The sequence below is a fragment of the Miniopterus schreibersii genome (assembly GCF_964146895.1).
Source record: "Miniopterus schreibersii genome assembly, chromosome: 1".
Lineage (NCBI taxonomy): Eukaryota > Metazoa > Chordata > Mammalia > Chiroptera > Miniopteridae > Miniopterus > Miniopterus schreibersii.
Window position 1 is genome coordinate 21506141 of NC_138101.1, and position 72089 is coordinate 21578229.

The 72089-nt window shown below is 41.4% G+C and overlaps 1 protein-coding gene across 2 annotated transcripts; it reads left to right on the top strand.

Annotated features, from left to right (window-relative positions):
• The first annotated feature begins 7042 nt into the window (after positions 1–7042).
• FAM114A1 (family with sequence similarity 114 member A1) lies at positions 7043–55399 on the top strand. Of its 2 annotated transcripts, none has more exons than XM_081147543.1 (14): positions 7043–7130; positions 12116–12471; positions 21277–21364; positions 29291–29404; positions 29521–29627; positions 32733–32867; positions 36035–36187; positions 41602–41725; positions 45353–45444; positions 47126–47284; positions 48123–48262; positions 49406–49478; positions 51777–51830; positions 53538–55399. In XM_081147543.1, exons 2-14 carry the CDS (start codon positions 12124–12126, stop codon positions 53637–53639), a joined length of 1689 nt encoding a protein of 562 aa, XP_081003669.1. In that variant the 5' UTR covers positions 7043–7130; positions 12116–12123; the 3' UTR covers positions 53640–55399. The 2 variants fall into 2 exon arrangements, with proteins under 2 accessions (XP_081003669.1, XP_081003668.1); XM_081147542.1 differs by having other exon boundaries at positions 7065–7130; positions 29524–29627; positions 53538–55341.
• Positions 55400–72089: the final 16690 nt, after the last annotated feature.

The window sequence follows — 72089 nt, forward strand, 5'->3', positions numbered from 1 at the left end:
ACAAAGAATATAAACAGATGGATAACAGAAGAGGAATTAGAAAGAGCTCAAACATATGATAAGGAAAACATCCACATTAGGATATGGGAGATACAAATTAAGACAACCAGGAAACGCCATTGTACAACCCTGAGCTGGACAAAAATTTTAAACACCTGATAATACCAGATGTTGGTCAGAATGTGAGAAAACAGCTGCCAAACATGTCTAGAGAGTCTAACTTAAGTTGCGCAGGAAAGGGCCGGGCATGTGTTATTTTAAAAGCTCTTGGGGTGATTCCATTCCAACACTGAGGGTCAGAGTGCTCTGAGACCTAAACTCTGTCCTGAACACATCGCCCTCTAGTGGGCCCTATTTTCCCAACTGCATCCTTCACACCTCTTAGCCTGGAAGTGAGACAGGTATCCCTAACTCTGAGCTGCTACTTCCAGATCACTGTTCCTCCCTTCAACCCTTGAAACCTACCCCTCCTTGTTGCAGTCCTCCCTGGAGCCTCATCACTGTCTCAGTGTTATTTTAGTACCGTTCACTAAGTCCAGCACCACCCCTGCCATAATCCTAGTGATTTCAATAGCTATGTAGAAATTTTCATGCCCCCGGCTTCTTAGTTCTTTGATATTCTCTCGCCTAATGATCTTTTCCTGCAACCTACCTCAGCCATGCATTCCCCTATTATAACCTAGATATTATTAGTACCAACGGCTGTATTCTCTCCATAATCTCAATTGCCAGGCTCCCACTTTCCAGCTACCACCTCCAACTCTTTCTCTCTGATACCAACAATTCCCTAGCCCCACTGCACTGGACTGAAAGATCATGACCCATCCTTTCAATCATCCCTCTGAGTTCACCCACAGCTACCTTACTCTTCTTTCCTCAGCCCAGGTTAAATCCAGCTCGCCACTGGACTACACAGAGCCTGAGCAGCTTAATGTTGTTGGAGAAAATACATGCCCATGACTGTCACACTTAAAGTTCATGACTGGATCCCAGCCTCAAGAGCGAGCAGCTGTATGACCTGTTCTACTCCCTTTCCCCAGCCCATTGACTCGCCCATTCTCCTATCTTATACCTCTTCCTCTCTCTTACATTTCTAACATATCCTTCACTTTCTCACTCTCAGCTGATGATGTTTCACTTTTCACAAGGAAAATAGCTGCAGCCGGAAGAGCATTTCCATATGTGTGTTGATGCCATTGAGTCAGCTCTGACTCCAACACTATCGCAACACTATGACTGAGTGATGTCCACAATGTCCTGTCCTCAACAGCCCTGCTCAGCCCCTGCAGACTCATGCCTATGGCTTCTATTTGGCCTTCCTCTTTTCCTGCTGTCTTCTATTTTTCTCAGCATTATTGTCTGGGAAATAAGATGTGCCCAAAGTAGGATAAGCTTCAGTTTTTCCATTTTTGTCTCCAGTGATATTTAGGGCCTAAGTTGCTCTAGGACCCAGTTGTTTGTCTTTCTGGCAGTCCAGGGTATCTGTAGAGCTCTCATCCAACACCATATTTCAAATGGATTCTTTCTTTTTTTGTGTGTATCCTATCAGCCTTCTTCACTGTCCAACTCTCACTTTACACCTAGTAATTAGGAAGGTGAGGGTGTGGATGATCTTAGCCACATCCTCCCCACAAAACTCTACTAGCCTACCTGAACCTGTTCTACCTGAATAAACTCTCTGTGCCAAGAACCAATTCCTCCGCATCGAGCACTGAATCCCATTCCTGCTCGTCTATGCAAGGAAATCACTCTTGCAATTAACCTCTGTACTACATCATCACTTGTATCCTCTAATGCATGATTCCAATTAGCATATAATGCAACAATTTTTCCCATATTTAAAAACAAATTCCTTCCTTTGAACCTACAACCTTGTCATATTTGCTCCACTTTACACCAGAACTCCTTGAAAGAGTTGTTTGACTCACGGCCTCTGTTTTCCTCCCACTCTCTCAAACCCTCTCCATTAGGTCTTCTCCACCACTCCAAAGAAACAGCTCTTGTCAAGGCCACCAATGACTTAAACATTGCCAAGTCCAAGGGCCAATTCTCAATTTTCATTTTAGCTGTACTATCAGCACCATTTAATACAGTTAAAAGATTAGGAGATAGAAACAAGATGGGGGCGTAGGTAACAGCTGCACCCACCTCCTCTCGCAACCACATCAAAATCACAACTAAAACACAGAACCACTGTCACTCAGAGCCTCCTGAAATCTGGCTGCACAGAAGACCCACAACCAGGGAGCTGAAGAAGCACCGAGAGCGGTAGGAGGGGCAGAGACACGGGCGGATCAAGGCTGGATCCCGGCGACGCAGGCAGGGGCCCACACCCGGTGCTGCGCTTTAAACCGGAGGGACATCTCGGGGTGGGGGTTTCCCGGAGGAGTGAGGGTCCCAGCCCAGGGCTCCAGGGCTGGGAAGAGACGTCCCCACAACTCCGGGCTGTGAAACCAGCGGGGACTGTCCCTGAGGGTCACAGAAGCTGCGGGAGCCCCAGCAGCTCCTCCTAAAGGGCCCGGCACGGACTCACTCGGACGCGCTCTCTCTGAGCCCAGCGCCGGGCAGCAGCCGGAAAGGACCCGGGACACTCGGGAGGAACTAACCTGCCTGAGATCCGGGCGAGAGGCGGAGGGGCAGGTTCCTCCCAAGCAGAAGGGCTGGCAGAGGCCATGGCTCCTTTGGCGAGTCCTCCCCGCACACAGCTGGCAGGGAGGCGCCATGTTTGAATCTCGGGCACCTGACTCGCACCTTTGGCCCCGCCCCGTGATTCCCGGAGGCCCCGCCCCTCCCCACCTGCAGCTCATCCAGGCCATTTCCAGGGGCTTTTCTATGCAAGTGGCCTCTCCAGCCCTATGCTTAGGACTTTCCTAAAATCTCTCAAACAAGCAGCAGCGGGCCCCATACAGCTTGATAAGTGGCCCCAGGCCTGGCACTAGCGCCAGCTGCATTGGCTCATAGCTTGGCCTCTCCTAGGCTCCTCCAAGCCCAGCACAAGGAGCAGCCAACTACAGTTTGCAGTGTAGCTCATGCTGGGGGGCCCTGGGCAAGGCACTGGCACAGGCTGACTTTGTGCCTCCCGGAGGACCCAGAGACAGTGCACCTGGTGGTCAGACTCAACCACCCTGGATTACAACCCTACCACATCCACAAGTGACACATTCAAGGGGCGCACTTGGTGAACATCAAAGCCCCACTAAAGTAAATCCTGCTCCATAGGGGTGTCCCCAGCACAGCAGCTCTTTGGCTGTAGTTGCAGCTGGTCCTCACAGCTGATTGGTCTGGGGGTCAATTCCTCCCAGTGATGCCAACAGCAACCAAGGCTCAACTACAACAGGACAGAGCACACAGCCCACACAGGGGAGCACCTAGAAGGCCCAGCTCAGGTGTCTGGGGAGGCTGAGCCACTGGACCCTACAGGACACCTACTACACAAAGCCACTCTACAAATTCCAGGAGACATAGCAGCTCTACCTAATACATAGAAACAAACACCTGGAAGCAGCCAAAATGTGGAGGCAAAGAAACATGTCACAAAGAAAAGAACAGAAGAAATCTCTAGAAGAGGAACTAAATGAAATAGATCCAAGCAAGCTAACAGATACAGAGCTCAGAATCTTGTTTATAAGGATGTTTAAGCTGACTATTAGGGAAATAACTGAGAAAATCGATAACATAACAGGAACTGAAATGAAGAATAATTTACAGGGAATCAACAGTACAGTAGAGGACGCTGAGAATCAAATCAGCAATTTGGAACAAGAGGAAACAAAAAACACCCAACCAGAAGAGCAAAAAGAAAAAAGAATCCAGAAATATGAAGATAGTATAAAGAGCCTCTGGGACAACTTCAAGAGGCCCAACATTCGTATTATCGGGGTATCAGAGGGGAAGAAAGAAACCAAGAAATTGAAAACCTATTTGAAAAAATAATGACAGAAAACTTCCCCTACCTGGGGAAAGAAATAGACTTACAAGTCCAGGAAGCACAGAGGGTCCCAAACAAGAGGAACCCAAAGAGGCCCACAGCAAGACACATCATCATTAAAATGCCAAAGATTAAAGACAAAGAGAGAATCTTAAAAGCAGCAAGAGAAAAGCAGTTAGTGACCTACAAGTGAGCACTCATACGACTGTCAGCTGATTTCTCAACAGAAACTTTGCAGGCCAGAAGGGAGTGGCAAGAAGTATTCAAAGTGATGAAAAACATGGAACTACAACAAAGATTACTCTACCCAGCAAAGCTATCATTTAGAATTGAAGGTCAGATAAAGACCTTCACAGATAAGAAAAAGCTAAAGGAGTTCATCACCACCAGACCAGCACTACAGGAAATGCTGAAGGGTCTTCTTTAAGAAGAAGCTAATGAACAAAAGAATCTGACAAACTAAATAGATCCAGAGACATTGACGCATGTAACAGACAGTCATATCTCAGAGGAAAGAAGAAAGGGGGGTGGAGGGTGGGAAGAGATTAACCAAAGAAGTTATATGCATATATGCATAACCCATAGACACAGTCAATAACAGGGTGAAGGCCTGGGGAGGGGATGGGAGCGAAGTGGAGGGGGTCAATTGGGGGGGAAAATGGGACACCTGTAATACTCTCAACAATAAGGATAAATTTTAAAAAAAATAAGACTATGAAAAGTTTTCTTACTTGGCTTCTGGAACCCTATACTCTCCTACTCCACTCTCACACTCCTCCCTCCCAATTTTTCTGCTAAATCACTGGCATTTCTTCCCAGTCTTCTAGGTCATCAGTATCTCTCTGACATGAACACCCAAGGCATTCCCTAACCACAGTTGCTCCTAGTCATCATTCTGTAGACCCTATAGACTCTATATCTTGCTTTATTCCACTACCTGATATGTTATCTAGTTAGGACCTTTCTCCCCCTCGATAGAATGTAAGTTCTTTGAGGGCAGGACTTTGCTTTGCTCTTTATTCCATTCCCAGAAACTAGAGCAGTTCTGGGTACATAATACATGCTCAAAATAAAAGTTTTGTTGGATGGATAGTAGAGCCACACTGGAGGACAATTTCACAATATCTAGGGAAGATTACCTGGCTATTCCATGTCTAGTCTGGGATACAAGGAAACATACAAAGATGGTCGGCCATTGCAGTGCCACATGTAACAGTGAAGCATGAAACACACTAAATGTCCATTGACGGGGGAATGTATAAAGTCATACAGTGGAATTCTATAAAGACTTTGAAATGAATGTACTAGAGCTACATGAATGAACATGAACGGTTATAAAAAATATAATATTGACTAAACACGTGTATAGGATGTTATTTATGAAATTTTAAACATTGAAAAACAACTCTATAGTGTTTATGGGCAAGGACATGGGCAGTAAAATATAGAAATATGGTTGGGAAGGATACACAACCACCTCAGGACTGTAGTCACCTCCAAGGAAGGTGCATAATTAGAGGAACCAGGTTTCAAACATATCTGTACCTTTTTTACTTTTAAAGCAAAAAAAAACTTGCTAAATCCAAGCATTATCATAATACTCCCTACTTTTATACACAAATAAGTATGTCATTTATCCTCTACTTTTCTATATGTTTTAAACACTCCAGAATTTTTTAAGCGAATAAAAAATGTCCAAGTTGCAGAAAAATAAAAGTTTTTGAAACACCATCTTGTGGGCTTGGAAGCAACATTTGAGTAAAAAGGCATAATTTGCAGTCGGCAACAAAACTTGTTGCTAGGATTGCTTGGTTAATATTCTTTTGTTGGAAAGGTGTGGTTTGGGTCAAAGGAGAAAAGGAAAACAGCCCAATAAAAGGGAATGTCTGGTTGTGCCGTTGCCACAGTGGAGAGGGGCAGGTGCAGCAAAGGTTCAAGCTGTCCCACAGGCAAGGATGTTTGTGTCTATGGGACACCAAAAGGCACCTGTCACATCTGGAACACAATTTGCTAACACTCACAATTACAGAACTCAGAAAGACACACTGTTTTTTACATTATATTTCCTTGACATAGGAAATGTACATACATATAAATATGCGTATATATTTACAATAATAGGTTTATTCTTTGCGCACACTCTTCTGAGCTTCCCCGGCCTTCCACTCAATATTCGGCTATGGCCTTCCTACCATGTCAAGGAATTGAATTGGATGTACGGCCATAATTTTTTTTATAACTTCATCAAGTTTTTTAAAAGACGTTTTTATTGATTCTAGAGAGAAAGGAAGGGAGAGGGAGAGAGAGAGAGAAACATCCATGAGAGAGAAACATGGATGGGCCGCCTCCTGCACGCCCCCTACCGGGGATCGCGCCCACAACCGGGGCGCACGGAATGGAACCGGTGACCTCTTGGTTCATGGGTTGATAATCAACCACTGAACCACACCTGCCCAGCCAGACAGTTTTTAATGGCTAGTCTACCTGACTGGAGTTCCTATAGTTTACTTCACCAGCCCTTTATTGCGGGACAAGTTGTTTCCAGTCCTCCCTGGCATAAACAACTGCAATAAGCATATTTGCGTATTTGACTGTTTACTTAGGACAAATTCCCAGGTGTGGAACTCCTGGGCCAGAGCTAATGCACCTGAATTTTGACCCACGTTTCCAGACTGACCTTTTAGAAAGTGCTTCTGTTCGTTTGGTCCAAAGGCTTTTAATCAGCTACACTCCCAGAAGCAGGGTAGCAGCTGTTTAACGCACAGGCGGCAGGTCGCAAGCTTGCTGAGCGTGAGCGACCCCTGTCCGGCATACTGTCCGCGGGCTTTTCGGGGTAGTTTTCACGGAAGGAAAGGTCCGGCGAACGCCGAGGCCCATGGGGGTAGAGTGAGCGCCCTCCCTCCGGCTCTGCCCGCCCGCGCAAAGCTGGAAAAGCAAAGTTTCCCAGGGGCGGTCGGAAGCGCAGCTGGGACCCTGCCGGCCCCGGGGAGGGAGCGGCGAGCGCCCCAGCTGCGGCCGGCGGAGCGCGGCGGCCCGGGCTCCACGCACGCGGGGCGGGGCCGGGCCTCCAGCCGGCCGCGGGGCGGGGCAGCTCGGCCCGCGCCCCCTCAGGCCCGCCCCGCGGCCGCGTCCCCGCCGGCCCTGCCGACGTGGCGGGGCGGGACCCGCCCGGCGCTGCCGCGCGCACTCGGCCGCCAGAGCGGTAAGAGCCCGGGGCACCCTCTCCCTGTCCCCTTCCCCCGGGCGGGCGGGGACAGCGGGTGGTGGGGAGACCTCGCCGTCGCTCCTTGCCCTGGCCCCCCCGAATCCCGCCCGCTGCGTTACTGAGAAACCCTCGGCAGGGACTTGTCCCCGGGCGCGGGACCCTGGAGGATCGGGCTTGGGGGTGAAGGTCCGGGGAGGCGCGGGCGGCGCGGCCGAGGGCCCTGCGTGGGTGCGGGCGTGTGAGTGTGTGTGTGTGAGTGTGTGTCGCTCCGGGTCCACGCTCATGCACACACCCACACGCCCGCACTCCGGGTCTGCACCCTCGGCCGGCGGGAACCTCCGCGGAGCCTGCCCTGAGCTCCCGATGGATCCAGTCCCAGCACCAAGCAAGTCTGAAAAAGTTTCCCCAGTGCCCCAGGTCGGAGTCAGAGGCAGGGCGCAGGGTCCGGGCTGCCAGGGCCACGGAGGGAGCAGGTCCTGGTAAGGGAGAGGCCTCCATCCTGGGTTTCGCCTGCTATTGGGCTTGGAAAACCGAGGGCAGGCCTTCACCTCGCACCCGAGCTCATCAGCCCTCCCCTTGCACCCCAGCCAGCACGCCAAGCTAGCACCACCTGGATTCGCAGCTTTGAGCCCTACTCCCAGCCCAGCCCCACCCGCCCAGTCTTCTCACGTTCTCCCCTGGAATGGGGCGAGTATCTCAGCCCTTTCAAGTCAGGCACCTGAACTTCACTGCCTTTTCCTAGAGCAGGAAGACATCTCTGTGTGGGCTGTGAGGGCTCTACCTGTGCCCCACTGATACCTTCAATTACCGCCCTAAACATCCTGAGGGATTCAAACAGGTGGCTTTTAAAATCAGTGTCTCTTGAACTCCAGAAGACCTCAGCCAACCCGAGGCAACTGAGGGCGAGACCGCTCTCTCCTCAGAGGCCTCTTTCTGCCCTCTTTCCTTCCTGGTGGCTCCTTTCCTGCCTCACTTATATTCATTCCATGCTCTTTCCTTCCTTTCCTCCATAAAAATCTGAGCTCAGGAAAGAATCTGATAAACTCCTCATATTGCAAGTTTTAAGCAAAGAAATGAGCTTTTCAGGGTGGAATTTAAGGCACAAGTGAGCCAATGCAGAAGGAATTTGAGGGTGGGAGGGGGGTCTTCCTGAATCTCAGCAATTCAGTCCATATACCTAGTCATTTATTTATAAAACCAGCTTAAATCAAACATTATTTCTCTTTAATCAATACCAAACAATATATTTCAGTTCCGTAAATAAATACTCCTTATAAATGCAGTAGAAATATCACAAGAAGCATTGCAAAAACATAGAAGAGGCAGCAATTAATTCTTCAGAAGGAGCAGGGCACATTAGGAAAATTTCAGAGTAAGAAGTGACATTAGGCATTGAGAAACGAATAGGAGTTTGCCAGGCAGTGGAGGCAGGGCATCCCGGGTAGAGGAACCAGCATAAGCAAAGACACCGAGGGGGGAAGGTGTATGAGCTGTGTGGGCTCCTCTAATGGAAAGTCTGGTGAGGCAAGAATTAGGGTGCGTGGAGAGTTGCAGGAGGCGGGCAGAGATTGGAGCTGGATTATGAGGGGCCAGGGATGCTGTGCAAAGGTATTTAAACCTAATGGTTTCTAAGCAGGAAAACAAATAGTTCCCCTCTATGTTTCAGAAAAATACCTGGCAGACATGTGGAGGCTAGACTGGAGGAAAACAGACTGGGGCCTGGGAACTCTTACAAACTGATTGAGAACCTCTCATCCAGAGTTGTTCTTCCTGGTCCTTTACTGACTGGCACTTTTTTAAATTGGGGAAAGTGATGTCCACCAGTCATTGTATTACCAAATTCTTCTTTTGCCAAATAAAGCCATTAAAAAAAAAATCCATCCACTACCCCACTATTTCATAAAAATGAAAGACAGTTTAATACCAAGAAAAGCATGAAGCCTAAACTTGGAAGACGAAGGCAGTCCTATATATTTAATAAATTTAGATTGATGAAAAACTGGCTATCTTGTCCTCATTTTTCTCTGTCATCAGTCCGGTGTTTGAGAACAAAGTATTCAGATTATTTTGTCCAGCCTTACTTTACAGAGGAGGGAGTGAGGAAGCCCAACAGGAGTTGAGTGAGTTGTGTGCCCACAAAGGGACGGTGGGACCAGAGCATAGCTCTGTCCACCTCAGAATACCATCCCTCCTACCCTCACTGTTGTTCCATGTGGGCTCTTGGCCTGGCCACACAGATGCCCATCCTGAATCCCTAGAATTCATTTCTGATGCTGGACGTGTGCGTATACTCTTATCCCATCGTGCCTAAATACCATTTCAGAGCCATTTCGAAGGTTCTCCCTTGCATGAGGTCAGTCTGGTTCATCTTTCCCTTATTTGATATGCTGTTTTGCATCATCACTTCACTTTTTCTTGGTAGCAGAAATCACTTCCCGGGCCTTCACTGACCAGGAATAAAATATAAATGGATTATTCACTCCCTGAAGGAGAGTAATCATGTCTTCTCTTTTAAAGTTATTTTTGTAACTGTGATGCTGCTGCTCCAGTACCTAGCGTAGTTCTGGGAGCATTTTAGGTAATGATTGAATTTACTCATGAAAAAACTTACTCCCAGCCCACAAAGACTTCTTTATATACCACCCTTCCTCTCCTTGGAGTTCACTGAAGAAGCCTCCTTGTTTCTGTGGGTTGAGTCTCCCCAGCATTAAAGCCCCAAACTTAGCTGCAGTGATCTATGTTCCAAACTGTAAATTGGGAGAGAGTTTGAAGTGTGACTGCCTATGGGGCACCCGGGCAGAGATGGGGGCTGTCCCGGGAAACAGCATGTATCACAGCTGTAGTCCTGGTGGACTCCAACAGCCACTGCTCAGAAACAGCTGTGTATTTAGAACACAATTTCTGATGATTTCAGACAAAAGGGCACAGTCTTAAAAATGATTGCATCTCTCCAGTCATAATAACATCTAGAGTAGATAAAGGTCTACCAAAACAAACCATAAAAATCTCTTGTTTTGGTTTTGGTTTTGGTTTTGGTGTAGGGGGAATTGTAGACCTGTAACAGGTAAAGTAAATAGATTAGAGATACATACAATTGGAAGTTAACGTAGGGTTGAATTTACAGTGAGTATTTTTACTATATAAATAGATGTAAAAATATAGTCTTTATTAAATTTATAAGTTGTCCATAAATATTTTTAACAGTATCGGTTCAACAATGTAGAGCTGACTTCTTGGGTGTTTCTGAAGGAGTGGCTTCGTGTTGCTGGCTGAATGCAGAGAAGCCGCAGAGACGAGAGGTTTTGTTGCGGCAGTTTTTCTAGAATTGAGGTGAACTTACCTAAGGCAATTTGGCCATGAGAGATGGATGAGGGCTGTAGGTTTCCTCCCATGCAACCTCCCTACCAAGAGTGATATTACCATGCAGTTCTTGGAAAGAATTCTGCCGCACACTCGCATGTATACTACCAACTGGGTTCAGTTATACAGCTTGTTCCTGGAAGCTTGATAAAGTCCTAGCTCTATTCTTTTAGGCCTCTGGGGAGGACTCAGGTAACCTCATCAGCTTCAGGTTTTGGTGTTCTCTGCAATCAGCTAGAAGGACTAGAAAAATTCTACTCCACAGGGCAATAAGCTACTAGGCTCAATGTAATCTTATGCTCTGGTAATGGAAGGGCAGGAAGAACCTGTATATTATTTCTTGCCAGTCCACCTATCTTAAGCCCCATTGCCATTTCATCAGTGAAAATGATTTTTTAAATCCCTTATGCTAATTAATACACCCTGGAGTACCTACCTGAGAGGGTGAAAGTTGAACCCTCTCAGGAGGTGAACTCTCACTTACAGATGCTGAAATGCTAACTAAAGACCTCTGGAAAGCATATTCGGGAATAGGCCACTTCAGATGTTAGCCAACTACCCCCAAGGCGTAAATGACAACCCACACACATGTCACCTGGTATATGCTGAAGTATTTTAGCATTATGAATGGTATCATAATACTTTTAGGCCAAAGCACACACAGCAAAGTGTCCATAATGCTTTTTATTTGGCCACAAATGTTTATCACAGCTAGGGTTATGTTCCTGCTTATAGAAAAGTGAAATAGTTTGGAGCTTCTTAATAATCCAGATGAATAAGAAGGATTTTCAAATTATCTTACAAAGAAATTAAAATAGACAGTGTCTATGACCAGTTCTGATGAACTAAAAATAGGAATAAAAGTGATGTTTTAGCATCATTTACTCATAGACCCATTCTCCTTATGGCCATGCAACTGAAAGTCAGCTGAGCATAGGAAAAATTAGGACAGAGAACTCTTTAGGCCTGGCAGTCAAGCAGTGTCCTAGGCCATGAGTCAACAAACATTTTCTGTAAAGGGCCAGATAGTAAATATTTTAGGCTTTGCAACTTTGTGGACCATGTTTGGTCTCTGTCGCAACCACTCAACTCTGTTGTTGCAGTGTGAGAGAAGCCAATATGTAAACAAATGAGCATGTCTGTGTTCTAATAAAACTTTATTTACCAAAATAGATGAAGGGTGAGAATTAGCCAGCAGGCTGTAGTTTGCCAACCTCCCTCCTAAACCAATCCTGACAAGGTTTTCATTCCAACCTCTGCTTCTGTCATCACACCATCTTTTCCTCTTTGTAGTCAAATATCCCTCTGTCCCTCTCTAATAAGAACACTTGGGATTTCCTTTAGGACCCACTCAGATAATCCAAGATAATCTCCCCATTTTAAGACCCTTAATTTGATCACCCTGCAAAGTCCCTTTTGCCATATAAGGTAATATTCACAGATTCTAGGGATTAGGACATTGATATCTTTGGGATATTGACACAGTCAGCCCCAAGGTTACATAAAGTTTCTTATTAGTTGAAGAAAGTTTACTCCTGCAGACTTAATTATTCAGGGCTTTGAATTAAAGTTCAACAATTCAGATTAAAGCACAAAGTTCTTGTTTGTAATCATGTTGACAGGTAATAAAATGTCTGATGATGCTGGTGACACTGTAGCCACTGGAGACAAAGCAGAAGTTACTGAGATGCCCAATAGTGATTCTTTACCCAAAGATGCAGAAGTGCACTGTGATTCAGCTACAATTTCAAATGAGCCAACACTGGCTGACCCCAAAGGAGATGTGCTTGAAAATGAAGCCATTCAGGGTGCTGAGACTGCTGACACTGGGCACCCTGAGCTGCCTGAAGACACCAGTGCCATGGAGCCACCCCTCAATGGAGAAGTGACCGAGGAGGTGCTTGCCGAATGCATTGATGCTGTCAGCCTTGAGGCAGAACTTGGACCCGAAATACTCCTGAAAGAACAGAATAATCTGGTAGGAGTGGTTCATTTGGTTTAGTTCAACCTAAGTTCTTACTGATATTTACCATGGGAGAGAGGAAGGGAAAGGGAGAGAGAGAGAGAAACACAGATGTGAGCGAAACATGAAACAGCTGACAGGAATCGAACCAGCAATCTTTTGGTGCATAGGACAATGCCCAACCAACAGCCACACCAGCCAGGGCTCCTTAGAATTGTTCTAAGATGTGATGGGCTTTCTCGGAAAGGAGGGTGTTTTCCAAGACTGGAGATATTTAAACAAAACCAAACAATTATTTTGCAAGGATGTCAGCTGGGAGTTTGGATCAGGATATAGTCAACATAAACACACAATTTTGTTTCTGAGTTCAGAGCGTTCACAGACCCTTTGAAGCCACCCATGGACCCAAAAAGGGATTAAGAGCTCACAGACTTGAGGTTCTCAACCCTAGCTGAGCATTTCAACCACTGGAAGAGCTTTAAAAAATACTGACGACAGGGTCTGTGTTAGCCTGGGTTCTCCAGAGAAACAGAACCAATAGGATACATGTTCGTATCTACTATACCTATAAATACCTGTATACCTGACTCTGGAACCCATTTTCCCTCCATGCTATCTTTCTCTTGCAGGGAGCATTAGTTCCCAATTTTTATTATAAGTTCTACGGCTAATAAATAACTTTGTTCAATAAGAAAAATACACCTTAGCCACACAATTCTGACCTGAGATGACTTAAAGAAACTACACAAGTTCCACTAATTCAAAATATATATGCTCCTGCTGCCTAGATTATACATTTCAATTTCAAACTTCTAATAATTATAGCAAAATTGTTACTCAAGATAGCACAATAAAAAGTTAGTATGCCCCTGTGCATCTGCCTTGTTAAATTTTTTGAGCAAATTGAGTGGATCCTGCTTTTTGAAAGCACTTTATAAACCTCCTTGATGCTGCAAGAACGAACTGACAGGCAGACAGATACGCCTCTCCTCCCCATGCACAACATTGTTAGCTTTCAAGGACTTTGTAAAGGTGAGCATTTGTCTATAAAGAAGTATCACAAAGTATCTGGATGGAAGGGCAAATATTGGCCACAGAGTTGGGACCATGTGGCATTGCCCTCGGGAGATCAGGTAGAGCCAAGGCGTGGGAGGAACACCTGTGAGTGTGTTTGTTCTAAGAAAGGCAGAAAGCCGATAGGGCTGGTTCGAAAGGATATCACTTTCACCCCGGTCATGTTTAACCTTTTCTAGGTAGTTGCAAATTTAGTATCTTTTTAAGAATTACCAGAAAAGGAGAGTCTATCTCTTGGTAACCTATTCTTTTATCTTAAGTTAATATTAGAAGAAGTCAGTTTTGTGCCTCATCTTCAAGAATTATTCATTTGCTCTATTTTATTTGCCCTTTGTTGGACACTTATAAGAAGTCCTCTCGCAGTGATGAAAACAACCCTTTTTCTGATCCAAAAGAGGATGAACTCTATAAAAAAATCTTGACTCAAAAGTTCATTTACAAGTTGACTGTTTGGATCTTGAACACAGACCCCCGAGGAATAGCAGGTCCTATAGGAAAACAGCCAAACTCAAAAGCCTATTTGATCCCAGGGATATCTGAGCCTAAAAGCATCTCATCACACCTTTTTAAAAAACTTCTATGGGAAAACACCTGCTTAAAAAAAACTAGTAGAATAGCCTTTGAGAAAGTATTATCAACCAGTATCTTCTAGGACGCACCACATTTTGTAATAATGTGCTTAAATGTGTATATCTTTCTCTAAGTGGTTTGTATCTGCATAGTTACTTTGGGTGTGAGGTCCCTTAAAATCCTCATTATTAGCTTCACCTTTGCCTTGTCAGCACGGTGGCCATAACTTGGCAGGGAGGGTGGTGTGGCCAGGAAGGGCATAGAGAAGAAGAGGCCAGTGGTTCTGCCAGCTGCTCAGCTGGCACTTCTGCTTTGAAGGATCACACCATTCACCGTTTGTGCACTCAGAGAAGCTCCCTCATCTTTGGTGCTCCTTCTATTTCTCATCCATTCTAATGTATAGGCTAGAAGCCATCGAGTTAAGGCTTCCTGTAGGAATCCACTCTATCGCATCCATGAGACATGTTCAACTAGATTCTCTGAGGCCTCTATCAGTCCCATGGCACTATGTGTTATGCCCAGGAATCTGAGTGGTGCAACTATCTTCAGGATGCCTACAGTCTAGTTGGGGAAGGCAGTATGGTATAGTGATTATTGTATGTCCTATAGTACTAGATAGGACCGGCACAAGGAAGCCTTAGATGGAACTCTCAAATCAATCTTAAGGAATCAGGAAAGTCTTCAGCCTCAATTCAGTGATGGTTGTCTTGGGTGCTAATCAGGAGTGACATTTATCCCCAGAGATCTCATAGGGTCTTATTATATACCAGTCCATTGCCCCCCAAAAGATCCCATCTATATCAAATGTCCCTAAATTCTTAACACCAAGAAATATAGCCTAAGAGTAAAAAAATGTCATCCCTACTGTTCAACACCAATGCATGAGGACAATTATGAAGGCAAAGAATTCCAGAAAGTACTCTCTGAGGAAAACATAGACTATCACCGGATGGTTCTCTCCCTAGAAAAGGAAAAGCAGAACGTTTAAGTCATAAAATTGCTGTGGAAGGAGACAAAGAAGAATGAACATAGGCCAAGACATGCTGATAGCAGATTTTTGCCTCTTCAATGATTGAGTAGAGTTTGCTCCAATTCTGTGTGAGTATTTCCCCTTTCAAGCCTGCTCAACATGATGGCACTCAGTTTTTGGCTTGAGCAGCTAGGTGGATACTGGTGCCATTTAGTCATATAAGGCAGTGCTTCCTGAATCTGGTGGCATATTGTAATCACCTGGGAGGTTTGTTAAAAATTCAGATTCCTGGGCTCTACCCTGAGAAATCCTTATTCAAAAGATCACAGTAGAAGCCAAGACTCTATTTTTATAAGTTCCCCCACATGATACTCTTGCAGTCAGTCTGTGGACCAGTGTTTGGGAACCACTAATACTAGGACCCAGAGAGAGTTAGTTGGGGGATCACGTAAGATTGAGAAGATGGTGAGTTCAGTATTGAACATGCTATGGGACATCTAAGTAAAGAGATTTTGTGAACATTTGGTCAGGAGAGAGAGATCTGGAGGCCATGAGTACTTGGATATTATTTAAGTAATGGGAATGGGTGAGATTGCCCAGCTTTTATTTTAAAAAAGAAAGAAAGAACAAAGACCAAGGACTTGGCCCTAGAAGGCTCTAAGCCAATTTGGTCATACACAGCTCTTAGATTCTTTCTGATAGGTTGTAATAGCCAACGAAGAAGTTCAGATGATAAGAATTACTTCTTCTCTCCACAATCTCACGACTACATTCAGTGAGTGAAATTAAATCTCAAATCACATTGTACCACACTGACATTTTTAAGTTAAACATTAACAAGTGTTAAATGCAGTTCATGAGAACTGTTTCTCAGGCAGGCTTGAGAACATCCCATTGTTCTGTCATTTTAGGTCCTCTGACCACCATCCTGAGTGAAAGGTTCACTCAAGGCAAATGCCTAGAATTCAAGTGGCAGGGTTTTCTTCCCTTATAGTTGGCATTGAGAAACCAGAATTCCCCAGAGTTCAGAGCTGGATGGAAGACCATTTAGCACAGGACAACCTCCTTTCTTATACCCTATTCATGTAAAGGTAGGAAGAGACTCAGAAATATATTTAAGCATCTACAAACCTCAAATACCTTTAATTTCACCATCTAGAACCCCTTTCAGATATTCAGAATGCTAGTTAACAGTCCACCATGTTTACCAGTTAAAACGTGTTTCTGCAATTCAATATGCTAATTAGCAAAGCATCAGGTGTTAATAGAGATTCAGATAATAAATATGCATGTTTAATTTGAATGTTGGCAGCACTTGGATTGTAATTTAATCCAAGGAGCCCCCATAATGTCACAACATGCATGTAGAAACTTTCTAAAGTGAACTGAAATCAAAGTACTAAAGGATGAGCCAAGATTCAGAGTCAGAAATGAGGGATGGAAGCCATGAGAATAGAGTATTTTAAGAATGAAAAAAATGGTTAATCTGCAGATGCTACTGAGAGGTGGGGAAATAAAATGAGTCCATGGCTTTGACAAAAAAAGGAAGTCATTGTGACCGTGACAAGAATGGTTTCATGAAGTAGTGGCCATGGGAGAGTTACTGTGGTGGGTGGAGGAGTGAAGAGAGGGTGGATACAGAAGGGAGGCACCTTTTCTAGGAGGTGAAGAAAGACTTGGAGCAGAAAATAGGTTAGGTTTGAAAGAAACGTTATGTCATCGTGATTTGCATTTGTTGGTTTTAAGATGGAGGAATCGAGAATGTGATTGAAAGTAACCAGTAGAGAAAGGTTGAAAAGTCAGGAGAAAAGGGAAAACCAACCTACCCAGGCCCAAAGGGGTTGAGGTGGAGGTGATAATTGGAACTAAGAGGAAGACATCACCTCCATAGTGATAGAGGGGAAGGAAGGCATCGTGAGTGGGGGTGCAGTAATCTTTAATTTGTGTTTAGACGGGTTTTTGGTGTAAGCCAGTGTGTTTTTGCATAAAAAGGACTGCCTAGACTTTTCATTTGGTTAAACAATTAGTGTTCAATTTATTATGGCTACAAATTCAAAATTTCAGTTCTCCCTAGGCCTTATAGTTACCTCACAAATTTTTATTTAGAAACCTAGCAAATTGAACAATCACTTTCAAGGGCTTTTGATTAATGCTTGGCCCTTTTTACCAACTTAAACACATTTAAATATTTTTAAACAGCGTCTATAAACTTAATATGTTCTATTTCCTTTTTAAGTACGTCATTTATCTACTTAAACAAAACCTTGCTAAGTGCTTAATAATTGTTACAAATACATTAAATTCATAGAGTGGGTCTTAAGACCTCTTAGATGCATAATTTCTGGAAGATTTCAACTTAAAATCAGAAGTCTGATAATTCATTTATTCATTTTAATTGGTTTTTAAACATTGATGCTCCAATTGGTCAAATTCCTTAAACCTTAGTAGTACAGAAAAGACCAAATATGCACAAAACTTTAATAGCCTGACTTTGATGCTTTAAGCCTTTCTGTATTTATTTTTAAGTCTTACCGGAATTGGATGATCCATACTCACCAAGGAAGAAAATTACCTGGAAATAACTGAGGCCATTTTCAAGCCAATACTTTGACAGAGCTACAGGCAATCCAGAGCAATTCACATCCTCCCAAATATCACATGGAATCCCTTTTTAGAGAAGCTGTGTCATGAGTTACAAAACCTAAACAGGGTTTGGTGTCACAGCTCTCATCATTCACATGCCTAGACACATGTTATACACACAGTACCTGAATCTTGGTCTACTCAAGGAAATAGGACAACCAGGTTGATCTTTGATTTTTAAGACAGGTTCATTTATTTTCTATCTAAATGTTAAAGACCTTTTCACTCTATGGAATCTAAAATTTGTACATTTTTTTCTGTCTAATGATTCCGTTGAACTTTATAGCCTAAAATAAATAAATAAATATTTTTTCTATTGAAAGATCTTTAAATAAGATACCAGGTATATAAATGTCTTTTCTACTTAAAGAACCTTGAACTTAGTGGAATCTTGCATTCTTTCATGTTCTTAGGTCTACACAGTGGTTATAGGTGTTTCAATGATCTCCACTTGAGTTTTCGACATTCCTCTTGATCAAGCCAAGTCTGATTTGCTGTTACCAGAGAAGGTCATTCTTCTGAGATTTTAGGGGGAGAGGGCAGGAAGTTTAGAGAGTTTTCATCTAATGACTTCTGTTTTCTGTATATAGGATGTGAAGTTGTCTGATAAAGGAGGTAGGGGTTACATGGCATGAGGGTGAGAAAAAAGCTTTAAAATAACCATATTTGATAAGGGAAGATCTGAATAGATCCATTCTGCCTACTTTATGGTCTCACAAATATGTGACATTAAAGCCATTTAAAGTGGAAACAATACTCATGGTGAGATATATTTATAATTCATGTTGAACATTTAGTTTATGTGGTTTTTATATTAAATGTGCATGCTTAGTCATTTGAGTATTTGCCACTGATAAATATTATTTGCAGCTGATCAGGAGGTCACAGCTCAGTGTCAAAGGAGCTTTATTAATAAATCAATTGAAGTTGTCACTTATTATACTGCAAAAAGTTCCAGATTTATTTCACACTTATTTTCATTTGCTAGTCAATTACCAGCTGTCAGAGCATATTAAGTATTGTAAATTTGAGTCAGAAGCTGTCACCCTTAAATGTATTAACTTTCCTTAATCACATAGGTAGTGATTTTTTCCATGAAAGAATGATATTAATCATCAGCTTACATCTGTCTTCATGTGGTATAAAATTGCCATTGGCTTCCATTGCTGAAGTGAAGTAAATCAATGTAGACACCAAAAATGAAAGCATACAGTCATGAATCATGAGTATTTCGATTCATGTTAACAGGCTTCTCATTGTTGCCAACAGGAAAAAAAAACAAAAGCCAACTTACTTCTTAGTGTTAAAAATATACTTTATTATTATTATTATTATTACTAGTTAACATTTATGAAGTATTTATTAAGTGTCAGGCACTATGCTCACAGCTTTATATGAATTATTTCTTTTAATATTTACAATAAACCTCTGAGTTCATTGGTTCTTATGCTTATACAAGGTATATACAGGGTATGCTTATAATACCATACCTTGTGTTCTGTAATGAAGTAAGCAATGGTTTAAAGTAACTTGGACTTGAGTAACTTGTTGCTCAAAATGGCAAAGCCTGGAGTCAAGCCCAAGCAATTTAATTCCATAGCCTTTTCTCTTGACCAGCAGTCTATACTGATGGGTGGTGTTTGATATTTACTAAGTGAATCAGTTAGGAATGCATTTGGGTGCAAGTAACCAAAATCCAACTTATAGTAGTTTATAAAATAGCAATTTGTTTTTTCCTCACTTAATGGAAAGAATGAAGATAGACAGCAACCCACGTTGGTTTAGCTCAGCAGTGCCAGAACCAGTGTCTGGGATTCCCTGGCCTTTCTCTCATGGCAGCAAAAATGACTGCTTCTGTTTCAAGCATTATGTCCACATTCAGGGCAGGAAAAGGGGAGAGGAAAGAGCTGGCACTAGTCATAACTATATAATTTATTATGAAAGCAAAACGTTCCCAGTTATATCTCATTAGCTTAAAACTGTTTCACATGTCCACTCTTATCTGCAACAGTGGCAGGCAGCAGGGAAAGGGGTGTTGGAGATGACTGATGGACCAGTCTTAGGTCAAAATTTATAGAATCTACAAACTTTGTAGGAATTTTTCACTTTTTCCTTAACTACTTTTTTTCTTCCTTTTTTTTTCTTCTTTTTTTGTTTTTCTTTTTGGAGTGAAAGAGCTGTGATTCTCCCACTCCTAATGTGTTCTTGCCTCATTTTCAAGAATGTATTCCTAGATAGTAAGAGAAAGCTGTGGTTTCACTAATTGGATCAGAACACATTGGTTGCAAGTAACAGAAGCTATTGCACACTTAAGAAAACAGATGAGCCTGGCCGGGCATGGCTCAGCGGTTGAGCATCGACCTAGGATCCAGGAGATCTAAGTTCAATTCCTGGTCAGAGCACATGCCGGGGTTGCAGGCTCGATCCCCAGTCAGGGGTGTGCAGGAGGCAGCCAATCAATGACTCTCTCATCATTGATGTTTCAACTCTCTCTCTTCCTCTCTCTGAAATCAATAAAGATTTTTTTAAAAAGAAAATTGATGAATTTCAGTTACTTATTCAACATATAAATGCATCAGGCATTCGTAAAATGCGATGCACTCTCTTCTTGGTTCTGGGGATACATCAGTGGAGAGGAAGAGAGAAGAGAAACACGCACACACGCACACACACACGCACACACATACACATTACGCAGGAATCTCATGGGACCCGAAGATAGGAATACAGCAGAGCCTTGAAGAAGAACAGGAACCAGGGGCTGAGAAGGTGTCAGGAATTCAAACAGCTCCTCTGAATATGTCATCTTCGTTCTACTCACTCTGCTTTCTCTTAATTCTTAGTCTGCGTGGTGGATAGACTATGTCACCCTACGTCGCCTGAGTTCTCACCTTTTGGTCAGCAACCAGCTTAAGCAACCAGAGTCTCTCAGTCCCAATTCAAACACCTTAGTAAAAGGATTTGAATCTACCAAGCCCATGGACAGGGAGAGAGATGGTTACCTTAAGGTGTCTACCTGAAAAGGCTACCTGTTTCTGCTACCATCTCCAGACTCATTGATGCTTTTCTAGGCACTGCCTATTAACCATGGCAAAGCTCCCTCCTACCCTCCCAGAGATTTGAAAGTTAACTCTATCTTGAAGAGCACAGTTGTTTAGTTCTATAGAAACTGCACGAGTCAAAGTTGTTTTGAACTTTTTCAAATCACTCTTGTGCTCGAATATGTTAAATCCTTTCCCCCCTACAGCCCTGGCCCTGTCTTCCAGATAATGGGAGATTTGGGTCTTGATTGATATCAAACTCCCTTCTTCTCACTTCAAGCCAAGCCCTCAGAAGCTAACAACACTACTTATCAATTTGGTTCCAAAGTACATTTTGCAGTGTGGGTTGGTAAATTCTTTTTATGGCCCTTATAAACTATAAACCAGTGAGACATGGTTCTTGGTGATTTTTTGAAAAGCAACACAAAATACCAAACTTCTCTTTGTTTCAAACCAATGTATGTTCTTCCATTCAGAGATAAACTGAACTGCTGATCTCCCATCTAATCTGTTTTTCTACAGGCTGTGGATTCCTCTCCACAAGGAGGGAGATGGGCAGGCTGGGGATCCTGGGGCAAATCTCTGCTCTCATCAGCATCTGCCACAGTAGGTAAGCATTCTGTCTTGCATTTGAATGGATACAGTTCAGAAGCCTAAAAGGATATGATAGTTTAATCATACTATGTGCTGATAGAGTTTAACATTAGTGCTTACTGTTCTAAGTGCTTCATAAATGTATTAATACATTTATTCCTTAAAATAACCCAATAAGGAGGTACTCGTATTTACTCCATTTTAGAGAAAAGGAAGCTGAATAGCAGAGAGACAAAGACCTTTTCTGAAGTCAGGAGGAGCTGGGTTGAGATTTGAACCAAGTAGTATGGCTTTTTATATAAAAACCACTATATTATATTGACTCTTAAAATATAAGATTTGGGTTTTTAAAAATGTATTGTTGCCTGGCCAGCATGACTCAGTGATTGAGCATCGACCTAGGATCCAGGAGATCGCAGTTCCATTCCCAGTCAGAGCACATGCCCAGGTTGCGGGCTCGATCCCGGGCAGGGGCATGCAGGAGGCAGCTGATGATGACTCTCTCATCACTGATGTTTCTCTCTCTCTGTTCCTCTCCCTCCCTCTCTCTGAAATACCTGAATACCACCTGTAAGTTGCTCCTAAGGCATATTTTGGAGATTTCTGGGCTGGACGTGCTGCAACTTTACATAGTAATAGTAGCTAAAATAATACCAATATATACTTTAGAACTAGATAAGTACCTTTGTGGACCTGATAGAGAACTAAAACATACCGCACAAGGAGAGGCTGAAGTCATGGGTTCCAAAGCTGGAAACAGGAGGTGGTCGTGGTTGGGAGCTGTACTCCCGAAAGATAATAGGGATCACAAATGTCCCGCAAGTGGAGAAGTGCCAGAGCTGGGCTCACAGCCTGAAGCAGGATTGGAATAGGGCTCAGCCACCTAAGAACAGAGGCTTTAAAAAGTTGTGGGTAGCCCGGCTGGCATGGCTCAGCGGTTAAGCGTCGACCTAGGATCCAGGCGATCAGGGTTCGATTCCCGGTCAGGGCACATGCCCGTGTTGCGGGCTGCAGCCAATCAATGACTTTCTCATCATTGATGTTTCTGTCTCTCCCTCCCCCTCTCCCTTCCTCTCTCTGAAATCAATAAAGATATATTTTTTTAAAAATAATAAATAAATAAATAATAAAAAGTTGTGGGTAACTCCTGGATTGTGGCCTATATTGATCTGCTACCTTGGAGTTGGGCGGCAAGCTAGTCTTCCTTCCATTATGCGGAGGCAAATACCCACCCAGGGCTTTGCAGCGTTAATAGTTTATTGTCATAAGGCGAAGAAACTTATTGGAAAGCAGAGCACTCAGAGCAGTAGACAATCTCTTGAAGGTTTATAAATTGCCTGCAGAAAGTAAAGAAAGAAAATAACCATGTATCCCATTGCAATTGATTTCCACTCAGAAACCTTATGTTACCCCTAGGGTGATTCCAATTGCAGACAAGAGCGCAGAACACATACTCTGTAATAAAACACAGAGCTGTCAATTCAGCACTAGAAACAGAAACCAATACTTTTTTTTTTAATCCTCACACGAGGACATGCTTTTATTGACTTTAGAGAGAGAGGGAAGGAGAAAGAGTGAAACGTCAATCAGTTGCCTCTCACACACGCCCTGACCAGGGATCGAACCCACAACCTGGGTATGTGCCCTGACCCGGAATCAAACCAGCAACCTTTTGATGTACGAGACAATGCTCTAACCAGCTGAGCCACACCAGCCAGGGCGAAACCAACACTTCTAACAGTTGTTGAAAAACTGCTGTCACAATCATTAGAACTGGCAGTAGAGGAGTTGGAAAATGGAAACATTTAGAAGGTGGTTGTCTCTTGGAAAGAGCACTGTACCAGGAGTCATAAGACCTGAGACCAGGTCCTGACTGCTACCACTTATGATCACAAAGCACTGTCACTAACTAGCTACACCATGCACTTCACCTCTCTGAGACTCAGCTTCCTTATTTAGAAAAGTGTGGGTGAGGGAACTTGACAAATTCTAAGATTCCTTCCATCTTCTGCAATATGGTGTTTCCATAGTCTGTAGCTATATACAGAAGGACAAAGGTGTTTGTAAGTACTGTGCTAAGTGGAAAAATACAGAAAATGGATCGACTTTTTGATACTCTGTATTTTTCTATTTTGTCTTTGCCTCACTACGTTGACCCCAAAGTTAAAGGAAAATAAGAAAAAGCTACCTTCCCAATGCTTATATAAAATCAGGCATTTCTCAGCCAAGAATTATTTTTGGAAAGGCTGTAACTCTTGCATTAGTTTTATCCACAGCTGCACTGTCATCATATTCTAAGAAGACCCATGCCTTTGGACAAGTTCATAAAATGCAATAAAAGTAGTTATTATTGAAGATCTGGATAGAAACCAGAATGGGAAAGGAAAATGTAAAAAAAAAAAAAAAAAGAAAAAAGATTTTGATAATTTCAAAGTGATGTTGTGAGAACCAGATGTGATTTCCCACAAGCCTCTTAGAGACCTGATTGGTTCCTAGAATGTACTAAGAGCAATGGACAAATAATCAGAATGAAAGTCAACAGTGCTGAAACTCATACAAATATGTATACAGAGTAAAAGCGCCATGGTAGAACAGAGCAGTGTATTCCTAGATACTACAAATGGCCTAAATGTTTATTTAAAATTCTAGTTTTGACAGTTTTATGAGTCTACACACCTTCTGGAAGAGAACCTGAGCAGGGGGAGGTGCATCTGATCTGCATACTTACTTTTCAAAATTACCATTGTCCCCTCCATTCTTTCCCAAGTTACACTTTTCTTTCCTTCTGCACATTTTAAGGAAACCCTTCTACCAGCACTGTCAGAAGTAATGACAGCACTTATTACAGAGAATAGCAAACTTGTCAAAATGATACTAAAATGAGAACTCTTAACTGTGTACATCACTATTAATATCACATGAATTCATGTGATATTGCTGATGATGTAAGAATTCTCCAGAATCATGATTAGAGTTTGATTCATGGGTACTTTCTACTGGTCCCTATGCTCGAGGACCCTCAAGTAGGACACCAGCTAACTCATTCAGGGCATTCTCCCTTTTTAGATTGCTTTAATTTTTAATATAACATTTCTTTCCTTTTATTTCAATTATTTCTTTATTTTTCTTTTTAAAAAATGAATACATAGGAAAGAAACTAAGAAAGTAGGATTCATGCTTGGAATTTGTTCATGATCCTTTACAATCTATGAATGTGGCCCAGGGGTCAATGAATTTCTGTTTGATGGCTCAGCAAACACTCTCAGTTCAGAATGACTTCTTATCAGTTTTGACCTTTTTAAAGAGATGTCTGACTACAGAGTGGACATCAGTCATCATCATGGAGAGAGAAGACTTTTCCAAAAGGAAGGTTGGTGGCTCCTCTTTTTGCTGCGCTGGTTTGCTTTAGTTGAGCACAGCAACACCACCTGTGTGTTTTGCTAAACAACTACTCCTCATAACTTTTCATAATATCTTGAATTCATTAATAGAAGAGTCTATAATGCAGTCAATACAGGATGGGACAAAAGTAGGTTTACAGTTGTGACTACATGAAACAGAGTATTCTTGTATTATTATTTATTAATACTAACAACTGTAAACCCACTTTTGCCCCACCCTGTATTGTTCTATTTCTCAAAAATTCACACAAATAAGAATATAAATTGATGCAACTCTCTGAAGAGCAATTAGCACTATCTATAAAATTTTAAATGTGCATACTTCGAGCCTGGCAATTGCACTGTTGATCTTTTGCCAAAGTTCACTAGTATATATGTACCAAGATGTTCACTATAGAATTCACTCAGCAAATACTTACCATAGCAGGCACTATTCTAGGCACTAGAGATGAAGCAGTGAGCAAATAAGACAAAGACCCCAGCCCTAGTAGAGTTTACATGCTAATGACAGGAGACAGACATAAACAAGACACATTGAATAGAAAAATTATGTAGAGGACTAGAAAGTAGTAAGTTATAAAAATGTAAAGCTGAACAGGACAAGAGAGGTCAGGAAATGAAAAGGAAGAAATGTTATCTTAAAAATTAAATCAACTTAAAAAGGGGGAGCTGCTGCCCGTCGGTGTGGCTCAGGTGGCGGAGCGTCATCCCACGCACAGAAAGGTCTCCGGTTCGATTCGTCAGGGCACACGCCCAGGTTGCGGGTTCAGTCCCTGGTCAGGGTACGACCGATCAAAGTTTCTCTCTCCCTCATCTGTCTTTTAAAAAATCTGTAAAAACATATTTTAAAAAATAAAAAGGGAGAACTCCCTGAATTAGTTAACTGGTGCCCTCCTAGGGGGCTCCTTTAGTACATAGGAACAATAGAAACCATCCATAGAGCTACTCAGGCATCCAGATGCTGCCTAGAACTGCTCTTGCTCCCCTAGGTTACCACTTGGTCAGAGAGACCCTCCCACCATCAACAAATTATTTCTATCATCTAGAAAAAGAGGAGACTGCCCTTCAATAGGGTTTTGATCTCAGCAGAACTCACAGGAAGAGGGCTTAGTGAAATCATAGTGCTTTTTGAGAAGAAAAAGTGAACCAGGGGTGTAAGAAAGCACCATACAGTGTCTTGGGATCTGTTCCTGCACAGCACAGGCTGATCCTAAAAGCATCAGCCATCCAAGGCATGGCTGAAAAGGCAGGGTTGGATCCCCAAAGTTTCACTGCACCTGTGACCTTCACCTTGCTGTTTGGTCAAGGTAGGGTAAGTCAAGCTAATTTTAGCATAAACCAATGTTTTTAAAATGAGGAAGCTCCTAATCAAAGATCTAGTTTCCAAGGAGTTATAGAAATGGGACTAAGATGACATTTAATCAACTATAAATGGCATATACAATTTTAATATAACATAGTGATTGAGCATGTGAGTTCTAGAGTCAGAAGGATTACGTTCAAATCCTGCCTCTGCTACTTATTGGCTTTGGGACATTGGGAAAGTGATTTCACATCACCAGGTCTCAGTTTTCTCAATTGTGAAATGGGCGTAATAATATCCCTTACCTCATAAGGTTATTGAGTAGACTCAATGAGATAATTTACTAAAAAGTTTTAGTCCCATTCCTGGGACATAGTAAGTGCTCAGTAAGTGTAGGCCATACCAAAAGTTTCATATTTCTCCTCAGTGACTGTAAAACCCTAGGAAGGAGATGTTATAATCCTCCTTTCAGAAAAGACACAACAGCAGATACTCGGAGAGGTTAAGTAACTCACCAAGGTTGCACAGCTAATAAATGATGAAACCAAAATTCCTCCACAAGGTTCTTGACTCCTAAGTTTAGGACCTTTTCCACTAGAGTATAAGTGATAAATTAAACACCAGCCAATCATTTTACATTTATTTTTAAATTATACAGTATCACAACATTTATATAACATTCTTACCTTCTTAGCAACATGGCATATGTCAAGGGGTAGAGAGTATTCCATCTTCAGAACCATGGAATTTGGAGGGTTTTAATTTCTTTGAGGATACTAGGGTTTATGATGACATGAACAAACTAGTCTAAGAACTATACCCTATAGTATTATTCATATTTGTCGTTTTCTCTGTTGTTGGTAGCACCAATCAATATCTCAGAATGAATCCCTCCCGGTCAAAGGGCGACAATGACTCCACATTTTTACTTCCTTGTTCTGAGCACTAGATGTCACACTAAGTAAAGTTTTAGAAGTTATTCTTCAAAGTGGGGTGTGGTGTACAATGTAAACCCTAGCTATGAAAAAACCATAGCTTTATATTTCTAGTAGAATGCCATAAAGGTGTTCTTTCACTAACAAAAGAATTCAGGAAAAAAGAACTATTTATCAGAATATATCATTGGAGGAACCTTAAATATGTGCAATTCTTTGTACATAATTATACCTCAATAAAGCTGTGTGTGTGTGTGTGTGTGTGTGTGTGTGTGTGTGTGTGTAGTTGGAGTAGCAGCCTATTGTCATGTCTGTTAAACAGACACATCCCGTTGATATGCACATAAGAATGGCATTTCCTTCCAAAACAAAGCAATTTTTCTAGAGGATCAGACATGGTCCTAACCTGCAGAGGGGGGGGGAAGGTGAAAGAGGAGATAGTGACAGTCAGGTTTAATAAACCCCGAATGGTCTCAGGGAAGGATGTGGAATCATCTTTCTTACGCAGCTTGTGCAAAGAAGCTGTAGCAGATGCCTCCCAGCCATCTCAAACTCATTCACTCCTTGATTTTAGCTCTCAGAAATCTAGGTGAGAATCATAGCTTCAGATCTGGATGTACATTATTTCCTTTCGAAAAATATGTTTTTAAAAGATGGCAAGGAATATGGACTCCGTATGTAAATAAGTTAGATGATTATATTCTGTAACTTAAATGTGTTACTGAAACTCCAATAAGTTCCCAGTGAAATGCTTGGAATTTGTTGGAAGCTAGAGAGAATTAATTCAAGTCTTAGTTTTGGCAGTTACAGTGCATCTTTCCCCCCCACATAACTCAATAATGAATTTGAACTGTATTTAATGATCTGCACATGAATATAGACATATATTTCTGCATGTAATTAACATTGTAAACATTGTAAATAATATTTCAGGGTTCTCTAGATTGTGTATAATGGCAGGTGATTCCCACTGGATATAAGTAGTCCTGTGTCTCTTGGGTGAATATCAGTGTCCTAATTATGTTAAGATAGCTCTGATGAAGCCACAGCTGATACAATACTACTATTTGGGTTTGGGATTCATCCACGTCTTTCTCTTATTCAGGAGTGGAAAGCTGATCATTTTAATAGTTCCTTCTAAGACCAGGTGGTTCTCTTTGGCTCTAAGTCCTGCCACGACTTGGGACTTTTCCCCACACGTATTAATATTGCTGCTGCCTGGGGTTTTAACAGCCAGAGGCTGTCCAGGTCCCAAGTGAAATCTTTCATTGTCTCCCAGAATGCTAAGGGGAGGCGAGTGCTGTGAGGTTGGCAGCTCGTGCTGTTTCTCCTTCGAGAACTCAAACAGCCACTTAGGAGCATCAGGAGACCTTTTTGTTCCGCTTGGGAACTCTGAGAAAAGCTATAGCTCATCATGAGGGCCTCTAAGGAGAAGGAAAAAAGCTGCAGAATAAAATGTAGACAAGAATATTTATTAAGCCCAAGGGTGTGTGTGTGTGTGTGTTAGTGTGTTGGGGGGCGGGGATGGGAAGGTCAGCTCTGTATTTACCAAATAGTTACTGAATACCTACTGTGCTGGATCTGGGAGATAGAGGTTTTGTCCCTGCTCAGATGGAGTGAAGCCAGTGCCCTTCCTCCTGGCTGACTATCCGTATAGCTTGTGTTTAGACTGTTACTGCTTAAGACAACTGTCAGAGCTGTTGGGGGCTGTTCCTGGTTTTCCCACGGGCTTGCTTTTTGATTCTGACATACGGGCTCCCTGACCCTTCTCTCTCCATACTAAAGGAATGACTAACTCGTTGAAAGAGCATGTTAAGAGCAACTGATTTCAATTCACCAAATAGCAATGGAGCACCTGCCACGGGCAGGGCCTGCAAGGAATAAAAAAATGAATGATGCTTACCTGCCTTGAGGAGCTTGGAAGAGAGAAAAGAAGCTAAGACAGGGACAGTATTCACAGGTAATATCTTCGCTTTGGAATCCCAGGTTGCTAGTTAGACGGTGTGAGAAGCCAAATGGAATAATAAAACATCTGGGAGCACTTCACTTCGGTTTCTCTCGTTTGCTCCCCACAACGACCCAATGAAGAAACTGAGTCACTGAGAGATTAGGAAACTTCTCCAAGGTGGCCCAACCAGGCAGGGCTGAAGCTGAGCTGGGATTGGAACCCACATCTGAGGGATTGCAAAGTCTGTGCTGTTCACCACCACACTTCCTTACAACCACTCTGGAAGATGAGCTATGGAATTTGCAGACCGTGGACTTCTGCTGTATCCATGAACCGTGTTTTTATTTCCTGATAGGTCATGGGTTGACAGCCGTCAAGGAAAAAGCAGGGGCCACCCTACGGATTCACAGTGTAAATTCTGGCTCTTCTGAAGGGGCCCAACCTGACACGGAAAATGACGTCCCTCAAAGTGAGTAATGTATTTATCTGGGGGGCTTCTTGGGCTTGGGCTGTATGACACTATGTGCACAAGTAGAAGATTTCAGATCAGCAAAATAAACCATAAAGGGATGTTTTTCTCTTTAGTAGCAGATGCTGCCACAGATCAGAGCCCCGCAGAAGGCCCACCCACCTCTCCTTCCTCGGGGTCCCGGGGCATGCTCTCAGCCCTCACCAACGCGGTTCAGAACACAGTAAGTCGTTAGCTGCTTCCTCTGTTTTCCCTGGTGTCTCCCAGCTCCTTGCTTAATATCTCTACTTACCCGTGACCTAGATACATCAGAGAAAAGATGGCCTTGCTCATAACTTTCCATTATGGTTTTGTTATGCTTTCTCCTACAGAGTAGGCGTAACCTTGGAACCAAAACAATAAGGGCAAAACAAAATGCATTTTATGTTTAAAAGAAAGGAGCTGCTTAAAAGGAACATTTTTCAGTCTGATGTAACAGAGTCCTCCAGCTGCTGCAAGGACAGCCTCTGGCTGTGAGGAGAGAGGGCTCTTTCTTAGAGCTGGGGCAGCTGGTTTCCCTCAGTGCTCTGTGTCTCTTAACCTTCAATTTGAAAAACTGGAAAACCATTTAAATAAAAATAAATACTAGTAAAGAGTCAGGAACTACATCCCCGAGATGTTTCTAAAGTGTTTCCAGATAACTAAGGCCAACTTTCTTCTCCCATTCCCACCTCCCAGTTTCTACTCTCCCTTCCTCAAATAACCCGGAGTCTGTCCCCCACACACCCCACCCCCAACTGGAGGGAGGGCTGCCTACCTCTTAAAGAAACTTGTTATTGGCAACAAAACACAGATAAGTAATGAAAAAGGGGGAGACACCCCAGCTGAGGTGAGGTAGCTGGTGTTCAGGGTCAGGAAAAAAAGGTTTATTTTCTGCTATGTAAAACCAACTAACTGGTTTTTCTAGAAATATGCTCATGTTCAATTTATTCACTCACTCATTTTTTTAAAGGTGATTAACCATTATATACCAGGAGGTATGCTAGGTGCTGGGCATATGCTGACAAACTAGAGGGCACAATATTCCAGAACACAGAGACAACTCAACAGGCAAATACAAGGCAACATGGCAAGAAGAGGGGCTGTGGACACACATAGGAGGGTGTCCTACCCAGACTTCGGGGTCAGGGCATGCGAGAAATAGAAAACGACTGCTCCTCAACTTGATGCTTGAGGACCTCTAGACTGAGTAGGGTGAATGAGGAGCAGCAGAGGTGTTTCAGGATCAAAGAGCAGTACAAGTCCAGTATGCCCCGGGGAATGTGTAGGGCTAGGTGTGGGAAGGTGTTCTTTTAAAATTTCTGGTGTAAGAAATGAATTCACTGTCTCCCTGAGCTGCCGCACAGGGCACTCTGAGTTTGTCTTCAGCATCCTCACGTTCCTTCCTGTGTTCTCTCCAACCTTCTGGTCCAGTAGTCCCCCCTTATCTGGAAGGGATATGTTCCAGGATCCCCCTTAGATACCTGAAACCACGGATAGCACTGAGCCCTCCTTATACTACTTTTTTCTGTACATATTCATCTTTTCACCAGAAGGAAGCACTTTATGGCTTCTCTTTGGCACATCCGAACTGCCAACATGACTACTCTTGTGCTTTGGGGACATTGTTAAATAAAATAAGGGTGGCTTGAACATAAGCACTGTGAGAACGTGACAGTCATCTGATAATCCAGAGGGCTACTAAGTGACCAGTGGGCAGGGGACATATACAGTGCGGACCGCTGGACAAAGGGATGGCTCACATCCAGGGGGGACGGAAGGAGCAGGATCCCATGAGATTTTATCACACTACTCAGAATGGCGCACAGCGTAAAACTTATGAATTGTTTATTTCTGGAATTTTCCATTTAATATTTTTGAACTGAAGCTGACCCCGGGTAACTGAAACCATGGAAAGTGAAACTGAGGGTTGGAAGGTCACTGTATTCTCTTCCCAAGCTACAGACACCCCTCCCAGGTCTGCCCTTACTCAAAGTCCCTACAACTTTCCTTCTCCATTCTGTTCTCTACTGAACTAACCCCCTGTAGAATGTTGGGAGAAAATAAGTCAAATATACACAAGTGTGAATTGCTGATATCCCAGAGTCCTCCCAAAGTATGTGTATTTTCAGATCTTTTTTTGTTTGTTTGTTTTTTAAATATGCTTTATTGATTTTAGAGAGAGGAAAGGAGAGGGAGAAAGAGATAGAAACATCAATGATGAGAGTCATTGATCGGCTGCCTACTACAGGCCCCCTGCTGGGGATCGAACCCATAACCCAGGCATGTGCCCTGACAGGGAATCGAACTGAGGTCTCCTGGGTCATAGGTCGATACTCAATCTCTGGGCCACACCGGTCAGGCTAAGATCTGTTTTATAGTGTGATTATTGATTGACTCCCAAATCTGAAAACAAAGTCTAAATATCCAAGATGGAAATAACAGATAAAGTATATTAACTCAGTGAAATTGAATATTGCTATTGAAGTGATAATTATGGAGGTTGGAAAATGCATGTAGGTGATAATATAATAATAAAATATAATGTATATAAATTCATGTAAGGTGGGAAAAACACAGTTGTATGCATATAGTAATTGCAGGTGTACAGTTGGAGGGTGTGTAGAGGAGTTGCAAAGAATTTAAGCAGTTCCGTTTATATGAACAGTTTACGTGAGTAAATTCTGATTGTTTTAATCTTTTTTTTTTTTTTTTTAAGAAAAACAGTAGCTGACAAAGGGATTCACAGAGCAGTTTCTAAATCCAGTAGTATATGAAATCAACCTGTCTTATTCCATCAATATACTGATTGTAGGCAGTTATTGCTAGTTTCTAAAAGTATGTAAGAGCCATCTGAAACAGCCTGAGGGCCCTACGCTCCAGGGACCGAGATTAAAAGTTCCCTAAACCAGCAAGGGTATTTGACATTTTAATAAATTGCTCCAAATAACTCCGTTACTTGGATGAACATTTTTTCAAACAGAAGTAGCAATTGGGTCACCTATTAATTTTATGTCTTTGATACATATCTACTCATACACAGAGACCTGGTAAAATTAATCCCAAACATGTTTTGGTTTTTCCTAACCATCCTTTTTAAATAACATTGTATGTCCTACAAATTATATGACATATACTTTTCCAAGGGAAAGAAAATAGGATGAAATGGATAATAAATTTCCTGATAAAAAAAAAAATTGTGACTTTATATTGATTTTAATATTTAAAGATAGAGCCGTCTCGGAGTTGCTGACTGCTGCGAAACAGCAAAATGTAAAAATCTAATCTCATGCAATTACCTCACCGGCAGGGTAAAAGTGTCCTAACAGGTGGGCTTGATGCTTTGGAATTCATTGGCAAGAAAACCATGAATGTCCTCGCGGAAAGTGACCCAGGCTTTAAGCGGACCAAGACACTCATGGAAAGAACTGTTTCCTTGTCTCAGGTGGGATTATATACTTTTGCAAGTTTTTCTTTCAGTCAGTAAAATAAATACATTCTTATTTATCTTTTTTATTAGCTATTTGGGGGGGCTACAAAATTTTACTTATTTTTAATTGAATGTATTGAGGTGACATTGGTTAATAAAATTGTATGAGTTTCAGGTATACAGTTCTACAGTACATCCTCTGTATATTGTATTATGTGTTTACCACCCCAAGTCGATTAGATATTTTGAAGCGCATGGTTCAGACTCAAGTGACACAAAATAGTAGAGAGTGAAAACTGAGTTTCTAATATACCCCTTTCCCTGGCCACTTAGTTTCTCCTGGGAGACAACCACTGTAACAGCTTCTTATGGATTCTATCAGAATTACCATATAGATATAGACATATTGATATAGATAAAGATATATGTAGCTATGCATATACACATATATACACACATATGCACATATATATGTATATACTGTTCAACCAAATGGTAGCCTGCTAACCACACTCTTTCGTACTTTGCTTTATTCAATTAATAATTTTTTGAAAGTTATTCCATTTATGCCATTTGTCTTCACCCTTTCAGTCTGCTATAACAAAATGCCGTGGACAGGGTGGCTTATAAGCATTTGTTTCTCCTAGTTCTGAAAGTTTACATCCTTGTAAAACAAAGAACTGGACCTGGTCAGTTTCCCAGATTACCATAGTTCTTGTGCCACCTTCACAATTTTTATCGTATCTGTATTAATCTACTGCTAAAAGTAAGTAGCAGTTCTCATAGAAATGTGTCACCCAAGAGGCAACATGAACCATCTGCAGCGTTTGTTCTAATTATACATCTGAAACATGCAAAATGTGTAGTACACAGTATTCTGGGGCACACCTGAGCACTGCTCCTATAATTCACGTGGCCTGCTTAAGCTGGGTCACCACAACACTACCAACTCCATGGATAAAAATCTATGTCCTTAAGAAGCTTTTGTTCCAGTGAAGAGAGGCAAACAAACAATGACCATTACCTAATATTTTAGAAGGTAATGAGTGCTGTGGGAAAAAAAGTAGAGCAGGAGGAGGGTAATCAGGAATGTGGGAGTGAGGGACAAGTTAAATATTAAATTGGATTATGAATTGGGGGTTCATGGAGATAGATAATGGCATTTGAGTAAATACTTGAAGAAGAGGAAAGGCTTGACCATGCAGAAGTCTGAGTAAAGCACATTCCAGTCAGAAAGAGCAGCTTGTGCAAAGGCCCTGGGGCAGTAGTATCTGGTATAAACAGAAAAACATCAAGGGTGCTTTTTGTTGGGAGAGGAGTGAGAAAGGATGACAGCTGTTGAAGATAAGGAGAGAATGGTAATGGGGAACAGACTATGGCGGATCATGAAGGACATTTGTAAGCACCTTGTTTTACTGTTAGTGAAATGGGGAAACTAATGCAACATTTTGAAAAGAGGAGTGACAAATCTGACTTTGAAAGGATCACTCTAGTTACTGTGTTGAAAATAGACTGAGTAGGGAGGCAGGCCAAGGGCAGGAGACCAGTTAGAAGACATATCATTGTCCCAGAAACAGATGCCAGGACTTAAACATGCAAAGAACTTAACTTCCATTTCAGCCCTTTCCTTTCTATTCCCAAGTACAAAGTCAGAGATGGAAGTTGGTGTAGAGAAAGGAAGCAATTTCAATGTCAACTGATTATTTTATTTTATCACCACCAACCCAGCGAGATCAGTGGGGAGGGGTGTGCATGTTACATGCTGTTGAGTTGGTTCTGACTCCCAGTGACCCTGTGACTGAGTGATGTCCACAATTTCCTGTCCTCAGCAGCCCTGCTCTGCTCCTGTAGACTCAGGCCTATGGCTTCTTTCATGAAGTAAATCCATCCCTTATTTGGTCTTGCTTTTCTGCTGCCTTCTATTTTTTCCAGCATTATTGTCTTTTCCAATTCTCTGCCTTCTCATGATGTGCCCAAAGTAGGCCAGCTTCAGTTTTGTCATTTTTGCCTCCAGCGATGTTTCAGGCTTAATTCGCCCCGTAGGACCCACTCGTTCATCGTTCTTGGGGTCCATCTATAGAGCTCTCCTCCGACACCATATTTCACATGAATCCATTTTCTTCTACCAACCTTCTTCGCTAGGTTTTATTGTGTTAAAAATTACCAGTGGCTTGATGGGGTTGTTTGGAAAACTTTAAAATGCAGAGCTTGTACTTATTTAGTTAACGACAAACAGGAGGGAGAATCCTGTCTGCGGCCCTGTGGGCTCTCAGCCAACAACCTCAAGACCCAAAGGAGGAAGTGGCTGATTGTTCTATTGACACATCATAGAAACCAAATCTGTCCTTTTGTGATCTTCCATTCGTGACCTGGTGGTGGCCAGTGCATTTATGGCGCTCTTCACAGGTATTAGGAATGCTGGAAACGTAATGCCCCCTTAAACTTGATAAGGAATCAAATAAATGAAGCCTAAAACCAAAGAAAGTGAGCGCAGGAAACTGGGAATGGCTGGTGGACCTATGTTTGTCTGTTGACTTTTTCCTTAACAAAAACATAACTGGAGAAAAAAAACTATCAGCGAGGAGAGGGACTCAGTCTACAGCCAAACTCCTCATATGAGCAATCTAAGAACTGAAAAGCTAACTCTCTTATTTATAGTCAGTGTCTAGTAAGCAATACATTATGAGTTTATATTTTATTAGTTTTTTGTAGTTTAATAATTACACAACATTTTAAAAAAAATAATATAACTCAGATAAAATCAGGTCAGTTTGGTTCTGCTTTGAAGTCTGCCTAAGTGCAGACATTTCAGTTAACCCTGTCACAATAGATTAAACTTTTCTAGTGCACATATATTTGCTCATTATAAAAAATTTGGACATTTTACAGAATGTCCAAATCACTCACAGAAAACACTTCCAAGGAAACCACTGCTAAGCTTCTGTTATGCTTCTTTCCAGTCCTATTCCCAGGCATAGAACTGTCGCTTTGTTTTGCTGTGTACATAATGAACATGCAAAATTCCAGGTGGAATATTGTGTAAAAATTGTCCGTAGAATCAAAAACATACTTTCCTTAGAAATTCCAAAGCGACTAAAACCTACTCTCACAAATACGAGGTCACCGTGTCTCGTGCAGGAAACAGGCGCACACTGAGTGCTCCAATATTCGTGTTTCTGCAGATGCTGAGGGAGGCCAAGGAGAAAGAGAAGCTGAGGCTGGCGCAGCAGCTCCCGGCCGAGAGGACCGCACACTACGGGATGCTGTTTGATGAGTACCAAGGTTTGTCACACCTGGAAGCTCTGGAAATTCTATCTAATGAAAGTGAAAGCAAGGTACGTCTGCACTGGTCATTTTCAATGACATATCCGTCAACGCGTTTTCTTAAACAGGAAAGAAACTGGAAAATCTGCCATTGAAACATCTCATTTTTAGAGCCTCCTTATTGTGCTAAGCTCACAAATATTGTCCAGCCTGATGACCCCCTCAAGCTCCATATTATTTCCTCTCTGTCCTGTGCCAAGCTATTACTCCTCCACATCCCCAAGACGGCCAGCACAGTAAGAGTCATCACTAGCCCTACCTAATGGTGCAAAGGGCTGCTCAAAAGCGTGGCTGTCAGGCTCCCGACCCTGCACCTCCCTTTGGTGACATAGTACCCAGATCAAAGATGCCCTACCAAGCCCCATCTTCATTCCCACCCAATGCAAACAAAGCAGTTGATGTTTCTTTCAGACTGTAACGTTTTAATGTATTTTGTTTTATGGGTTATATATTTAATCGCCATTTGTTAGACTGCCTGGGCTATTAGGTGCAGTATTATCCTACTGGTGGTTATAGTTCTACTTGGGAGTGCCCCTGAGCAGAAACCTGAGAAGTCACCCAGCAGCCCTGCATGTTCACATTCCCCCACTATGATCTCAAAAAATAAAGCACAAGGAGTAGAAATCAGCTGGGTTTGGTGATTTCTTTTTTGAAGGACCTACGTGGTGCATGTATGTGTGTCTTTAATTAGCAAACACTCATACTGGAACTTATATAGTCACTCTTCTAAGCACTTTATGTTATTTCATTTATTTTTTATTAAACATATTGGGGTGGCATTGGTTAGTAGGATCATATAGGTTTCAAGTGTACATTTCTATGTTACAAGATCTGTATACTGTATTATGTGCCCACCACCCAAAGTCAAATCATCTTCTGTCAAAACTGTTAACTCATTTAATTGGACATGTGGCTCTTTTGTGTGAATGTCAGGTTGAGTGTACTCTGGGATATTTTTCCACTGGAGGCCACAGGGCAGTACCCTTTGGGCCTCTCATGAGGGGTTATGGGCTCTGAGGAGCTATGGGCCATTCATGGGGAGGGGCAGGTGCTCAGACAGGAAGCTGAACTTGGAAGTGAACCTCAGAATGGGGAAGAGATTTTGACTCTCTCTAGGTCTTACCCTTTCATGTTTGGACTTTGAGAAGGTTGAGACATTCTTCATGCCCACCTAGTCAGGGGAAGATGACATCTGCCACATAGCAGGCAACCAAGATCCAAACAAGACGGAGACACACACATCCCTATTTCCCACCCAGAAGATTATCGAATTACAAGTTATTCTCATGTTTATTTGCTAAAAAGTTGTCCATGAGCCATCAGTGACAGTCTTGTAGTTAAACTGTTAACAAATAATTTTTTTAAAGCAAAATCATGAGTCTTATACAGATATAAAATGAGCATGAGTTAAAGAATTTAGTTAGCTCATTAATTAAATGAAGGACCCAAACTGATATTATAACTGATTCAAAGGAAAAGCCAAAGAGCCACAAATTTATATGCAGTAAAGCAATTTTGAAATGAGCACGCAAATGGACACAGACCTGGTTTTTCCATAGGAGGTTGTCCCTCAGCTGGGCAAAATTCATTCACATATCTGTACACAAGAATTATTTTACACTACAATCAGCTATCTACAATTTACAGAGTTATAAAATTACTCCCATAGAATCAGAATTCAATAATCTGGTAAGGTGTACTTTAGAAAATGAAGCACAGAGTTTTCCCTACAAAAGCTGTGTTTGGAGTCAAATGTTATGTGATCAAATATAATTCAGTAGCTGTATGATTTTGGACCTGTCTTACCTCAGTCTCCTTATCTATGAAATGGGAATAATAATGAAAACCTACTTCATATTAAAATAGGATTACTAAAATAATTAAGTGAGATAATCCATGTGAAGTTAGTCACAGCATGCCTAATACATAATAAGCACTCAATAAATGATAGTTGTCATTTTATACATATATGAGTATATGCACATATAATATTGATGACATTTTATTCTTACACGCATTCTTGTGTTACATGTGTTTGTTATTATTACTAAAAACACTACAGGGGAGCATGGCCCCTTGAGGCCATCATGGTGGTGGAGAGAGATTTCACTCTGGCTGGTTCTGTTGCAGAGATTTCACTCTGGCTGGTCTCAGCTGTGAAACAGCCTCAGGTCCCTGGAAAAGAGCCCCAAAGGACTGCTGTTGCTAGGAGGGAGGTTAGGTCCCTGGAGGGATGAATTTCCCTCTGTTTGCACACTGCTCCTACAAACTCAGTTTTCTTTCCCCAACCTGGAGATTTTTGTAGTTTTTATAGTAAGTAATGCAGACTTCTTTTCTTGGCTTACTCAGTAATGATAGTTACTGGGTACCGAAATAAACAGTCCTAATAATGTATGTGTCAAAACCATTAGGAGTTTTCCTCCCTCCTATAACAGTCCCAGACGGGGGTGCCTGATCAGCAGGGAACTTTCCTGCATTTAGGGAGCCAGGCACTAGACCCATCCTAGTGCTCTTAGACCTCTGGCAAGAATACAAATGGAGGCCTATCCTGGGATTGTCAGATGTAAAAAATAAAAATACAGAATGACCTGTTAAATTTTAACTTTAGAATATATTTTTTAGCATAAACATGGCCTGTGCAGTATTTGGCACACACACTTATACTACGAAAATATTCATTGTTTATCCAGAACTCAAATTTAACCAAATGTCCTATATTTTATCTGGCAACCTTACACATACCAAATATTTAAGAGTAAAAGCACTTTTGGAAACAGACTGCTGAAGAAAATAGATTCTGTCATCCTACTTTTGACAAATATACTTTTGTAATGCCCTGGAAGGCCGGGTTCCCATTTAGAATTCTCAGACTCCTCAAATTTCCACACCACCCTCCTGCCTGCTCTCCTCCTTTTATCTCCAATTGTCTCTCACCTCAGAGAGCCCCACATGCGCATGTGAGGATAACTTAGTTCAAGTTCCACCCATATCCTGCAAACAGCCACCTTTGTCACCCCTTGGGCCCAGGAGTGTCCTCATCCAGGAGATGGTCCCACTGTGAGGAGCACAGCCTGGGGAAGAGGCCCGTACAGGCCGTGGCAGGGAACTTGGAGAGTCCCTGGAGGAGTGCGCTCCAGTCGGGGGAGTGTGGGCTCAGGGCAGGCTATCCCTTTGGCCCTGTGGACTCCCCTGTGGCCACCTCTGAAGTATTGGCTTGGACCATCATCTAGTGTCTTCTTAATCCCACCAGCATGAGGAGAGAGCGCATAGAGGGGACACTTCCATTTTTAAAAACTCTTGACCCAGAAATGATTTATATCCCTTCCACTACCATTCCACTGGCTGAAACCGGGACAGGGTATATGGAGGTATAAGGACTTATTAGCATTAGTATTATCTACTAGGTGGATTCTAGGATGGCAGTTGGCATGGCAATGTGGTGTGATCTATAAATCTTAAGGAAAAACGAATAATTGTACTCCCATTATACTCAATATTTTGCAAAAATAGCAAACAAGAATCTTCAAAATGGTACCCCATGCCCCCTTTCAGGGAAAAGATTCGTAAGGCAGACTGTCTACAAATCTGTTTGTGTTCCCGACAGTACTTAAGCACAGTGCCAAGCATGTAGTCAGCATTCCACGAATATTTATTGAGCCATGCATAATTAATTATTATTTATTGGAGTGAAGTAAATAGTCAACTCACATTGCCTTGGCATAACAGAATGAACTAGGGGGAAGCAAAAGAGATGCTGTAGTAAACAGATGCTGACAAAACAATCCTTTGCTTAAAAGATCCCTTCCCAGAGGTGCCGAAAGCAGGAAACCCCACTGCAGTCGCTCCTGGAGGATGGCTCCCCTCCAGGAGACACAGGAAAACCAAAATGTTCTACGTGTGTGTACATTTTCACTAAGTGTTGTACTCTAACACATTTATTCAATTACCTTTATCTTTATTCTTAGAAAACTGCTGTTTAGAAAATATATCTAGAGCGTAGCAATATGACGTGGGCACATCTAGGACCCTGAGACCTAACCATGAGTGTATGAGCTGCAATAAAGAGTTTGAAAAGGTCAAGGTGAAAAGGAGGGGCGGCAGCCCTCGTGCGGCACGCTTTTGCTTTCACCCACTGAACTCTGCTAATGGGTTTGTGTTGATGACTTCCCGCCAGGCTCCTTCCCGAGCTTTGGCGCTGGTTGCATTAGCAGCGTTCAGGAAAATGGTGTTCTGCATCCTGATGACCTCTCTAACTCTCTCACTTATCCTGATGTGCGAATCTACTACCGTAATGAATATTAAAACACATTCTAAAGGGCACAGTGGCTCCTCTGCTGTCTCTCCCTGCAGAGCAAGTGTTGGACCAAGGAACGAAAAATTAAAAGCCATGTACTGTAGTCATGCTTCACTTTTTATGTGTTTCTCCATGCCCTTTGGCCAGCTTAGGAATTGAAATCAATCTTCAGACTCACAGAGAATGACTGGCCATCTGTACAAATAATTTTTAAGTGTTTACAGAGGATCGTTTCAAAGAGGGGATCTGAAACAACAGGCAGAGAGAACAGCAGTTCAGGGAGGACATCAGACCCCTGTGAAGTTTCTGCACACCATCTCGCCTCCCCAGGGGGATGGACAGTCCCTCCCTGGTGCCCCCACTGACACTCCACTCACGGCTGCCATGGTTTTCTTAGTTAATGTGGGCCTCCCTTCTCTAGACTATAAGATCTCTGAGAAGAAAAATGTGTTTTGTGTGTTCTTGCAACCCCAATACAATAGCCCACATCTAGTAAGTATATATGTATCTATATCTGTGTATATATATTTATTTATGTTTATTTACATGTGTATATTTACATGTATGTGTGTGTGTGTGTGTGTGTGTGTGTGTATATATATATATATATATATAAATTTGATCACTCTAAGTACTTTTAAGTGCATTATTTTATTTAACCTTCAAATCAACCTTATAAGGTAGATCCTATTAGCCCCCATTTTACAGATAAGGAAGCTGAGGCCTAGAAAGGTTAAACAAATTACCCAAAGTTGCATCATTAGGAAGTGAGGAGCTGATATTAGAATCCAGGGTTAGCACCAAAGTGTATGTAACCATGGTCGGGGAGGAGCTGCCGCCACCATTCATTTAGCATCTGCTGTGGGCACCTGTGCAATGCATCTCATGTCCATTGTCTCATTTACTGCAGGAGGATCACAGTGAGGTGTGTATCTTACTTTAAAAATTTAAAAACTGAGGCCGAGCAAGCTTAAGTAACTGACCCAGCGTTGCACAGTGAATAGGCAATTCAACCCGGTGTTACCTCCCACACCACGAATCACCTGTCCAGGAGAACTGGGGACATCTGTACATAAATGTCATTAAGGGGAAGAAAAGACGACAGTCATGCTGACCTATTTCTTTTTTCAGGTTCAGTCATTTTTAGCCTCTCTTGATGGAGAGAAGCTGGAACTCTTAAAAAATGACCTAATTTCTATTAAAGACATCTTTGCTGCCAAAGAATCAGAGAATCAAGAGAATCAAGAAGAGCAAGGTAAAGGAAAATAGTCAGTTAATAGCAAGACAAAGTGTTGGCATAACCCTATGAAACTGCTATTAATAAGCACACACCTTTGAACAGGGTGGGATTATCTAATTCAGTGCTCCTCCTTCCACTCCCCAAACACCCCAGGCATCTGCTCTTCTTACAGGAGCTGGTCACAGTGGTCTGTAATCCTCTTTTGCTGGGCGGGAACTCCTGACTGAGGCATCTTTATGTCTCTGGTGTCCAGCACAATCCCTGGCACATCACAGGCATGAAATAAACAGGTGTGGCCAAGGGAACAGGAGGGCAATGCGCTAAACAGGGCCCTGGTGCCGAGCGTGTATGCTCCGATGTCGACTTTTTTATCTGCATGTGGAAGGTGCTGAATGTGATTGATATTGATGGTGGGCAGGTCTTTCAATGGATTTCTTTTCATATTTTCCTCTCCCTTTTAATTTATATGTGTAGGAATTAGGATGTATTTGTAAGTGGCCTATACTCCACCTAAAAAGTACAGTTCATACCAAGGCACACACTGGAGTGATATGTCAGGTTGTCAATCACTGAACTGAGCCAGGTTCGCTCTCCTGATAATCCTCCAGCCAATGACATGGCCCCAAGGACACCAGGACCTATTTTGTGAGAAACGGCTTCCTAGAGAGGGGAGGAAAGTGATCTCAAAGGTAGACATGCTTTGATTAAGTTGTCCATTTGGGAGCAGAATATAGTAAAACCTTTGCTCTGCACATGGACAGTGATTTCTTACTGTGTCATCAGCAAGCACCACAACAACAGTATTCCATGTGGGTTATGCTGAAAGGTCAGGCAACCAAGGACAAGACAGGGCTGGCTTCTAGGACCATCTTAAGGGTCCCACTTGACACATTTTCACCATTTACATGCTGTATGGCTTTGAATGAGTTATGTAACCTTTCTGAAATTCCGTATCTCACCTGTCAAATGGAGACAATGACACATATTTCAAGGGATATTGTGAGGATCAAATTAGAGAGTATATGTAAAAATATATATTATAGTGCCTGGCACACAGAACCGCTCAAAATGTTAGCTGTGATTATTATTTAAAGTGCTAACACAATGCCAGGAAAATAGTAAAGGTGTAATAAGTGGTAGTTTTTATTGATGTTTGCCCTTGGTCTTACCCACATGCAGAGTAGTGATCACATGCATTTATTCCGTCAAGTTGCTGGAAATGTTTTGTGCCCAGGTGTGGTACATACCTTTAATTAAAAGGTCCAATGCTTCAGCCTCCATGCTTAGGGCAAAATTATTCTAAGCATTTGCAAACCGTCATTTAAATACCATCTCCAGCTTTAGCCCCACATACTGACCTTCAGCTTAATTAGCTTTATGTTCATTGCATCAAAATAGAAAAATCAATTACACTAAAGCATAGAAAGAGGCCGATGTCAAAGAGACTGTTGGAGAATTATGTTTTTAAGCATTTGTATGTTTCTCCAAAGTCACAAAGGATGACAGCCTTGTGTTTGCGTTAATAACGAAGAAACTAGGACACAGCTGTCAGAGGTCATGCCACTAGTATCATGGCCTCAAGATGAACTAATATAGATGCCTCTTTCCCAGAGTAACAATCACCATAAAGAGCCAGGCTATTTCTCTTCAGTTTCTTGATGCTGGAAGTAGACCTTGGTCTTATTAGGGCTTCAATCCGAAAGGATTAAAAGAGGCTCCCAAAGTCCCTGTCACATCAAAGAGATCCTGTTGCCAGTGCAAGTTAAGGCAGTATTGCTTTCCCAACTAGTGCTATTTCTTGGAGAGAAAACTTGATTCAATACTGTTAAATAGAAAAGGATGTGTTCTAGTCTCCATGTAGAACTTCATTAAACTGAGATTTTTTTAAAATATGACCAAAAAAATAATTAAAGTCCCCTTAAATAGCAAGATTAAGAAATGGTAGACCTGTCTCTCCTTAAGTGACAGAACCCGGTAATCTCCCATATAGTATATCCATTTTCCCAAAGGGCATCTCCAGATTATCAAACTGCTATTAATTTTAATTAATTTAATAAAGAAATGTCATTCGAACACTTAAAGAATAGCATGGTTGTCGTCAAATCAATCCAGTTGTGATGGAGTGTTACAACTTACCAGTGGGGTGAGTGGACAAATCAGGAGCAAAACTCGAGAAGAAACTAGAATGTTTTCATCAAATTTTTTCTCATGAGCACTTACATTTCTAAAAGTCTCCTAACACCTAAATAATTTCTTTGACAGTCTCCAAGTAAACTGTGATTTTTAGGTGAGTTTAATATCAGGCTCCCTTGCATTTAATAATGTTACCTAATGATTTGCATGTTGGTCTTTCCAGCAGAGCATAATTTTATCATACTAATTCCGTTTACCACTGTTGTAAAGAGATTTTAAAAGGCTATTTTCTATTTTTATTGTCTTGATGAAGGTCTTCTCACCATATATACAGACCAAGAGTTGCAGTAATAGGCATTCTTTGTTGCAACATTTTTTATCATCTGTTTCTGTGCACTTCCATTTTCCTCTGTGATTTTTTTTCTAAAATATTTGGCCGAAGCTATTGGTGTATTTTCCTGTTTTATAGCATGAATGCACATTTAAAAGCTGGGCCTACACAAAGTGCTTGTTTCCTAATTTAGTGTTGATTACTCCCAAATATTTTTTATCTCCTTATGTTATATCTTTATAGCACATAACAATATAGTTCATGAAACTTTAGTGTTTACAAAATACTTTTGCATTTGTTATATTATTTGGTTCTTGCAACACAGCTAACGAGGAGATGGTTGGGTTTTATTATCCTAAATTTGCAGAGGAAGGTTTGGAAGCTAAGAAGCCCTGTGACTGGCCGCATGTCACAGATCCACTAGATACGGGAGCTGGTATAGAGCCTGCACCTTCCAAGCCTCAGTGCAGGGCTCCTTCTGCCCTGTAACACTGCCTTCTACAGAACAAGGAGGACCAGGCAGTTTGGGGATGAAATCTTGTCGATGCTCAGATGTGCCCCTGCCCCTCTTACTTTGCCTACCTAGAGAAGATGAGACCAAAACTTCAGCTCAGCAGAGAGAGAATCTCAGCTTTTGATGAAATCTCTTGCTCTTTCCCCTTCTCTCCTTCCCTCCACCCCCAAACTCTTCCTTTGTGCATGTGTAATGCCTTCTCATTCTTGAAGGTTCAGTTCAGACATCACCTCCTCCATCGAGACTAATTTGCCTTCCTCAGCACTGTGGTTCTGTGGACATGAAAGGGCGCCCTGGGTCTTATCAGTGTTGCAACGCTAGGCATAGCAATACTCTAAGTCATAAATACAGTGTTGACCTGAGAAAAGGTCATTTATTTGTTCACTCAGTCATTCTTTCAGCAAACAGCTACTGACCACCTACCTATAGCTGCAAATAAGATGGATAAGTCTCTCCCAGCCCCCACATTGCCTTCAGGCCAGCCTGGGGGCACCCCAGCTAGTGCTGTGAGCAGCAGCCTACTGCCTCGCGGCTGTGTCATAAGTAGGCGACACTCATTTTTGCTTGGAAGCTGGAGGGCAGGCTGTGGGTTGGGGGAGCTGCCACCTTTTGAAAAAGAAAAAAATAAATCATGCTTCTTACTTCTGTCGCTTCCTATTTCTAGGCTCGGAAGAAAAGGGAGAAGAATTTGCCAGCATGCTTACAGAGCTTCTCTTTGAATTACACGTTGCGGCCACGCCTGACAAACTCAATAAGGTCAGCCCCGTCTGTCTGAGATTTTGTTTTTTAGAAGAAGGTCTCAGTTATAAAATTCCAGAGACCCACCTGAAATGGAAAAACCCCAAACCCCAAATGGCGCATGGGTGGAGGGAAGTCTGTGGTCAGTAATTAAGATTCGAGGCGGCTACATAATGAAATGCAATGGTAGAGAACGTGCTAGACCTATGCTTTAGCTGCAGCTTCCGTAGTAATTACCTTATGACCTTAAACAAGTCACTTCTCAAAATAGAATTTTATGTCAGAGCAGTGCTTGTCTTCGGCATAGGGAAGAGAAGGAGTACAGAATCCCCAAGGGGTTTTTTCAAATGCCATCTCCCCTCCCCACCTGAAGTGACAGGCCAGAATTAGGCAGAGAGAAGCACATCAGCCAGGGCCGCCTCACGTCCCTCCCACCTGGAATGCTGGTCCTGTGCTGTGTCTAAGAATCTTCCAGCTACAACACTCTGAGTTCCCCTAATGGTACCTCAGTCGGCTTTGCAAGTTAGTACAAGGTCTTGCTGCAGAGTTTCTTAATGAGGACACTGATCATTGATTACTTAAAACTGTGACATTTTTCCTACTCTCTCCCTGTTTTCCCTTTCTTCTCTTTAGCGAGCAGTGGTTGGCACAGGGCATCATTTATCCAGGTGGGTGAGGAAAGGGCAGAATGAGGCAGTGAGGAGGAGAGATGAGTAATTTCTTTATCTCCGATAGAGGTCACCGACTCTGGCAGGTCAGTGACTTGAACACAATGGGAAATTGCCTCATTCATCTCCACGCAGCACCTGCCACTGCTCGGAGAGTGTGCGGTGCCTCCAAGGCCTCCCCGGTTTATTACCATAGTCAGGTGAACCTCAGTTGCTAAAAGCGGACAGCACACCAAGGATCGTGTTGTTGGGTTTATGTCTCCCCAGATCTTCTTACCATTAACATGCCACTCAATGCTCTGACATATTAAACTTTGATATGACCGCTTTAAGATGACAAGTAGGTTTGGCATGAGCTCAGATACAACTTTCACTTAAGCAGACAGCTTAAAAACTATTTGATAAAAGCTCCCTTTCTAAATGTAGGGAACAGCAGATCGGGAAGGTGGCTGATGCCTGTTCAATGTAGCCATAATTTCTTAGGCACTCCTGTGAAATTAAACCAGTCGCTGAGTGGCGCCAGGTCTCTCCAGCGGCCCTTCTCCCCTCCTCGTGAGGTCAGAGCCCTCGCAGGACTGGAGAAGAGCCTGTCTCACCTCCCCAGGGCGCTGCATTAGCAGGCTCAGGCGGCACTGAGGGCTTCATGAGCCACAGCCATGAGGACAGTTGCTTTAGCAATGACCCCTGCTGAATCTCTAACATATTCAGAAAGTACTGTGATTCTTTTATAGTTGGTCCTGAAACGTGAAAAAGGTACTATCACCTTTTTAAGGTGTCCATCGTTTTTATTCTTACCCGAGTATCATCTTAGAGTGCTTTTTAAAACACCCTCCACCCTGTGCCGTCCTCTCCGTCCTTCCTTTCTATTCTGTCCCCTCGCCCGAAAGCGACAAGAAGCTGTTCTCAAGGAGCTTAGGGAATCGCCCCATCATTCTTCAAATGTGCAGAGAACCAGCCTTGAAGGCTCAGGGAATTTCTCACTCCCCGTATTTGCACAGTGAATGTCTTGCCTTGGCTGGGGATCTTTGCAGGCCATGAAGAAAGCTCACGACTGGGTGGGAGATGACCAAGCCGAGGCGCCAGTAGATGTGGCAGAAGGGACCGAGGAGAAAACTGAGAAGGAAGAAAAGGAAACGGAACCCGAACACCCCGAAGAAGGGAAGGAAGAAAGGAGAGCGAAGGCCGTTGAGGTCCATCTCTTTTAGACTGTAATCTTATGTTCACTTTATTAGCAGCCTAATTTAAAGCGAGGGAAAGCCATTTCATTTTTATTATAGAAATATGAGAATTAGTATAATAAACACTACAATTTCTCTGCACCAAGATAATCGATGACTCAGCATAGCTATTGTAGCTTTTCTCCATAGCTCTACAATTGTAATTTGAAGGGGAGAAAATGATCTTTAAGAACAGAGTTGATTTACCTTGAGAGTGAAATTCCATCTTGTGTGCAAATTTGTAACCGTAAAATGTCTTTATGCCCCATAACGATGAGGTAATTGAAGCTTTTTCCAAAAAAAAAAAATTTTATTGCAATAGTTTTTATTCTGTAGTTTAATAAATATATATATGCATAATTGATATCCTGCCTGTGTTTAAAGATGAGTTTGCAATAACTTCATCTTACACTGGATTTTAATTTTAGAAAAGGTAATTTTTAAAATTAGATCACGCTGAGAAAAATGTCCATTGAGGTCTGTTCATTCAACCGCCCTTTCCCACACCTTCTTGAGCACCTGCCTGTTGTGTGCCCAGCATTGCTCTGAGAACTAGGGACATAGCCGTGACTAACACTTAACCATGTCCCTGGGAACCAGACAGCACTTCCATTTTCTGGCAGAATTTCCACTTAGAAAAGCCTTAGACACACCCATTAATCTTTGGGTAAACTTTTTCAGGTCATATTTGGGTTCTTTTTCCAAGAATTACACACACACATATATATATACACATATGTTTTAATATCACTTTTTTTTTAAAAGTATCTGCTCAGTGCATAATTTTCTTACTTGCATTCACTTATTTCAGGAAGTATACATGCTGTCCATCGAAAGTCTCGCAGAAGTCACAGCACGCTGTATCGAGCAGCTTCATAAAGTAGCAGAATTAATTCTTCATGGACAAGAAGAGGAGAAACCAGCTCAGGACCAAGCAAAAGTTCTGATAAAGTAAATGTTATTTTAAATTCTTTTTTTTCCAATTTTACATCCATGTGCCATTCAAATACACACACACCCTAGGCTACTAAAGATTCAGTTTTCAAGTCAGCTAATTCCAGTTTTTATGCTCATCTTAAGGTACAAGTACTCTCTTAAGAAATGAACCCTGTCAGCAAGGATAATAATAGTTAGCTAGTCATTTCAGGAATTATTTATGAAGAGATTTAAGAGAAGACACCCTAAATAGTTCAGAGCTAAGAAAGTGTTTGTTTTAATAGATCCAAGTCATAGAAGTACAGACCTTTAAGAGTAATTACGTTTTCAACACACCACACAAATACTGAAAGGACACCTTAATGGGACTTCTTAGCAAGCTTCACAAAAATATGCAAACACACCCCACCGTTCATAGGGACTTATACCAGCTCTACATATTCCAAATTCTGTAATGTTATGACACATTGCTTTAGTGAAGTATTTGTGTCCATTTTGCATTATTTTCTTGGGGTAAAGTCTTAGAAGTGGAATGGCTGGAATAAACTTGGAGTTTTGATATGTCTTAAAAACATATTCTGCAGGGGCATCTGATAAAAACAGTTAAGATATCAAGAGACACCTGAGTTTGAATCCCAGCTCTATCACTACTGCATGTCCTAAGCAAGTTATTTAACCTTCTTAAATGTCAGTTTCTTCATCTATAAAATGGGAATAATAATGTAACCAATAAGGTCACTGTGAGGATTAAATGAAATTATTTATACAAAAGTACTTAATATAGTACCTCAGTGAATGTTCATTGTTATTTAAAAATGACCAAAGAGCTGGAGAAAAGCCACTTGGCAAGAGTGTTAAATCCCTCTACATGTGGAGCCGAGACTGATGTTCTTCACATGTGGTTTTGAGTCTAAAAAGAGGTAGACTGAATTAGATGATTATTCTTTAATTAAGCATGCAAAGAAAACCAGGATTCGATTAAACTGTGTTTGTGAATCATGGAAAGTTATTGAGAAAAACATTTCTACAAAGCATCTTCAAACTTGTGTTAATACTGGTATCAATATATGAGTATTAATATCAGTAATTGTCTTGATGGTTAAATTATTTTACTTTATTGAAAATCCCCAATCGCTTTTTTTTTTTTTTTAATTTCAGATTAACTACTGCAATGTGCAATGAAGTGGCCTCCTTATCAAAGAAGTTTACAAATTCCTTAACCACTGTTGGGGTAAGAGTGTAATACTGATTCTTTTTTCAACTTTTTAATGGAGATGGGTCTATTAGGGGCTTTGAGAAGTAGAGACATCAAAAGTTACCCACAGCCCTAGCTAGTTCCACTCAGTAGTTAGAGCATCGGCCCGTGGACTGGAGGGTTCCACGTTCAGTTCTGGCCATGGGCACACGCCTCAGTTGCAGGCTCGATCCCCGGCCCTGGTCGGGGCGCATGCAGGAGGCAGCCAATGGATGTGTCTCTCTCACATCAATGTTTCTCTCTCTCTCTCTCTCTCTCTCTCTCTCTCCCTTTCACTCTCTCTGAAAAATAATGGAAAAAATATCCTTGAGTGAGGATTTTTAAAAAAAGGTATCCACAGTTTTCAACTGTGCAGGGGCTCAGCACCCGTAACCCCAAGTTGTTCAAGGATCAACTATAAATACACATATGTGCACAAATGTTTGTGTGCACAAAATCAGAAACACACTTGTTATTATTTTGGAGGAAGAAAAAGCTAAGTCTAAATAGAGCTCAGTAAAATGCCGCCTCGCCACAACGGCCCTCCTCTTCCAGGACTGGGATGAATCATCCGCATGAAGTCATTGTCTCTGTTCTCCATACCTGCCATTATTCATAGCTCGAAGCTAATGACAGTCTATTGCTCTCCAGACTCTATTAAAATTGCTTGCACATCTCATTGATTCTGAAACTGATGTCATTTTGATTATATTTTAGAGGTTTATTGATAATCAAGTAAACATGAAAGCAAATACCATAATGGATTTTCTGGTTACTTACTAAAATGACTGGGCTTTTAAAGATTTTTTTTTTTCCCCACCAAGACTTCATTGTGGTTTCCCCAGTAGAGTAATGTCAATGAAAGTGGGCTACTCTGGGAAGATGTATTTCATTTATATACTCTGTTCCCCATAATGTCTTCTGGGCGCGGTAAGGAAAAACAGTCTATTAAGATTGCCCTCTCTCTGTCCAATCCCTTTCATTATTTATTGTCGAAGAGTAGATTGAACATTTTAGACAGAGAAGACCGTTAATGGATAGACAGTAGTGGAGATAATAATGATGATACTAACACTAGCTCTCATTTTTTGAATACCCACTTTATATCGGACTCTGTATTCTGTATATATTGCATATATTTATGTTTTGCCCACTGGGATCTATAGACTTGTTTGCAAGTTATATTTAAGATTGTTTTAATTTTGCTGTTAATCTGGAAGACACACCCTCTAACCAAATACCCATGTTTTACATTGAAACAAAGAAAGAAAAAGACTAATGAACAGGGCAGAGACTAAGGTAGGCAAGCAAGGTTCTTAACTCACCTGAAAAATGTAAGGGGGCTCCCCCCAAAGAAGACAAAAAAACAACTTCAGTCATCTAGACAAATATCTTAATGCAATTTTTAAAACTATTTTTTATTTATTTTTTTAGAGAGAGAGGGAAAGGGAGAGAGAGAGAGAGAAACATCGATGTGAGAGTGAAAGGTCGATCAGCTACCTCCTGCACGCCCAGGCATGTGCCCTGACCGGGAATAGAACCAGCAACCTTTTGGTGCACAGGACAACACCCAACCAACTGAGCCACACCGGCCAGAGCTTAATGAGATTTTTTTTATTATTATTATTATTTTAATCCTCAACCAAGGATACTTTTTCCATTGAGAGAGTGGAAGGGGGAGAGAGAGAGAGAGAGAGATCGATGTGAGAGAGACACATCAATTGGTTACCTCCCACACATGCCCTGACAGAGGCCGGGGATCAAGCCTGCAACTGTACATGCCCTTGGTTGGAATCAAACCTGGGGCCCTTCAGTCCTCGGGACAATACTCTGACCACTGAGCCAAACTGGCTAGGGCAATGCAATATTTTTAAAAAATCAAATCAAAATTAATGCAAAACAATTTTAAGTAAAGACAGGCTCCAGCTCTGCACTGCTACAACCCAGCCTCACTCTGCTCACCCTAATCCCAGACCTACAAGTCTTCAATAGTCACAAAGGTCTGAGTTTAAATTTCTAGCTATGTGACCTTAAACAAGTTATTCAGCCTTCCTGATTGCCATTTTTCATCTTTAATTTAGGGTTATCATGGTACTTACCTACCTCTTAGGATTTTTGTCAAAATTAAATGAGATCATCTAGGGGAAGCAGCAAATATGAAGCTGGGTCCAGAGTAAGCTTTCAACTTCTCCTCTCCTCCCTAAGAGATCCCTCAACAAAGCCAGTGTGTGACATTTTCTGTGGCGAGCCTTGAGTTGAGCACCTAATCTGTCAATTTCACCCTTTTCATTCCAGAGCAACAAGAAGGCCGAGGTCCTTAACCCCATGATCAACAGTGTATTGTTAGAGGTAAGTGGCCCGGGAGAGAAAGTGCTTCCGAATCAAAGCAAATGTTAGAGCTACATTTTCTTCCCACGCAGCAAGTGTTCCTGCAATTCTAAATCTTATCATCAACACTCTTTTTTTTTTAGTAAATTTGTGGAGCTCAACCAGCTGTAAACCCTAGGGTGAAGCAACAATACCTAATTTTCAAGAATTCCTGACTATAAAAAGAAATGCAAAGCTTGCACGATATTCCTGCTGCTGTTTTCTCCAGCAGAAGCAGATTTCTGTTGCCTGGTTTGACACCAGATTTGACACTGTGATTATTGGCTGCAGTGAGGGATTCTTGCTCAGTGGGGATTTTTGTAAAAATGGGCACTTCCCTTCGTTCACAATAATCTTTGGTTTAGCTGGGTCTAAGCGCCAGACTGTTTAGCCTCTGCCTGTTCAGTGACCAGAGGCACCATCCTGTGCAACCACTGGCTCCATGGCCTGTCCGCTCACCAGGACCTTGTGGCATAGACAGGTAGCTGCCCGGACACTTCTATGTCTTTGCCAGAAATAGTGATGTAAGAGAGGCTCAGGAACATCCCTGAGTCATAAGACTGTGTGTTCTACCTGTGGTTGGTGGGAGAGAACCCTCCCTTAGGGGATACACAATAAAGAAACAGACAAATCTGTAGCCACAGGGCACCCAGCTGAAGCCATACAGTGGTAACAAGTTAAGCTTAAACATGGGCAATGCATATATTGTAATTTTTTACAGGTATCAATTCAAAATTTGGAAATTACAGAACTTCAAGTAAGGGAGGGCTACCTATATATTTATAGCAACATTTTTAGGAGTCATGCCTTACTGTGAAGGAAAACTATCAAGGTACCAAAAAAAAGTGACAAAAGAAGTGGTGGCACCGAGTGTTATTGTACAGGACACAGCCACACATGGGATGGAGTCGAGGAGCAAGGAGTGTAAGGACAGGTTCTCGGGAAACAGACAGTTAAGAGGAAACCCAAGCAATCCGAGGCAGAATGTGGAACAGGAAAATCTCTGCCCTGGCCTCCCAGAAGGCGTCAACAGAGTAGCTGACCATATCGGTCACCGAGAGGATGGGGTAGAATATTTATTCACTCTCCCAGTGGACGCTTCCTGGTGTTTTAATTATCTGAAGCTTTAAATGGTGTCTGCTAGAGCACCCCAGAACAGCAGCTACCAAACCAAGTAGAAGGTGCCAGCGCACATGGGAGGACGCTGGCGCTCAAGGCTTGCCAGGAATAACTGCACAGTATCTCCAGTTAGCTTTATGCAGACCATTCTTGTTTACTCATCTATAGGTTAGGACAGACTAGAGCCCCCTTCACACTGTGCTTTTATGTTATTTCAGGACAGCGAGGTTGATCTGGTGAGTTAAAAGACTAAGTTAGTTAGTCTTTTAGGATAGTTAAAAGACTGGACATATTGGATCATGAATATGCACACATGAACGCGCCCTCCAAGTCTATGGAAATGGCTTGTCTCCTTTTGAGTGACTTCTTCTCTCTATTACTATAGCTCATTAAGAGCTGGGAGCACTCCATCCCAAGGAATATGTTTACATTTGCTTTAAGCACCAACGTTACAAGAAAAATACTATAAAATATTGTGGGGCTTGATGCCGGGGAACATGATCAAATTGGAAGAATTGTCAAGATTGAACTATGAAAACAACCCTTTAACCGCACGTTTTCCTCTCTCAGGGCTGCAATAGCACGACATACATCCAGGATGCCTTCCAGCTGCTGCTGCCGGTCCTGCAGGTCTCACATATCCAGACCAGTTGTTCAGAAGCACAGCCATGACCCGGCCAGACTCCGTCCAGTTCAAGGAAACAGCAGCTCCTTGGCTTTGATATATTTAACACTGAAGGTTATATTTTCTATGCATCTGGCTACAGACACCAATTTGAGGACACTACAAGCAATTTTGCACAGATAGTATTGAGAATGCAAGTTAAAAGAGAATATCATTTCTCTTAATGTATATGGTTGTTTTACAGATAATAGTGTTTCTTGATATTAATTTAAACTTACACAGCTTTGTATTGATAATTTCCTTTCATCTGAAATTCATTCACAAAAACTCATTTCCATTTTCCTGGTCAAGCATCCTGTATTTAGAAATCCATGGGCAGACCCTAGACTTTTTCTTAACCCTTTAAATTTTCCGTTGTTATAGTGTTACTTTAAATCAGTTCTTATACTGAACATAGTCTTGTTACATAAATGTCACGGGCAAAGATAACACTATTTATAGATTTACCTGTAATAGTTAAAGAAGGACATAAGTATCTCTTTAGAGCCATTCATTCTTGAAACAGGCATTTATTGAGCTCCTACTGTATGCTCACAATAAAGGAACTTGATCTCACCCCAACAGAGACAAATTGAAAGAGAGTTTATAATAATTCTTAAACTGCTTTAAAATACTAATAAAATTTATAAACCTTAAAATATTCAAAAGACATTCATGGTTTTTAAAATTTTCTACCCTTCAACTTATTTTTATACCCTTTCTGAACTTTTTTATCCCAAACTTAGTATATGGTATGAAAATATATATGGAAAAGGGGTACTACAGAGTATTTAGTTTAAAATTGACTTCCTATGACCATAAATACATGATAGCATAATTACAAAGCTTGGAAGTATTTAAATAGGAAATTAAAGGGACTTCAACACAGTAGCCCTAGGACTGCATTTTTAAATCAACTACAGTGGCGCCAGGCTGTTTTTTGAACACACAGATCATATTCGCCAGCAGCAAATACTATCATTGATTCTAAGGGGCAGGAAACAGATGTGTGGGTTGACTAACTGGTATGTTGATCCATGAGAAGCTGCACAGAAGACCCTGCAGCTGGGAGAGGCATTGCCAATGGGCACTTCTCTTCCTGAGCTCTATGTGCTCGTTCCAGGTGGGGGTGCTGTAGAACGCTTCTACATTAGACATCCTCACAGGCACTGTCACAGGGTGTCTTGCCCAGTGGCTCTCTCCAGGGCAGATAAAGCCCATACTTTTGCAAGTGTGAAAAATCCCTCCTCTGCATTGGCTTTTGTTCCCCTGATAGAGTGCCTGTGTTTCATACAGGCATTTCATTAGTCTATGTTGTGTATTTCGTTTGTGTATCTCTTGAAACAGCCAAATAGAAAACATAAAAACAACTTATTTACAATCTAGAATAAAAATTACTCAAGGAATCCATTAAAGATGGGGTTTTTCTACTTGCTTTTTGATTGGCTGAAATGTTTCTGTGATTAAATGTAGAAAACAATTAACTGAAGAAAATGTTGCATCTACCTCTTCAGAAATTTTACACTTTTTATGTACAAAGCAAAGGAAAGGACTTAGATTTACAGTTTCTTTACATCAGATTTTTTAGCATCAGATAGATGTATAGACATTAACTGAAATTGTAAAAGAAATAATTCATTTCAAAAAAGCTAGATTTCCAGAATTAGACTTCAAGCCTAACTTCAGCCATTTAGTGCATAGCAAAAGTTTAATCATAAAATAAAATAAAAATCTGTAAAAGAATAAAAGAGATAATTATTCTTTTTTTATTGATTGATTGATTTGAGAGAGAGGGAGGAAGGGGAAGATAGAGAGACAGAGACAGAGACAGAGAGAAACATCAGTTTATTGTTCCACTTATTTATGCATTCATTGGTTGAGTCTTGTATGTGCCCTGCCTGGAGATCGAACCTTAATGTATCAGAACGACGCTCTAACCAACTGAGCTACCCAGCCAGCGCTGAGAGATAATTATTCTTAAAAAGTGGGTGACATGCCCTGGCCAGTGTGTCTCAGTGAGTTGGAATGCCCTCGCATGCACTGAAGGGTTGTAGGTTCAATTCCTGGTCAGGGCACATTCCTAGGTTGTGGGTTCGATCCCCAGTCAGGGTGCATACAGGAGGCAACTGATTGATGTTTATCTCTCTCTCCTGTCCTCCTCTCTAAAATCAATAAATATATCCTTGGGTGATGATTTTTTTTAAAATGAGTGACATCATTTGCATTGCATTTTCATGTCTTTTAACGATAAAATATCGAATGTTGCCAGGTGAAAACATAAGCTGAGAGGGGATTCCCAGAGCCTAGCCTCATGGCCTGTGAATTACATTATTTAAGAGAGAATACTCACTTAATATATATCTACCCTCCAGGATTGCTCTCTTTCAATACTGCTTTTCACCATCACTTTTAAATAATTGCATCTTTGCTTTGCTTTAAAACCACAGGATCCAGATCTGGGCAAAATGTCAATCAGTTTCCGAATGAATGATTTAGCAGGCTTACTTTGGAAGTTTTCTATTCCTTCAATAATCCTTTACATAAATTGGGTTCATTTCACTCTGTGCAATTACCCTGAACAAGCGTGCCAGATTTTTCTACATCAAGTGCAAAATAAGTTCTAGTCTAAATAATGAATGTAGTTCCGTGCCTGCGCCTCATTCAATAAAAAGCATCAAAAGCCAATTTCAAATTCAAAGCAAAATGCATCCAAGGAAAATTCCTTTGGAATATTGATACATACAACACTAAATGACAAAACTGAGTCCCAAATCTTAAAGCAGAGGCCCAATCTTAAATATGCCCTCCCCCTGGGCACAGACGTCTCTCTTTTATCTGCATTTCACACTGGGCTGCACATCAAGCTCATGGTTAAATGAGCAGTTTGACTGGCTTGAGGCAGTGGCAGGACTAAGCTGAGTTCCTTACACCAACTAAGGAACCATGGACCTCAGCAGCAGAGCTCAGGGGATGAAAGAAGCCCCAGCCTTGGGCAGCCTAAGGGAAAGTGCTAAGTGTAGGGTCAGTATCTGAATCCAGAAATGAGAGCATTTCTGTCTTTGTAGAAGTCAGCTGCCCCAGGTGCTTGGATATCTGGGACATCACCTTCTATGCAGGCCAGCTACACTCGCTTAAGTTAGAAAGAAAAGCAGGCAGATTGCAATCACAGTCATCCCAGAAGTCAGAACATAATGTGTCTTAGGGAAGTAACTTAGCAAAAATGTGAAATAAACATATTTCTCTTCTTTCCTAAAAAAAAAAAAATATATATATATATATGTACACGTATATACGACATGTGTACATATAATGTATTCTGAACAGATGGAGTGGATCATAATACATGACTTCAATCTGTACTTAATTTTATAAAAGCAGTGTTCCTCAGGGTCAAGCTAATTTTTGTCATGTAAAAATTGCCCTTTGATCTTCCTATCAAGGGTGCCCTACATTTTTATATTCAGATCCAACTTCCACTTGGTTTCTTAAATTCCTATGTTTGTAAAGGCACATCAGAAGGGATCATATTGAAAATTCATCTTAGAACTGCAATTTTGCCCTGGTTTTGTCGTTGATTGGAACTCAAAAAGCCATAGGAGTGAATTCAGATAAAAGAAAAAAATCCTGTGTTACCCATTTGCTTCATTTTTCTAGATATCGCATTATTTATTCCAATCTGTGTTCTATTTTCTGTATGTTCATCTCTAATAGATGCTCCATTCAATATCTGCTATTAAACAAAAATGAGGAAAGACATCATTCTGTTCCTTTTTTTTGCGTAGGTCCTAAAAATAATCTGAATTATCCTACCCTTTGAGCACTTTACCTCCAGCAATGATTAAATTATTACAGCCCAACAGCGAGAAACATGTGGATTGTGTTTCTGATATCTCTGGTGTCTAGGATCATCATAGACTGGGAATAGAGGCTGAGTATGGAAGGTCAGGATTTTGTGTTGGGATTTAAGCTACATTTACCTTTGTCTGGATCAAAGAGTGTTTTTCTCTGCATGAGCTGTCAGCCAAAAAGAAATAGGATTATGTGTGCCAGTGGTCACTGCTGGCTCACTTCACAGGCCTGTCCCTTATTAGTCTCAAAGGAATTCTATTCTGAAAAAGAATCATGAAAATTTCTTATATCCTCCACTGAATGCAGAAGTTTAGAGACAATGTGTCTCCCTGACTTGAGTTGCAACACCAGGCTTCTAGAGCTCCATTTGGAGGGAAAAACCAGTGTAGAAGCCAACACCAGATGGATGAAACCTTGGCAGAAATCAAAGCTGAGCCTCTGCCTCTGAGTCCCTGCCATCTTTATCACTCTTTCTCCCTTGGGAATTTTTTCCCCCCACAGCCATTAAGTGCCTCTCTTTCAGGATCAGCTTTTAAAGTCCTGCCTCTCTTTTCCATATTGCTTCTTCCTTTTCTTTCTCTATAATTTATATTATCCTTTCTCCGTCTATATCACCAGAAAACAATCCATCCAAAAGACTTAAATAATAATAATTAATATGTATTGAACATGTGCTGGGCACTGTGCTGAATGTTTAATATGTATTATCCCATTTAATTTCTGTAATTACCCGATCGGGTAGATTTTATTACAATTACCACTGCACGAATGAGAACATTGAAACCCAGAGAAATTATATAACTCGTCGGATGTTATATAGTAAGACAGAGCCAGGATTCAAACCCAGGTCAGTGTGACCTGACCAGCATTTTAAACTATTATGCAGAACCTCCTAATGAAAGAGAAACGTAATGTGTTATTTTTAGAGACATCTGAATACTTACGGGTTTAGGTCTCTTCGTGCCGTGAGGTAGATTTATGGCTGAAAGATTTCATTGTCAGCTTTGGTTATTTCCATGAAACTAAGAACAAGCTGGGACTAAAGAGACACAGGGTGAAGCCATGCGAGGTTATTGGGCTCCTGGGCTCTTCTCACCACAGGCCTCTCCCCCACTTCACAGACAGTTACTCAGGCAGCTTCCTGGTCATCAACACAGCATCCTGTCTCGAGGTGCCTTTGCTGTTTCTAAAACGGCTCCATTTCCTCCTCCCACCCCCTGCTCTGGGGCCAGGGAAGCTCATTTGTAAACCACTTCCCATCCTGAAAATCCTTAACCCTTTACTGCTTGTCTGAGGTTTTTTTAATACTTTCCTTGCCCTGAAGATTACCAGCTTGTCTAACAGTCTTTCAGCTGAACCTTCAGTACCAGATGCTGTGACATACTGATAAGTGTTTTAAAGATGTACTAAATAATGCCTCTTGTCCCTTAACTTGGCGTTATTTCCCCTTAAGCCCAAGAAACGATGATGGTCGTGATGGTGACGATGACAGTAATGATGGTGATGATGGCAGTGGTGGTTGTGGTGTACTCATTTATTGAGTATTTACTGTTATACAAGAAACTTAACTTCCATGGCTGAAAGCCTTTGTAAAAGGGTTTATTGGGCCATAAAGGGCCAGGTCCTGGGGCACGAAGTCTACACCATCAGCAGCAACAGTAGGTGGAAAAGGCAACATGTCCACCATCCTGGAGTTGATAGACTTCTTTACACATCAAGTGGGAGGATGAAAGATATAAGTTGTTTTGAAAGGATTTACATTGGCCACAGATGAGGGGGCAGGATAAGACAGAGCTGGGGCAGTTCTGGGATGGGGCAGAGTACATAGGAAGAAGCGGTTGCTCCTTTGGACTGGTTGTGGGCAAGTCTGGAAAGTTCATGTGTGAGCAAGAAATGGTGCTTCCTGGGGAGTGGCTCTTTCAGAAAGTCACAGAAACAGCCACTGAAGTTAATTCAAAGTTCCAACATACACTCAAGAATGTGAGCAGTCTTTCGTCAGCCAGCCCTGCGGTTGTTAGTTCGATGATTAACCTCTTCTTGGCTCTTTCTTCCACCTTTTGGCCTGCTTAATTTAATTTAGGACATCTCAGAGTTTTCTCCTTTTCGTTACTATATTCCAGACACTTTACCTTCATGATCTCACTTAATCCCCAATGTCAACCAGATAAGGTAGCTACTATTATCATACCCATTTTACAGATGAAAAATGAAGCTCAGTGAAATTAAACAATCTACCTAAGGTTATCCAACTAAGAATTGGAGGAGCGGGGACTTATATCCAGGCGGTACATAAAATGCTGGACAGAGCCCACGGAGGAACAGCTACCTGGTCATAAAAAGGGAAAGTTGCTCATTTTTCCGTAGGTTGAGTTTTTCTTTTCCAGCTAATACCTGGGCTCTCCTCTCTCTATCCTGTGGCCTCAGGCAGAGACAAATTGCTCCACAATCCTCACTGTCAGAGGGCTGACCCCATTTTCCTGCCAATGCCTCTAATCCCAAGAGAAAGTGGGTAGCCTATGTGTCCCATTCTCCCTCACATTATAAACCTCCTGTTGGGTGATCCATTTCTCACTGAAAACTTTGATTGCTTTTGACACTTCCGCAGGAAAGCTCTGCTCTGCTATCTTTGGTGGAAAAAATTCACTGCTAGGAAATGTGATAAAGGGCAAGAAACCAAATGAACTGCAGGGCAAAATGGCTGTGGCCATTTGTCAGAATTATTTAGTCCTAGAGGGCATCTTAGTCAGGGATGTGTGGGATACTTTTCTTTCAGGCAACCTCGCAGCTCCCTCCCTCTTTTTTCACATCTTTATTCCAGAACTGCCTTCTCAATGAGGTCTCTCTGAGTGAAATTGCAACCTCCCAGTATTTTATATTCCCTTCCCCTTCTTTGTTTTTTAACTCCTTAGGATGTGCTAGTAGCTTACATCCTTTGTATCTTACTTGGTTATCTATTATCTGTCTCGTAAGTGCAGGGATAAAACATTAGGGATTTATTTTTTGGTCTTTACCATATTCCCAGCACTCAAAGCAGTGTCTGGCAGATAGTAGGTGCTCAGTATTTTTGTTGTTGTTGTTATTGTTGAATGAACAAAGGCACCAGTCTTAAATGTACAATCTGTAAATACTGACTGAGAGAATGGAAATAGCTGTATCATTGGGTCATTAATGATGAAAAATGTCTGGTTGAGTTATATTATAAAACGTAAACTATAGAAATAATTGCACCCATTTTAATGGTATCTGGTGTCGTAGCATAAATAGGTATGATTTGGGGGCGTAGAAATGCATAAACTTTTTTTTTATTAAAGTAAATGAAATATACATTTTTACTTAGAAAAATTCACTCTATAAGGGATTTTTTTTAAAGGACTCTTCATCGGGGAAGGGGTAGACTATAGTGAAAAATTAGAACCACCTAACAAATTAACTGTGATATACCAATACTGTGGAATATTATGCAACAGTTAAAAAGAATATGTCTTAGTCACTCTGGGTTGTTATAACAAAAATACCATAGACTAGGTGGCTTAAACAACAAACATTTATTTCCACCAACAAACATTTATTTCTTCAATTCTGGAGGTGGGGAAGTCCAAGGTCAAGGTGCCAATAGATCCAATATCTTGGGAGATCCCACTTCCTGGTTGGCAGATGGCTGTTTTCTTGTTGCATCTTCACATCATGGGGAGCAGAGAGAGAGAGGAAGCAAACTCTCCTGTGTCTCTACTTATAAGGGCACTAATCTCATTTATGAGGGCTCCACCCTTAGGACCTAATGACTTTCCAAAAGCCCTGCTTCCAAATACCATCACATTGGAGATGAGATTTCAACATTTGAATTTAGGGGGTAGGGCACAAATATTCAGTCCATAGCAAGATGAAGTAGATATCTGTACTAATAGGTAGAGCCCAAGATGTATCATTGATTGTAAATAGAAAGCTACAGTATGGTACTTGTAGGATATTTATCTAAAAAAACACATGCACACACACACAAATATACCACACACACAAGCATGCATGCACCCCCCCCCCCCCACATACACACCTCCACAATTGAAGAAGATCTGGAAAACCTTCCAGAGTAACACAAAACTTTTAGCAATGCTTGTGAACAGGGATAGAAAGGGCTGCAATATGGTGGGAGAGCATGTCAGAATTTGGCATTGTAATCAAAGGATATTCCAGTATTTTTTGCAATATTTAGATATTTCTATAATAAAAATGTATTCATGGATGACTCTTATAATAAAACTTTTAAAAATCAAAACAAGGCCCTGGCCAGGTGGCTTCGTTGGAGCATTGTCCCATACACCAAAAGGTTGTGGGTTCAATTCCTGGTCAGGGCACATACCTAGGTCAGAGGTTTGATCCCCAGTTGGGGCGCCTTCCAGAAGCAACAGATAGATGTCTGTCTGTCTGTCTGTTTGTCTCTCTCTTCCTCTCTCTCTAAAATCAATAAACATATCATCTGGTGAGGATAAAAAATAAAATAAGAAGCAAAAGAAAATTGCTTCTGATAGGGGAGATAAGAGCCTCGGGCACTGCCAGAGACTTAAAGTGAAAATACACAAATTATTTTTCAATAGAAGAACCAGACCTTTAAGAGCATCAAAGTTTCTGTAAGGTTCAAAGACAATTTTGATGTCTACAAATCTTTCTTTGCTTTCCTCAGAAAAGCCCAAACCAAGTATTTCAAATGCATGGTTTGTAAACAGGAAAATTTGTCATTTCCATCTCATTGGAAGAGGGTGCCAACTTCTTTAGCCACATAGTCTCACTAAGCTTTCTACTAAACCTGAACAGCTCTGGGATATGTAATGACTACAGAAGCAATTTCAGAAACTTCTGGAGGGAAACACTACACAGATGAACAAATCTGTGGTTCAGAGTTATTAGCTTCGTGCATATCATGTTTGCAAGAGGCAGTTTGCAATCTGCTCATCTTGACAAATGTAGCACAAGGGGATTTTAATACCTGCATTTGCAATTTCTGTCTCTCCCTCTCCAAATTTATGGTAAAATTGTAGACACAAAAAATGTATCAAGGTTGAATGACTTGAGGTCTCTACTCCTACAGCTTCATTTCACTCAAAGGAGAGTAATAAATGGAAAGAAAAGGGGGAAAAAAAGTCTCAGCAGATAATGAATCTGAGTCCTAATGACCTTCCTGAACTACAAAATGGATTTGTAATTTAGTTGGCACTGCCCAAATCATTTGATGCCTATAGTAGGTATGAAAACATTTTGGTCATTTTGGACCACAGCTGTGCACTTTAAGCATTTCCTCAATGATTTGTGAAGGGTCAGAAATACTATTCCCTGGAACGTAAAAACCATCCATCAGTGGTAATGCAAAACTTGTTCCCGATCTGTTCTGTGTATTGCCTTGATGGTGGTGTGATTGATTATCAAAGAGGGTTGGTATATTCTACAGCCCCTGGGACCATAGTATCACCACCTGTATAAGATATGGGTGTTACATGTCAATGCCTGGTATTCTGTGCCACTTTTAAAACCATTTGGTCTCTGAAAAGGAATGTAAAGACTCATGTTTACTCACAAAAAGTTATGTGTAAAATAACATGTTTGCTTGCTGAACTGTACCCAGCCCGTCATCTGGCTGATCATCTCCATCAGGATTTTCCTCAAAGGCAGCAGTTGGAAAGCCACTGCCAGGGCATCATTACCTAATGGGAATAATATACATCAAATGATCTGAAGTTAGTTGGCTTTAAAAAAAATGAAAGGCTCATTGATTTTTAAAGGCATCCAAATGTTGCCTTTTGGCTTCCTGGAGGTAGTCCTATGTTTTCTCTCTAGAGTTAAAACTGAAACAAATCATGAGATAAAGTAAAAGGAGAGAATATCCATAGATTTTCATGAACCTATATTCTTCATTCTTTTGTTCATTTATCCATCCATATATCCATCTAGTTGGTCCACAAATATTTATTGTAATTGTTGTGCACTCTACCAAATAAAACAGGGCTCAATTTGAAGTTAAATTTGCATGACTCTCATCCAAAATTGTATAAATCAGTTTGAGCAAAGAAATCCAATAAGCGTATCCATGGTTTCTGCAGCCACCTGCCTATATGCTGATGACACCCAAATTTCTACCTGGAGTCCTGACATCACTCCTGAATTCCAGCAATAGAGTCAAGTTCCTACCAGACACCTGAACATCAGTATTTGGATGTCCCACTAAACTTAATCTGAACATGTCCAAATTGAATTCATCTTTCCCCCTCCTCCTACATTCTCGGCCTTAGTTGGATGCACAGCATTACATCTGCCAGAAGCCTCCCTCACCCCAGGCTCTTGCTTTTCTTCACCCCCAACACCCAATCAGTTATCAATGCTATCAATGACCTCTTGTATATCTTTGTTTATCTCCCTCCATCCTATCGCCTCTTCCTTCCTGTGAACTAGTTTAATAGGTACTGAAAGGTAGCAGCATTTGCTACCCCAATACTATTGACTGTAGGAGTTTAGGATATGCCCTCCCCGCACCCCCCCCCCCCAAAAAAAGGTGCTACTTTGGTATATTGATTATTTTGAGCTGCAGGCACTTGAAAAAAGCAAATATAGAGATAAGATTTCTCTGCACTCCCCTTATCTGTCTAAAGACAGGTCCCCAAAAATGAACTCAGTTTTCATTGATCTCCTGCCCAGGAGTTTTATCAGTCAAGGAAGACTGACTCTTTTCACAGGCAAGGAGACTAGAAATTGATACCACATCCAGACAGACTTTGTCACAAACTATCATGCCTCCCATCTGTTCTTCTAAGGGCCCATATATCTGTCCTAAAAATCATTTACTCCCCCTAAGATGCCTATACCCCCCTCCTTTTCCCCTGTGAAGATGGTACTCATGCCTGAGTTCTAAGCCACCTCTTTGAGTTACCCATTTTCCCCTGGGTATCTCCATTGAGATTACATGTTAACAAACTTCTATTTGTTTCTCTCGTGTTAATCTTTTATTACAGGGCACTCAGCTAAGAGCTCAGAAGGGTAGATTATTATTTTTCCTCCCCTACAATAACATCCTAGTGTCAGCACAGTCCCAGGCCTCTTCTAATTACCCACAATGGTAGTGTCAGCACAGACTCTCTAAGAGTTCAACTCTGGTTATTCCTCTGATTGGCATAACCTTCATTGGCTGGCCCCAGCATTTAGGAAAATACCCAAAAAGATGCTTTAAAGTCTGGTCCCAGCCTACCTTTTCAGGCACCTTTATCAATTTCTCCCAACAATTCAGGCACCTTCATCAGTTCCTCATCAACTCAAGGGTAAAACCCACAGAGATCCTTGTGGGTTGCCCCTTGCACTGTGGTCCCTCTCACCCATACATAGTGGGAATTTAACTTATGCAGCTGCCATCATGCATTTATTGGAGCCCAGGAAGGACAATTATGAATCAAAAGATTCAACAGCATTAATGATGTCATAAACCAGTGCATTCCTAAAATCAGTACAGCAGATCCTCAAATAACATCATTTCATTCTATGTCATTGTGTTAGGACATTAATGAGATGCCATAGAACTTAACTCTTGTTAATATTAATTAGCCTATGGTAAAGTTGGTTTCATTATATCTCGTTTTGCTTAAAATCTCAGAACCTATTGCCAATGTTAAGTGAGGACTATTATATAGTATCATTAGCACAAATGAAATTGTGCTTTAGTGGAATTCATCTTTGGGTATGTGTGTTTTTTAAATCTGGCTACAGTATAACCCCAAATGAGGAATAAAATTCCATAAATCCTTTGGTGTCTCAATCTTCTCTTACTGTAATGATTCAAAAACTGGTAGTTAGGGGATACTTGAGAAAGGAAAAATAAAGGATTTTCCTGGGAAATGTGTTTAACCATTAAAAAAACTTTAAAAAAAACAAAAAAACACTAGCCTGGCCAGCATGGCTCAGTGGTTGAGCGTCTACCCATGGAACAGGGGATCATGGTTTGATTCTGGTCAGGGCACATGTCCCAGTTGCAGGCTCAATTCCCCAGTAGGGGGCATGCAGGAGACAACCGATCAATGACTCTCTCATCATTGATGTTTCTCTCTCCCCCTCTCTCTTCCTCTCCAAAATCAGTAAGAACATATTTTTAAAACTTAATTTAAAAAAAACTATAGTAATTTTCCAAACCTTTTAGTTTGTAACTGTGCATTGGAAATCTCCAAAAGGGGGATTTAAGGCACCACTTTTATCCAAGTTGAACAGGGAAGCCTGGTTCTGGAGCAACAATGAACGGCTACCTACAGTGTCTACGGTGGTGTTCCTCTGAACGCAGTCTGGCTTTCCTCTATTCCAATAACCTTCTATGCAATAAATCATTCTTTCAGTTGTGCAGTAGCCTTTAAGGCCTGCCTGCTTAATCTTTAATTGGTTAATCAGTTACAAGCTCGAATTATATAATGTGAAAAATACCACAATAGATCACAGTAGTGTCACTTTCCCCCTATAGAACTCTGACATTCTCAAGATTAACAAAGCTCATCTCTCACACATTGATTACTACAATGTCCTTGAAATAAAGAATAGCATAGTTATTACTATTTGCAAAGAGAGCATACTTTGTCTCCTGCATGTGAGGAACCCACCTGTGTGTGTGTGTGTGTGTGTGTGTGTGTGTGTGTGTGTGTGTTGGAGGACACATAGGTCTTGAATTAAGGTCCCCTTTCCTGTATGTGCTCTTCCACCCTGACCAATGTTATCCTTCAAGATTCAAATATTGTGCTCTTCTCCAGAAAGTCTTTCTTCACTCTGTCTTCCTCCGTGATTCAGGCGCCCATCATCTGGGCTCCCACAACGAAGGTCATTAAGTCCACAAACACTTATTGGGTAATTTCTACATAAAGCACCTGGCTGTGAATTCAAAGATGGATAAAACCAATTTCTCAGGAGTTAAGACCCAGCCCAGCTCTTTCCAGACTGCACTTTAATTGTTCATGTAACCTGGCTCTGCTATAGGACTGTGCCTGGTTTGAGGTGGGTGTTACATTAGCAAATATATGGATAAATAGAAGACCTCCATTTCAACAATATGTTAATAATCAAAAGGGAGCCCATCTAAGGCTTTAATATGTAATGACTCCAATTAGATTTCACTGAGGCGAGGGAAAACTGCTAATAAACCAAGTCTGTGTGCTGAAATGGTAGGGGAGGTCCTGCACTGCTCAACTATCGTGGTGGTGTGAACAAAACAGGAAGGAAAGACAGAGTCTCAGACACTGGCTTGTCTGCAGCACAGATGGGCCAACCTGGGTCCCCAGGAAGGGAAGGCCTCCATTTCCAAGGCCCATACAACTGGTTCCCAAGAGAAAACAGAATAACCTTCTCTCTCCCCCTCCTCTCACCTCCCTACTGCTCCCCACCACTATCCATCCCACCGAACCAGCTGATGCCCTAGAATACAGCCTGTGTGATGAAACTTCTGGCACTAAAACATACCATTGAAAGAAATCCTTTCCGCTCACATTGATCTAATTATTCTGTAAAAAAGCAATGATCACAGAAAAATGGAGAACTTTCCTTCTGGTGTTAGCCTGTTATTGAGGTAGCTGAGATAAAGTAGGCCATTTTTAAATACCCTTTTTTTTCTACTAAATTTTTCACTGTGTATAAAGAATAATATATGAAAAAAATCTCACTATGATGTAATCACTAAGCACGGTTAGTTTGTTTTGATATAGTGGAACTTTGTTATGATAAATTGCTTAAAAATAAAGCCCATGTTGTCTGTTTGCCAAATAGAACCAGAATAAAAATGACTTCCTGTCTCTCTGTAGCAAATTTCAAGTAGAAAAATGTGTTTTGAACCCAGTAAGCAGAAAGGGATTTTTTTGGGTACTCGGTTCACTGCCTTTCCTCATCAATATTTGGGTGTAGTTAAATTGTAATCAATATATTTCACCACAGGGGATCTTGACATGAGTTAAAAGAATTAAACTCTTTGAAATAATCAATGGAACAATTACTATTGACCCTATTTTATGAGCATCCAAGGAAAAAAGCTTCATTCTGTGCAATTTTCACAACTCTCAAATAATTGAGTTCTTTAAAGATACTTTGTTACATGGGTAGAGACAAGAAAAGCAGCTGTTTGTAGGAGTGCTTGCTGTAGATTGTTGTTTGTAAGTATGCCTCAAGAGATTTATAATACAGAACCCCTGTTAAAAGTGTTTATGAAAGTCCATTTGTCTGCACTGGACAATCATTTTTTCAAAATAATAATAATAATAATAATAATAATAATAAAAATAGTAATATACTTGTATCTCTCTCTATAGAGAGAATTCTGTGATTAAGAAGCAACAAAACATAGGGTTAAGAGAGTGTACCTCGAAACCAGACCACCTTGAGTTGAAATCTCAACTCTGCCACTTAAAAGCTGTGTGACGCCCTGGCCTGTTTGGCTCAGTGGTTAGACTGTCAACCTGGGGACCAAAGTGTCAAGGATTCAATTACAGGTCAAGGGCAGGTATCTTGGTTGCAGGTCCCACCCCCCACCCCCGATCAGGGTGCATGTGGGAAGCAACTAATCAATATGTTTCTTTCACATCAATGTTTCTCCTCCTCCCCCCATTCCTCTCTTCCACTCTCTCTAGAAATCAATGGAGAAGAATGTCCTTGGGTGAAAATACTGCGTGACTTTAAGCAATTTACTTAATATCACTCTACCTTAATTTCCTCACCTATAAATTGGGGTGATGATAATAGTACTTACCTACCAGTCTTGTAAGATAAGAGTAACCTAATTAACATGCTAAGTGCTTAAAATAGTGTCTGGCATATAATTAGCACTAATGACACCATTGTAATTATCTGGTTATTAATAATAGAAAAGAAGCAAAAGGAAGGCCAGACATAAGGGCATGTCATTTGGGCAGCTTCACCAAGAAGCTGCAACTTTGCACTCCCCAGGAAGGGAAGGGATCCAACAAAGAGAAGATAGACACATACCCAGTAAAGTTGGGGTGACATAGGGAAGGTACTTTCCTATCAATCACACTTAGGGACAGAGATGGTTGGCCAGAATGAGCATGGCCACTGCAAGCACAGGAAACTTTGGGAATACATAATCCCCTAAACAAAGGAGTTGGCTCTCTTGGCTTTTGTTGCTCATGTTGCTCAGGGTGTGCTCTCTTGGTTCTCTTGCATTTTCCCATGTGGCCCACGGCCATGTGGACCCCCACATGCAGTGGACTGATGGACTGCAGTGGGAAGCACAAGCTAAGCTAGCCTGATGCTAGACTGGACTCTATGGAAAGGAAACTCTGGACACTAGCTCTGCTTTTAGCTCCACTGAAGCCCCAACTACACTTCTGTGCCTGGACTAAGGCAAATGGGACTTTGGAAACTCAGGGATTTAATTCCACAGAAATAAGCTTTCTACCATATCTGCTCCTCCCATGGGGTCCTCCAGAAATGCTTATTTCATTGTACCCCAAGAACCCCACCCCCAGCAGCAACCAGGGAAGATGAGCCCCTCTCCTATCCTGTAATACTATTATTAATTCCCCCTACCCCAATTTTGGACTATTTTGACAGTGGTTGTATGAGCTATGACTGCCCTACAGCAACTGAAAAAAACAGAGCAGATATATATCTTTTCATGTGAGTCAAGGAAGATTCTCCCCACATGCACACAGCTAGAAGCTAGACTTAGAAATGGTAAATAATCACTGTCAGAATCCTAGCCCATATGTTTCCCTAGAGCACACCACTTCCTTTCCAAACATTTCAAGATAGCTGGAAAGAATTAAGGCTCCATATAAGGATATAAACTGATGCTTGTCTCTACTAGATGCCAAATCTCTGAAAGGACAATCTGTGAAACACATTTTTAAACTACACAAAGCAAATTATCAGTTTGGAATAAAAATGAAGATTTTTAAGTCACTATTCTCTATTAAGTGCTGGAGAGGGAGAGGGGGAGAGAGAGAGACTGTGGGTTATACTAAAAATGGATTAACATTAAAAGCAGACTGAACTGCCGTGGGCAAAGGAGACCTTGTCTTATTCAAAGTTCTGTCACTGAGGAGCTCTGTGATGTGATCTTGGGTGAAACCCTCAACCTCTGGGGCTTAATTTTCTTCAGCTATAAAATAGGGTTGAGCCAGATGATTTATAAAGTTTCTGAGCTATCCTATGACTTAATGAAATAAAACAGATTTTGTATCCAGCAGGCAACAGAAACCAACTCAGGAAACTGAAGCAGGAAAAAGATCTTTTTACAAAAATATTACTGATAGCTCACAGAATTGAATGGAAGGTTGGAGAATCAGGCTCAGAACCAAGGCAGTTTGGTGGCCACGGGGGGGTATATTGGGATATCTAAAAGCAGAAACCACTCAACTCTGCCACTGGAATGAAAGAGCTCTGTTCATTTTTTTTCCACCTTCATGTCACTTCACCTGGAAATCAAAGCAGAGGATCAAATGGGTCCAGCTCAGGTCCCACTCCTTGGATAGTGGGCAAGAAACCTGGATTTACAATCCCACCAAGAAGACATCATTCAATGGATGAGACGTAATTCCTTAAGAGGCAATTGGTGTAGGGTTATGAGAGAAAGGTAATGACTACTGTGCAGCTCTTTACTACAAAAATTGTGTCTGCTTTCATATCACACACTGATAACACTTTTCTATGTGAAAATAGATGGGCCATTTCTATCTGAAAATAGGTGTATCTTTGGAGGGAGATAATGGCCCCATGACAACATCATGGACACCCATGACAAAATGCTTGGAAATGACACATGCTTGAGGGACATCTCAAGAGATTGTTATGGGGGATATACAAGCTTCTGTTTTGTTTTTAGTCAGTTTCTCTCTGCACATCTCGTTGGTATTGAGGAGGAGCATTCAGAGAGTCCCCAGGCACTCTTCCTCCATGTTTACAGGGCTCTGTTTTCATTCTGATAGTCAGTTCTTCTCATCTCCTTAAGAACCAGGCAAATCTTGATCCTTCACATCCTGACAGTTCCATCCCCTTGTCATTGGCTGGTTTACGGGTGGGTCTGTGATCCAATTCTAGATGCTCTGACATGAGGAAAAATCTCCTGGGTGAGGGGTGGGAGGACTTCTTGTTAAGGTTTCTTTACTCTTAACAAGGATATTGTCATATAAGAATGTGATGATTATTGCTGCTGTGGTACTAACATTTGACACAATTGGTTCTTGCAATCGTGACAGGGAAATCCCAAAGACAAAAGCCAACATGCTGAAGACAGCAGAAAAGAGAGAAGAGAACTTGGATAATTGATGATGTGAGTTCTTGAATTAACTAACCCTGGAAGCACTCTACTCAGAATTTCTGTTAGATAAGATAATGAAACTTCTTATCATTTAAGATATTTTGAAGAGGGCCTGCTGTTATTTGTAGATGAAAGTATCTTAACTAATAACCCAAAGAGTTTTCCTTATCTGTAAAATGGGGCTGATAAACTTCCCTGGAAGGAAAATTAGTGAGGAAGTGTTTAAAACATTTTTGTCCTCTGTGACAGTCAATTTTCTGGGTCAGCTTGGCTAGGCTACAGTACCATGGATCAATCAAACATTAATCGAGATGTTGGCACAAGATGTGAAGGTATTTCCTAGATGTAGCTAACATCTGCAATGGGTTCACTTTAAGAAGATCACCCTTGATATGATACTGTGGGTGGGCTTCTTCCAATCAGCTGAAAACCTTGAGAAGAAAAACTGAGGTTCCCCAAAGAAGGAATTGCACCTCAAGACTGCAACATAGAAATCCTGTCTGCGTTTCCAGCCTGCCCACCTGCCCTTCACCTTCTAACAGGCCCTTCATATATGGTCACTAGGCAGCTACAGCTACAGATGTCCTGCAGCCTATAGAAAACCTTTGAACCTTGATACAAATGATCGAAGTATCCCCATTTACTTTCATTTGGCTTACACATTTCAGGCCTGCAAAATAAAAGCACTCCTACCTTTGAAAAATAAAAAAAATTTTTAAATTAAAAAACCCAAAGAATGATATTCTCCTAGTAAGCAGCAATATTATCTCCACATTTTCTTCAGGTAACAGCCATAACGCTAAGGGGGTGGAAAATAACTCTTCTGTAAGATTTAATGAAGTATTATTTTTTGCCAAAATGTTCTGTTTTCCCCCTATTAATAAATGCATGCTTCATCTTTTCCTTCAAATCACAGAAGCCTCTTCACTACCCTATCTTTACTAAAGTACAGAATTGCTTGTTCACACAGATTTTTTTAAATATATCTTTTGGTTGTCATTCCTCCAGGGTAATCAAATAACATGCCTTACTTATATTTTTAAAATGTAAGAACTTACTCCCACTCATCCTAAAATCACCATCCATCAGAAGAGCATCAATAGCTGGAGAAAGAAAGATGTAGACAGAAAAGAGAATAGACTTTAACAGATACTATTGGCCTGTGAATTCTCAGCAGGAAGCATGGAGCCTGAAACTGACACGCTTACCTTACCGTGTTGTGTCTAGTATTATAACCAGTGATATGCATGTTTTATCTCCTCTACCAAAATGTAAGCCCTGTCGGCAGAGAGTAGGCCAATTATATCTTTGAATGCTTCATAGTATGTGTTAAAAT

What these genes read in the sequence shown, in the direction of transcription:
- FAM114A1 (XM_081147543.1), top strand. Translation starts at nt 12,124, where the DNA reads ATGTCTGATGATGCTGGTGACACTGTAGCCACTGGAGACAAAGCAGAA. An exon ending in TGAAAGAACAGAATAATCTG is followed by an intron (nt 12,472 to 21,276) that starts GTAGGAGTGGTT and finishes GTTTTTCTACAG; the next exon opens with GCTGTGGATTCCTCTCCACA. An exon ending in AGAGAATCAAGAAGAGCAAG is followed by an intron (nt 41,726 to 45,352) that starts GTAAAGGAAAAT and finishes TCCTATTTCTAG; the next exon opens with GCTCGGAAGAAAAGGGAGAA.